A 64,439-nucleotide genomic window follows, 5' to 3' on the forward strand; every position below is an offset into this window, starting at 1 on the left:
TGTTCTAACAAATGGCGCCATGTGCCACCTGTGGCACACGTGCCATAGGTTCACCATCATGGGCCTAGCCAATGAAACAAGTTTTTGAATGCCAAAGAACAAGTAACCAGTGGTGCAATTCAGCCGGTTCTATCTGGTTCAGGCGAACTGGTAGCGGTGGCAGCAGGCGGCTCCGCCCACCCGCCTGGACATCATCACATCCCGTTTTTAACATTCTGGACATGCGCGGAGGGTCCTGCACATGTGCGATGATGGTGCTCACATTTGCGAACCGGTAGAAAAGGTAAGTTGATTTCACCCCTACTGACTGAGCCAGGGGCCAACTTGGCAAGGATGTGAATTTAAACCACTCTTACCCTGTTTTCAGATATATATCCCTCACTGCCTACCAATATTCCTCCAACAAACATATGCCCAATCAGCCACCAACCCAGAGATTTCTGGTAGTACAAAATCAGGCCAAGACAAAAAATCATTTTGGTTTAGAATTAATGGAGCACTGCCCATTTTTGCCAAAAATTGCCAGGTAGCTTAGAACTCTTGAATACGAGCAAGTCTTTATGACAGGCAGCCAATAGGAGGTGAGGTTGGATATTGTGACCAATCAGTATGGATTGGAGGGGGGAGATTTTTGAAAGTTTTGTAAGGGAGGGACTTACTCTATCAGCCACTCTTTCTCTCCAGCTCTTTTTCCTGAGGGAGTATTGTGCAAAATAGGTCAATTGATAAGATTCCCAATGCACAAAGGGGATAAAATTAGCTTAACCCTGTGCATGATTGGATCCATTTGGGGCTAAATTTAATTCCACATGTGTTAGTTGATTGGATCAAAAACCCTGAGTCTTCTCACAAGTCACTATCTTCCAGCTTGCTTAAATGAATGATGGGAACAAGGTCATAGAGGCAGCTGATTGAAAACTGTTGGCCCTTCACTAATATTGTAGTGAAAATGCAATTTGCTGTGTGATATATCTTTGCTACTTCTGGCAGGGTCTGCCTGCTACCTGTTGGTACTGTGGCTTAGATCAAAAGTGTATAGCCATTGGGATCAGGGGTGGGCTCCGGCTTCTGTTACTGCCGGTTCGCTCAGGGATGCGATTCGGGCATGCGATTCACACGCCTATGTGCATTAGTAAAAAAAAATGCTTCTGAGCATGCGCAGAAACAAAAAACAAGATGCCGCCGATAGAACCAGTTCAGGGGCATGTCTGGCCGAGTTACTACCTACTCGGCTGAGCCGGTCCGAACTGGTAGAAACCCACCTCTGATTGGGATGAGTGTTGTTTAAATCAGGGGTCTCCAACCTTGGCAACTTTAAGACTTGTGGACTTCAACTTCGTTGGTTGAGGAGCTCTGGGAGTTGAAGGTTGTGTGCCAAGGTTGGAGACCCCTGATTTAAATGTCCTCTTTTGCTGCAGAGCAGGCCTGACTGCATGGTCCTGTGACATACTTAATTTAGCATACAGGTGAACTCCAGGTTGAGCCTCCCAGTAGAAAACCATTCTGAAGCAATCCTAGGTTAGTTAGGTGAAAAATTCTGTAACTTGGTAGGTTCCTATTATCCTAAGAAAATATACTATTTTAGGCACTGAAATTTACACAGTCACTATTATCACATGTTTCTAGCACCTGAAAAGTGCAGATGATAACACAGAAAGGAGTGAAGAAAGATTGTCTATTTGACTTCCATGCCAAACTCAACTAAGGGCCAGTTTCAGTCTGATGCATGAGAAGTACAGGCAGCCCTCAACTTTATGACCACAATGGAGCCCAACATTTCTGTTGCTAAGCGATAACATTTGTTAAGTGAATCTTGCCCCCTTTTACAACCTTTCTTGCCACCGTTAAGCAAATCACTGCAGTTGTTAAGTTAGTAAAACCTTTGTTAGGAGAGTCTGACTTCCCTATTGACTTTGCTTAAAAGAAGGTCACAAAAAAAGGAGGAAATGACCCCGGGATATTGCAACCATCATGAGTCCGTTGCCAAGCATCTGAATTTTGATCACATGACCATGGGGATGTTGAAAAGGTCGTGTTGAAAAATGGTCATGTCACTTTTCTCAGTGCCGTTGTAATTTTGAACAGTCACTAAACAAACTGTGGTAAGTCGAGGACTGCCTGTAGAGAGTTAATAATATGGGTTCAGAGGCAGATTATTTTTCATTTTGAAAGTAAGGAAACAGGGTCCATGTCAGGGTTCCAAATAGCATCCAAAATTAAATCAGAGTCCAAGGCAAAGTATTGTTCAAAGTTCCAATTTATTAAGAGAGCCATGTTGGCACATCTGGGGGAAACCCGAATCTGAAAGCTTCCTGGTTTGCCCCACCCAGTTGAAAGTTCAAGATCTTGTCCCCACACTCACAAGTCCATCACATGGTCCAATCTTCCACTGCCATGCTGGCAGCTTCCACCCATCCAGTTCCTATCAGGTGTAGAGGTGCAGAGACAAAGGATGACCTTGGCTTTCTAGAAAGAATTTTGTTTTGGCTACATATCAACTAACGCCATACAATCCCCCCTCCCAATTTCCCACAATAGAAAATGCATAGTAGAATAATAGAAAGTGTGGCAGGCCTAAGATCCACAAGCAAATAGGGCTGCAGGCCTGACAGTCCATCCACCCCCCTCTCTACGAGAATTCAGGTATCCAATCTTAGCCTTTTTCTTCAGCAGTTGACAATTTCTTTATCCAAGGATTCAATACCATATGAAAAGACTTTCTGCTTTTCTCCTACTGTAGGTATCCAGTACTTTCCCAGAACACCCGATTAGGTAAACGTGGCTCAAGTCTGTGATTAAGCAGAGAGGCACTCCCACCAGTGAGTTCAGCAAGCTTCAAGATGAATAAAGTCCTGAACATCAGCCTCCTCAATCTTAAATTGTCACCGCAGCCAAATGTTCTTCCATAACGTCCTCATAATGTTGGTCTTCCCAGCCCAAAAGTGACACAGTGCGATGTCACCTTTGCCTGTTCCGCTTTTCCTCATACAAATTCTGTTGTGGGCGAGGTAGAGCACACTTCATTGCGATGTAGATAGTGAGGCAGTCAAGGGTTGGGATCTGCCCAGCTCCTGTCAGCTGCTTAGGCAGGTTGCTTGCTTTCCTCTTGTTAGGCACGACCCTCCGTAGGCATTTTGGCTGGGACTACAGGAGTGGCCTGACCCTTTGGTTTCCACAAAAGGAGTTGCATGCTAAGGGAGATGCAAATAAATAAAATAATGCCTGGCCTGCATTTTCTAGCATTTGCCAATTCTTACATTGCCTCCTTACGTACATTGGTTTAACGCTCATTTGAAAAATCATTAGACCTTAAAAAAAAAAAAAGCTTTAATGCCGCAAAGGTTAATTAACAGGTAGATTCTGCCAGTTGCACATTGGTGGTTCTGTTTTGAAAGAAGGGGATAGGCACTTTCTAGGGTTGCCTTACTAAGTTCAGGAAAACCACCTTGAGTCATTTCCACACCAACAAATGCTCCCCTTGGAAATCCTCCCCATGCACCAGTGGTGGGTTCCTACCAGTTCAGACCAGTTCGGCTGAACCAGTAGTGGTTTGGTGGCCTGGGTCACTGGAACTGGCCCAAGTCTGCCACGCCCCCAAACCGAACCCAAACCATAGGCGTCACCATCTTGTTTTTTGCTTCTGCGCATGCACACGGCACGCCCACGAGCGAACCGGCAGTAGCGACCCCCAGAACCCACCCCTGCCATGCACCATGCACTTACCAGGCTGCAATATATCTCCATATCGGAGTCCAAGAGAAACTCCATAGGAACGAGAAACCCTCTGCGGTTGAAATGGCAAAATTGACTATTTTGATTAAAGAAAAGAACGTAAGTACTTTTGTTTCAACGTGGAGCTTCTGAACTTCGTGCTTGAAGTGGAAAAAAGAATGAAACTTTAATTTGGGTTTTTTGCCGAGTAGATTGGTAGATCTTTATGCCATTTCTTTATACCATATACCAGATCTTTATACCATTTCTATACGGTAAAAATGGCTTGTTCGTATTATTATGAAAAAGCAAAACGTTGTGATTGGAGGCTAATGCCTTCTTTTACTGCAAGAGAGAGAGAGAGAGAGTTGGGAGTCAATGCTTCCTTTTCTTTTTCTTATCCTTCCCCACTTTTCTTCCCTCTCTTCCTCCCCACTGCTTTTCTATTTACTTTTGTGTTTTGTATCTTATAATATTTTATAATTAATTAAAAAAAACTTTTTTTAAAGAGAGAGAGAGAGAGAGAGAGAGAGAGAAATCCCGTGGGGTTTGTAGGGAAACTTAGGCACCTCCTGTCTTTTTCACAGGCAAGAACCTTCCTTTGCTCTGCATTGGTCCTGCAAGGGAAACTTCAGATAGAAAAACTGATGCATCTCTTCTTAAAGCATAGGTCCTAGAAAGGCAGTAAACTTCGTCTAGATCAGTGGTACCCCAACATGGGGCCCACACCCCACAGGGGGCAATTTGATTTTTAATGGAAGCAATTTGAACCTTGTTTAAGCCAAGTTAATAGCCTTTTAAGGCTTCCTCTGTGTGAGTACTTTTTGAGTAAAGAATTATATGTCACGGGGAGCGGATCATGATTTTAGAGATGCTTAGATGGGGCATGGTCAAAAAAAGGTTGGGAACCACTGGTTTAGATCAAGCTCGAGAAGGGTGGATATAGTCTCAGAGAGCTTCTGCAGAAAGACAGAAGCATCTTGGAAGGTAAAATGGGCTATGGCCAGTGGTGGGATTCATCCAGTTCGCACCTATTCAGGAGAACCAGTTGTTAACTTTTTAAGCAGTTCGGAGAACTGGTTATTGGAAGAAATCTCCTTTTGTTTTTTTCTACTTTACAGGGCTAATCCTGTAAGGAAGGCAGGAAGGAAACATTCTGGTGTTGTTTCTAGCCTAATCTTTATTGCCCTGCTTACAGTTAACCCTTATTACATTGTAACAGCTAAAGCGAAGTACCCATTGATGTGAGTGACGTTGAGTTGGCCACGCCCACCCAGTCACATGACCACTGAGCCACACCTACCCAGCTGGTCATTAGGGCAGAGAACTGGTTGTTAAATTATTTGAATCCCACCACTGGCTATGGCTTTCAGGTTTGCATAACCCGTTTGTTCTGAACTGCTGATTTCTTTGGGCCTTAACTCTAATGGTTCTCAAGTGGAGGAAATACCCAAAGAGATCACGCTGAGCTTTGAAAGGCAAATAATATTGAAATCTGTCTATTTTCAAAGTTCAGGTCTATGCAGGCCTCACATGTTTCCAAGGGCTGAGTGAAACATCTCCCCTTTAACCTCTACATTCCTAGGTGGTGAAGCAACAGGATTCTTCTAGCTGATTCTTTCACGCCTCACATTTCTTCAGAACAGTAAAACTCTAGATCCAACGTGTGCCAGCTCTCCTGCTTACAACCCACCACGTGGGATTTGTCATTCCTCTTTCAAAACTAATCACTCTATTTAGCTCCTAAACACGCAGCGTGGATTAGCAGGAAAGATCTCAAATCCCATCTTTTACCTGGAAAATAACAATCCAAAACAAAGTCTCATCACGGTTAAAGAGTTTATCAGTACTGCAAAAAAGAAAAAAAGTATATATACAAAGTTGCAATTGCAGTTAAGTCTTTCCAATTTTCAACTTCATAATTCAAATCCCTTTGAGCAAATGGTACTCTATTTTGCCAATGCTGTGCCACAATCAGATCACACAAAATAAAAAATGCTAAATTAATGTGCAGACTTGGGCAAGCAACCTGATTAGCAATAGCAATACTACTTATATATACCACTTCAGAGTGCTTTACAGCCCTCTCTATGTGGTTTACACAGTCAGCATAATGCCCTCAACAATCTGAGTTCGCATTTTACCAACCTCGGAAGGATGGAAGGCTGAGTCAACCTTGAGCCTGGTGATATTCGATCTGCCAACTGCTGGCAGCCGGTGATCTGCAGAAGTAACCTGCAGTACTACACTATAATCACTGCACCACCACGGTTCCCTTTGCTGATTGATAGATAATATTTCAGTTTCTGAGCACTAAAAAGCCATAAAGCATGTGATTATGTGTGCAAAATTACACATAAAACCTACCAATGCTGCCAGATGAAGAACCCAGTTGTAACCAATGAAAATAAGCATTGGTTTTGGTGGTGCCCACAGCATAGGGTTAAAAAAAAGCAAAATGGCAACCACGATGGTGTGATAGAATAGCAATAGCATTAAGGCCTATATGTCATCCCACAGCACTTTATAGCACTCTCTGGGCCATTTACAATGAAAGCATTATTTGTATATTGCCCCCAATCTGAGACCTCATTTTGCTGACCTCAAAAGGATAGAAGGCTGAGTCAACCTTGAGCCCTGTCAGGATCGAACTCCTGGCTGTAGGCAGAGTTTGCCTACAATACTGCACTTTAACCACTGTGCCACCAGGGCTCCTCCACCTTTTTTTAAAAAAAGCATGATGATCACATTTGAGGGTTTTAAAATTATGCATAAAATCAAATTAATAGCTGATGGCACAGCTGCTCAGATATGGGAGCTACTTCTGCAAAGCATAATACAACTCAACAGTTAGCTGTATGGAAATCATGCACCCTCGTGGGTGAAGTCAATTGTGCAAGTATTTATTACCCAATACTTTGAATGAGAAGAACCAACTGCAAAGAAAAGGCTGCTGGCTAGACCCATCTTCTCCAGTGTTTCATCAAGAGCCAGTCCCATGGAATCCCACTACCGGAAGCAAAATTCCATTCTGATACTGCTTGGTGATGTGTATTCAGCTGAGCGGGGCCCAAATCCTGACTTATCCTGGATCCACTATTTACTATGGCTGTGTGAAGTGATAGCAGGGATGGAAATGCGCTTCTGTATCTGAATCAATTCTGGCTTTATGCCACTGCCAGTGTGAAGCTTTGAAGATATCACAGGACATTTCACTGATACCATTGCGACGTGAATCTTCCTCTGACATTTCCAGGCTAGAAGAAAAGACCTTTTAGCTAAAAGCAATATCCCACAGCATACATATCTGCCAATTTGTCTTGTAAAATTGAGCAACTTAGAATAAGTGGGGCAACTTAGTTTCTTGTACCATGAGCAACCTTCAGACAAAAGCATCTGGATCGCACCCAGTTTGTCTGGATAAATGACTTGGCTGGATCACGGGTCAGCAACCTGGGGCTCTGGAGCCGCATGTGGCTCTTTCATCCCTCTGCTGCAGCTCCCTGTCGCCGGTCGGCTCCACAATTGATAGGGCTTTTGGTTAGGACAGGTAGAGGAAAAAGGATGCCGCGCTAGGAGAGACTTTATGGTAGGGGAACCGGACTTCCAGTTGGCTCCAGAATTGAATGGGGGGGCTTCTGTTTATTTATTTATTTATTTTTCAAAATTTATAGACCGCCCCCTCTCCCCGAAGGGACTCGGGGCGGTGTACAGGCATCTCATTAAAAACAGGTACAAAAGATAAATACCCTTAAATATATTCCCTTAAAAGCGAATTAAACCTAATATATTCCCTTAAAAGCCCCTGGGCTAGATGATTTCAGCAGGAGCTCCCTTTGCTAAATTGCCCAGGAGAATCTGAAAAATGTGCTTCAGAAGGCTGGCTTATTCTGTTTTGCAAATAAATGTTGGAGAATTAGCAGAAAAGAACAGGCACACCCCACCCCACTCCACCTCATGACATGTCCTATTGTCAAGAGAACAAACACAACAGATTAGAATGATGATAAATAAATACCATACTATGCTTTCTGTGAATGAAGGTGCTTCATTTTCGGAATAACTTAGATATATACAGAATTACTTATGTCTGAAATTGCCTTGGGAATTGGACCAGTAGCCTCTGGTTTCATTCTAATACTGTCAGGTTCAGCCCAAGAATGATAATAGCTAGAGTTTAGCTGTACACATAAGAGACACAATAGACAGAATTTTGCCAGACTAAACCCTTACTACTACCGTTAATTATCCACCAACAAAAAGTTTTACTATGCACATCGTTCCTCCTGTTTTGTAACTCTTTCTTCATTTGGCGCACTCTTTACAAGTTGCTTTCGGTAGCCCTGACAAGTGAATTGTGCCATTTCCTTCTAAGTGTCTACTGTGCCTGTCTATGTTTATGCTTGTTGCCTTGTAGCCTAAGCACCTTTTCTTTTCTTTGTTCAAACAATTATCAGGGAGATCTTTATAATGTTGACTTCTAGACTTAACATTGTTCAAAGAGTAGAAATAATGGAACAGCATTACTGCTTGCTGATAATAGACCACAACCTTCTTCGAAATGCCTGTCTGCAGTGGAATGATGGAATGGGGGAAGTGGGAGAGGCAGAACAGGTAACTTATTTAACATCTCTGCTGAGCTGCCCTGATTCCTATCTAATTTTTACCATTCCGTGCTTTGCATCACTTTTTTCTGTACACAAATTAATCACCATTTCTTTGTCAGAAGGGAATGAGTCCTGATAACATTTATGTCACTGCTAGACATGAAGAAAGGGCCTGGGGCTATTTTCTCACTAATGATTTACGGTTTTCCAGCATTACTCATTCATTCTGTGGCAACCGCAAAATGTTGCTGATTTTCAGCACAAAGGTTGGATGGTTAGAGGCCACGCTTAAAGATACCATAAATCGTTAGTGGGGAAATGGCCCATAATGGGAATTCAATGGGCCCTTACTATTATTTTTTTAAATAAATAATCAGAATAGAGCTGGAAGGGACCTTGGAGATCTTCCAGTCCAACCCCCTGCTCAAGCAGGACACCCTATACTCAAGTGGTGGGATTCATCCAGTTCGTACCACTTTGGGAGAACCGTTTGTAAGTTTCTGAGTATTTTGGTGAACTGGTTATTGGAAGAAATCATTAGAGCAGAGAACCGGTTGTTAAATTATTTGAATCCCACCACTGCCTATACCATTTCAGATAGGTGGTTGTCCATTCTTTTCTTAAAACCTCCAGTGAGGGAGCACCCACAACTTCTGAAGACAAGCCATTCTTGTGATTAATTGTCCTCATTGTTAGGAAGTTTCTCCTTAATTCCAGGTTGCTTCTCTCCTTGATTAGTTTCCATATGTTGTTTCTTGTCCTGCTCTCGGGTGCTTTGGAAAATAAATTGACCCCCTCTTCTTGGTGGCACTCCTCAAATACTGAAATACCATTTTCATATCACCTCAGTGGTGGGTTGCAGGCGGTACGCCCCAGTACGGGCATACCGGTGCCTGCCCGGAGCAACGGGTACCGTTCCAGTATGGTGCTCCGGGGGGCCCACCTGCCCGCCCGTCGTACTTACCTGTCTTTAAACTCTTCAGCGCTTACACACACACTCATGGCGCGTACAGCACCTGCGCAATGCTCCGCTGAGCAGCTAGAGCATCACGGAGGCGTCGCTGGAAGGTAGCGCGCATGCGCATGTTCATATGGAGAACGCCAGGCCCCGGTACGATTGCAACGGGATCCAGAACCCACGACTGTATCACCTGTAGTCCTTATGGGACTATATATTATAGGAGACTAAATATTGGATCCTAAACTCCCAGACTCAAAATAAAGGAAAGCAAATAAACAACTGAAAGAAAGACTTATCTTACAATCACAAAGCCTCAGCTGGCAAACCTGTATTTGGAGGTGTGGTGGGGGGTTGTTAGTTTTTTTGGTGCTTGGGCTAGTCCCTATAATTTGTAAGCCATCGATTATGGCTTAGCATTATATAATACTGACATTTGTATTACATTCAACAAACCATGGCTCACAAAATCATGTTTTAGTGTAAAGAGTTAAATTAGGCACAATGTCACCTATAACCGTGGCATTAACGTAACCCTTACTGAATTTTCCCAGTTCCTTGGGATTAAATTCTGTTGAACACATGGAGCTTACTTCCAATCAACAAGATAGATCTGGATGCTATTCAAGACTTGATTAAAACTGGTTGGAAATTTAATTGCTAGACAGTGAATTAGCAGTTCTCAGTTTAAACTACTGATGGCCAAAGTTAATAAATGGTGCATGTTCTGAGACCTTCAAGGTCTTACCAATTCTGGCCCATAGATAATCTTCATCAATTACCAGAGAAAAGAAGCCCTAAAAGTAAGAAAAATTTATAGCTCAGCAGGTTACTCAGAAATAGTTCTAAATATCTGTGTAACTCCCACGCTTTCTGTACACTAGAATTTATTAAAGTGTTCTTGATATCTGAGGGTTCAGTTTCTACCCAGGAATCCTCTGATCTTCTCGGACATGTGGCTGTCCACTTTTTGCTTGAAAATGTCAGATGATGGAGCACCCACATCTCCAAGAAGTAGGCAGTTCCACTGCTTAATAGTTCTCAGGACCAGGAACTACCTCTTTATTTCAAACTTGGATGTTTCCCCTCATTCATTTTTGTTTTATCCTCGGGCACTGCAGAGAACAAATCCATGACCTCTTTCCTGCGGTAGCCCTTGAAGGATCGGAAGGCCACTATCATGTCTCTCCATAGCCCTTTCTTTAGACTAAACATACCACATATCTTTATATGTTCCTCATACAATTTAGCTTTCAAGGCCCTCACCATCTTTGTTGCTCTTCTCTACCTTCTTTTCAGTCCCCCTAGTTTTCTTCTTGTTGTATTATGGCAACTAAAACTGGACAAAGGAATCCAGGTTCCACCTGACCAGTGCAACACAGAGCAGAATGATCACTTTCCAAATCTTAATATTGTTGCCTTGTTGATGTGCAGCTTCAGATTCCATTCGCCATTTGGTAGCTGTTGGCTTATGCTTAATCTGTAGATTAATCTCTTAATCTACCAGGACACCAGACCAGGGGTGGGATTCTACCAGTTCGGCCCGGTTTGGGCGAGCCAGTAGCTCCAAAGATCTTCGCTCCAACCTTCAGGTGGGCCTGCCCACCCACCCCTGGGCTATACCTACATATATTCCCTTGTTTTTTAGCCCAGCTGAAAGACGGGGCAGAGTGGATTGCCACTCAGCTGCTTTCCTGTGAACTGCGCATGCATGCGCAGCACACGTCAGGCACGTCAGGTGTGTGGGTGAGCAAAGTGAGTGCTCAGTGAACCAGTTGTTAAAACTGGTAGGATCCCTGCACCAAACCCTTCTGTACAAGTACTACCACTACTACTACCACTTAACTTGTATCTGGTTATTCCTAACTAAGTGCAGAACCTTATATTTGTCACTATTGAATGCCATTTGGTTGGATAGAGTCTAATGGTAGCAATCCCCCCAACTATGCGTTACCTGCAAATTTGCTGCGCATCCCTTCTATCTCCTCATAAGTCATTTATAACAGTGTTGAAGACCAGGTCATCCGGGACAGAACTCTAAAGTTCTGTATACTGCTGTAACTAAACGTAAATCCATTAAAAACATATGTTTGGTATGCTGGTCCAACTATTTAGATGTCTATCCAGCAGTGGTGCCATCCTTTCCACGTTGTCCCACTCTGGGAAAATGACAGCCATGTCCTTCCATGTATTTCCACTAGACTTGCATTCGGGGAGACACTAAGTCAAAATGAAACAGACCATATAATTGTGACTAGTTTTGATGATGGCTGGCTTTGAGGAGAGAAGCCACCTCATCAGGGTGCTGCTCAAGGATCCCAAAGAGAAATCTTCTCTAGCCTTCCTGGAGAAACCAGGGATTGAATCTAGAATCATAGGCATGCACAGAAAATGGGTCATGAAATGCAAGCGATGAATTGTGCGTTGTGATCTCACAATGCGGACTCCACTCTTCATATGCTCATTGGCAGTGTCTGAAAGAGTGTGAAAGAGCAGAGCTTGCATCCTGATATTACTGATGTATCTTTTGCTACTTTGGACACCAGTGTCTGCATGAAAAATGTGTCCTTTGGCATCAAATTAGGGTTCTTCCCCTGAAGAGTTGTGAAATGTACTTCTTGGATACCGTTCAAAACACCCCAAACATTCCAGCAAGAAAAGCAAAGGGCAACAATAAACTCTTCGGCCTTTTCTTCCTGCATCCCACGCTGTCCTTCTTGTGTGTTATCCTGACCTTGAAAAATACCTCCCTAAAACAAACCTGACTTGGGAAGAAGCTGTAAAACTAATGAGAAAAGAGCAAGAAAGCTGATGTTTATCTAATATTTGGGTTTTCTCCTGGCACCAGTCTTTAACAAAACATTAGAAAGGAGATTTCCTTACCCTTGATTCTTGAACTCTAAATCCAGCGAAGGTTGAAACAGCTTGCAAAAAGACAACAGTGAATCTGCATTAAAATGAAGGGAATAAAGATTTAATCTTTATTTGTTCATTTGCTTTATCCAGTATTAATAGAAATACTTTGGAATAAAGCCCATACCTTTCTTTCTATAATTTTAAAATTGAGAACTAGACAGGGGTGGGCTGCTATGGGTTTGCCCAGGTTCGGGAGAACCCGTAGCTAACATTATGGCCAGTTCGGAGAACCTCCAAATCCCATCCATGGCTGGCCCTTCCTCTCCCACCTCTCCCCTCCCAGGAGTCTCCACGTGGCTGGTTTTGGATGCAAGCAGAGGTGGATTCCTACCGGTTCGGACCGGTTCGACCAAACTGTTAGAGGTTTGCCATCCTTGGTCACCAGAACTGGCAGTGACCCAGGCCTGCCACACCTCCAAACTGGTTCTCCGGTCAGCGTGGCATGTCCCCCCCCCCCCCATTTTTAATGTTCTGCGCATGCACAGACTTATTTAAGGCAACTGTGCACATGCGGAAATCGTATGTCTGGCGTGTGCGTGAGCGCGAGCGAAGCAAGTGTGTGCATGCAAAATTGTGCACGCACCGAACCGGCAGTAATGCTGGCAGCAACCCACCCCTGGATGCGAGGTAAGTGCAAGGCCTGCGCATAGGCTCGGGGAGGGGGAGAAAATGGGCCTCCCGGAAGTTCTGGAACGCCAGAAACAGGCCCATTTCCAGCCTCCAGAGGGCCTCTGGAGCCTGAGGGAAGCATTTTTCGCCCTCCCAGAGGCTCAAGGAGCCTGGGGGACATGAAAATGGCCACCCAGCGGTGGTGCAGGAGGCCGACTAGGCCACGCCCTTCATGGCCACACCTACCCAGCTGCTGAAATTTTTGAAGCCCATCCATGGAACCAGATACTAGGTATTCCTTAACTTATGACCATTTGTTTAGGGACTGTTCAAAGTTATCATAGCACTGAAAAAAAATGACTTAGGGCCAGCCTTCATTGTTGCAACCATCACAGCATGTTCATGTGATTGCCATCTTCCCAGCTGCCTTCTAACAAGCAACATCAATGGAAAACTGGCAGGAGTTCACAAATCACAGTCATGTGATGTCTCATTTAATGATCATGGCAAAAAAAAAATCAGGTATGGTCATGTAATTCCTCACATAACAATCACCCTGCTTAACAATGAATTTTCCGGTTTTAATTGTGGTCGTAAGTCGGGGGCTACTTGTACAAGTGCACTTGGAGAGTTTGGCTTGCTATAGCTGGGAAAAGCTATGTTGATCTATTCATGATTTGAATTTGAACATTGTTGATTTGATTTCAAATGATATATTAAAACATAAATCAGGGTTCATGAACCATAACCATCAAGCAAAACCAAACACACTTGCTTAACTCAAAATAAACCAAATGCTATGACACTCTACTCACAACACACTGAACTGAGTAAATGGAGTGGACTGCTGTGGTTCGGGAACACTAAAAAGGGGTCAACTGATTCAGTCAACTAACCCCATAGGGTTAAATTAAACCCAAACAAAACCAATCTTGAGCAGCATTGAAGTAGCTGCTGCACCCAGTCTGTTGTGTTGCATTGTGGAAAATGACTCCATCCAGTCATTTGATTAAGTTTCCACATCTGATCTTCAAAGGTGAACAGCTGGAAAGAATAGGGTGGCGGCTTTTCATTGGAATGAATCAAAGCTCTTCCTTACTGCCAAATATAGGCAACCTGAAGTGTATCTCCCAAACATTGACCGACTGTGGTGCTCAAGTCACATCTAGTGGTACCAGCCTTGTAGAAGGAGCTACAATCTTGCCAGTTCTCTCCTGGTGTAACAGTATATGACAGGGATGTCAAACACAAGGCCCATGGGCCAGATCTGACCTGCGGGGCCGTCCTGGAAAATGTAAGGGGCCGGCCAGTGCCACTTTGGCCCAATCTACCCAATGCAAAGAGGAAACATCGGGCCAGCGTAGCTTCAGTCTGGTCTACCCAGTGCAAAGAGCAAACATGCCAGCAGTTTGGCGAATGGTGTCAAGCTGGCCATGCCCACCCAGTTGGCCACACCCACCCAGTCGGCTACGGGTATGAGATATAGGCGCTTCCTGAAGAACAGAGTAGGTGGACAGAATAGGTGTTACCAGAGGTGGTATTCAACAGGTTCTGACCAGTTCTGGAGAACCGATAGCATAAATTTTGAGTAGTTCAGAGAACCAGCAAATACCACCTCTGATTGGCCCTGCCCCCATCTATTCTCTACCTCCCAAGTCTCAGCAGATCGGGAGGAAATGGGGATTTTGCAGTAACCTTCCCCTGGAGTGGGGAGGGAATGGAGATTTTACAGTATCCTTCCCCTGCCATGAACACCAAGCCACGCCCACAGAAGCGGTAGTAAAAAATATTGAATCCCACCACTGGGTGTTACATATGTTGAATCTCTTTCCCTGCCCAAACCAATTCATTCTAATTTTTTCTAGCATCTGAATGGAAATATCACCATCTTCACACCAGCCTCAGTTTAATGAAGAAAGAATTATTGGCTCCAGGTTGAATGATTTGGACAGTTTCAAAATGCCATTTGTTCTAACAGGGATTAGCCTTTGGCAATCCAGCAATTTTCAAGATCGCTTGGTGAAAAATGTGGTATGCCACAGAAGTGCAGTGTTATCAACCTGGTTTTTCTTTTAATCTCAACAATCAAGAATCTTTCCCTTGAGATGATAACAATTGGCAAGTGTGTTTGTAAAAGCAGGGGAAGATCTGCCCTTCTGGGATACATCTTACCAGGGGTGGGTTCTTGCCAGTTCTAACCTCTTCTATAGAAGAGGTTCCACAAATCTACAGTGCTGTTTAGAACCGGTTCCAGCTCCCTTCCCCTGCCCGGAGGGGAAATGAAGAGCGAGAGGAAGAATTCTGGGAGTTGAAGTCCACAAATCTTAAAGCTGTCAAGTTTGAACACCCCTGGGGTTTTTTTCTAAAGGGTTAGGGGTGCAAGGGTCTTGTAACTTGACAGCTTTAAGACTTGCACACTTCAATGCCAGAGTTCCTGAGCCAACATGACTGGAGGAGGAATTTTGGGAGTTGAAGTCCACAAGTCTTAAAGCTGTCAAGTTTGAACATCCCTGGGATTTTTTTTTCTAAAGGGTTAGGGGTGCAAGGGTCTTGTAACTTGACAGCTTTAAGACTTGCGTGCTTCAAATGCCAGAGTTTCTGAGCCAGCATTTTGGTTGCTAAGCAAGAGTGTTGTTAAGTGAGTTTCACCACATTTTATAAGTTGGCCATGCCCACCCAGTCACATAGCTGGCAAGCCATTCCCACCTGGTCACATGGCTGGCAAGCCACTCCCACCCAGTCACACGGCCGGCAAGCCACTCCCACAAAGCAGGCCACACCTACAGAAGAGGTTCTAAAAAAGTTTGAAACCCACCACTGCATCTTACCAAATAGTTATTATAGTTCAGCATGGCAGGAATGCCACTAATAACAACTTAAAATCAATGCACCATGCACGATGAGAAAAATAATGAAGGAATGCTGATCTCTACAATGCAGCAAACGCACCCAGAGAAGAAGTCAGCAAAATAGGATGAGAAATAACTTGGAGCATAAAGGTCATCATCACACCATTCGTTTTCATTCCTTCAAGAGCAGCCTGACACGTTACATGGAATTCAGTCAGAGAACCTTTTTTTTCCCACCCCTTTATCTGCAGGCCAGAAAATGCTTAGACAGCTAAATTCCTGTGCATTGTGCTTCTGGGAAGAGATATAGAAGCTGAGATAGTTTTAGAAGAAGAAAAAAGCTTTAAGTATTGGTGCACTGAAAGTAAGGGTGACCATCTCTACTTAATATTTAATTGACCACTAATTAATTGAGGCATTGTCGGATTCAACAGCTTTTCCACAGTTGCATCTAACCATGGCACAAACATGCTCTAGCAATATCTAAAGAATACAGAATAACAGAATTCGAAGGGACTTTGGGGGTCTTCTAGTCCAACCCCCTGCTCAGGCAGGAAACCTGATACCATTTCAGACAAACGGTTGTTCAATTTCTTCTTTGAAAATCTTTTTTTTTAAATATCCACACAATGTGGCCCCCAAATCATCCTTAATTGTTCTGCTTTAAAAATAGCATTTTCTCCTGTAAGCAGGCAAAAAGCCACTGCAGTTTTGCTATGAATGCAACCAGGCAGATTTCACAGAGTTCAGATCCATGTCAAAGTCAAATTATTCCTTGGGAATGGAATCATCCTAGCAACTCTTGGCCAACTGGTCCCTGGGCCAAAGAGGTCCTCATCTGGTTTAAAGAGAAAGAACCATAAAAATAATACCAGAAGAGTTTTGAAGAGTTTGTTTGTTTGTTTGTTTTGCTGCCCATCTTGCTGCAAGGCGAATTAGCACCTAAAACCATGTATTGGTCACTTAGGCCCAGTTTTGTCCCAAAGGATGACAAATTGCAGGTCAAGTTATATTATAGCCTTTGTTATTATACTTGTATCTTTTTATATAAATCAGGATATGCATTTTAATGCAAATCTATGACCCATCTGTTCCCTTCCTTCTTTGATGCATATTTAATCACTGAAACTTGGCCATTGCTGAGTATCAATTACTTTTATTGTTGTGTTGTCTAGTAAGTCTTGACTCCTGATGACTACTTGGACAGATCCATGTGTTTTCTTGACTGCCTGGTGTCTCCTTTCCAGGGCTGAGAGAAAGTGACTGGCTAAAACTCACCGCACTGGTTGCGATTAAGGCAGACTAGAATTCACATCTCCTGGTTTCTAGCCAGTCTTTAACCAAAACTGCTCTCTAACATACCCCCAAAAATGTTTTAATCACCTTGCAATTATACTTACAATAACAGCTGTAATCTACCACCTTGAAACAACATGCATAAATTTTCTAACTTTGATAAAACAATCTTTGCTGGTTGTGGCCATCTTGTCTGTCCAAGGTCTTTCCCTCTTTAGAAAAGATTGCCACAATAAAGATTACGTTTTTTTGTTTATGTTGAAATGCTTTCACGTCATACTTGCCTTCAAGATTCATGGGAATTGTACTTCCAACAATCATCAGTGAGAACAATCTTCAATCATCTCTCCCAGAGTTACAATGCCCCCCTAGGCTTAACGTGTTAATAGGTTGTTAGCCATGAAGAACAGAGATTTAACATGAACAAAGAAAAAAATATTTGTTTAGACAACATTATGTTTGAGGAAACCTTCTAGAGTAATGCAGATAATAACTGCATTTTGTCATTGCCTTGAACTAATTTTAAAATAATATGGGGTGTGGTTTTATTTGTCGTTGTTTCTGTGCCCTTGAGTCATTGTTGACTGCTGAAGACTGCCTAGAGCAGTCCCTGCAGTTTTCTTGGCAAGCTTTCAGAAGGGGTTTCCCCTTGCTTGCTTCCTAGGGCTGAGAGTGAGTGACTGGCCCACGGACAAATAATTGGCTTCTTGTCTAAGGCAAGACTAGAACTCATGGTCCCTTGGTTTCTAGCCTGGTGCTTTAACCATTATACCAAGCTAGTTCTTTAATATGGTAAAAGAAGGGGGGAAGAAAGATGGAGGTATGGTGGAATCTAGAAAGAAATAAAGAATAAGAGAGAGAGGAAAAAAAGATGGGACTGAAGTAGGAAAGGGTAATCCCATATTATATGGACAGTAATCTTATAACATTCCATTCTAGTTCTGAAACACAAAAAGGTTGTTGTCCCCTAGCATTGGAAGAAGCTTTCAAACATCTCATTCAGAGTTTATTGTAAATAAATTGCTTTACTAAAGGTAATATGTTTCATATTTCATTGGTGAAGCAAATGGCCATTTTACTATCCTATCCCTGTACACAAGAGCTGTGGGACACATTGAAGTTTTCATTTAAACTAATCAACAAGCTTTAAAACAGTTTAGATGCAAGAAATCACTTACTAAGCAGATGGATCATTAGACAACAAATGGATCCCTTATGTGTAACTTTATTATAAAAATACTGGTTTGTTTGGGAGGGATAGTATTTGTTTTATTGCTTTTGGATGCTTGCCTTGTCTTTCTCGTATCATTTTTAATATTATATCATGCTGACGTACATCATTGAGTAAGGCAACCTTACCAATTTGATAAATAAAAGAAAGTTATGACATTCAGTTGTATTGTTGCTGTTTCTATTGTCACCAAGAAAAGCTAAAGCCAACCCTTGCCAATATTATATGATAATTAGTACAAATGGGACACTAAATTATCTTTATTTAATTTCATTCATTTCTAAATTAATGAATAGATTCCTCTTTCACACAATGCCACATAGACAAGTTAATTTAACAGGAATTTATACAGCTCTATTACTCCCTCTTGCATAATAATAATCAACTCTAAACACTTAGTCACTTATGCAAACAAAAAAGGAATATGGCACTCAAAGGATGATCCCATTGTCTGACCAATTGCACATAACCCTATCACCAGCACCTGCTGATTAGTTTTCCATAGGCAGCTCACTTAATTTGTTTAAACAAAAACCAAATGCAAAACCAGAAGGAAACATGCAATGTTGACAAGCTTGCTTGCAAATGGCGGGGAAATAGTTTACTTATCTACCTCATCAAGATAGCTAAATTGACTGTTTTGATCAAAGAAAAAAGTATAAATACTATTAGTTCTACTTGGAAACCACTTTTGGACTTTGTGCTTGAGGTGTAAAAAAAATGAAACTTTCATTTTGGATTTTACCAATTAGATAGATTACTTGTTTATACTATTATGTAAGAGTAAAAAGTTGAGGTCTGATGTTAATGCCTTATTCTATTGTACAAGAGATAGTCTGAAGTCAATGCTCCCCCCCCCCTTTTCTTTCCCTCACTTTTCCCTTCCCTTTTCCCTTCCCTATTTTCCCTACTATTTATTTTTGTATTTTCTTTGTATGCTATATTATAAGCTAATAAAAACTGTTTTGAAATTAAAAATCTACCTCATCAAGCTAACACTGAATTCTTTGATTCTTACCCATACTTAGGGGTTTCAGCAGCTTCCCTATTAACTCTCAAAAGTAACATGGCAGGTGTTAGATACTTGATTCAACTATAGTGGTTTCCACCAAGGTCCTCTGTTCCGGCGGGAACACAGGTTTAATCTAATTGGTCGAAGGGTCTGACAGCTCCCTATAAAAGGGCTGCTGTCAGACTCAACCTTCGCTGGATTGTTCTTACTTGTTGTACTTTAATAAAGAGCTGTTGTTGCCTTTAGCCTTGTGTGCCTTTCCATCTAACAGCAGTAATACTGTATGTCAGTGATGGCTAACCTTTTTGTTGATGGGTGCCAAAAGATGCAAGGGTGTGCATGCAATAGCTGGCAATAATGCAAAGTGCACCTACATATGCATGCACCCTCCCCCACATGCTCCGCCCCCAAACACGCTGCATTACTCGACTCCAAGCTGAGCTTGGTATTTCCTCCAGGGGGCCATGGGAGGCCATTTTCGTCCTCCCCAGGCTTCAGGAAAGCCTCCAGAGCTGGGGAGGGTGAAAAACAGGCACAACAGGCCAACTGGAAGTTCAGAAACGATCCATTTCCAGCTTCCTCAGGGCCTCTGGGGGGCCGGGGGAGGTTGGTTTCACCCTCCCCAGGCTCTGGAGGCTTTCCTGAAGCCTGGGGAGGGCCAAAATGGCCTCCCCCGGCCCTCTGGAAGGCTGAAAATCAGCTGGCTGGCACGCACATGCGCACTGGGTCTGATGGCTCGCGTGCCGGAGATATGGCTCCGCGTGCCACCTGTGGCACCCGTGCCATAAGTTCGCCATCATGGCTGCATGTGATACTGACATAAGGAGAAAGTAAATAGGGCATCAATAATCAAGGAGAGAAGCAACCTGGAATTGAGGAGAAATGCTCTAACAGTGAAGACAATTAACTAGTGGTACAGCTGGCCTCCAGATGTTGTAGAGGCTTCATCACTGGAGGTTTGTAAGAAAAAAACGGGGCAGTCACTTGTCTGAAATAGTATAGGGCCGTGATGGCGAATGTATGGCATGCGTGCCAGAGGTGGCATGCAAAGCCCTCTCTGTGGGCACGCGTGCCATCGCCAGCTGCTCTTCCAGGTTCTGGCGCTCTGGTGTGCTCACGAATGCACTCACATGTGAACATCCATGCACACTCCAGTTTCGGCACTTGGTGCCAAAAAGGTTAACCATTACTGGTATAGGGCCTCCTGCTTGAGAAGGGGGTTGGACTAGAAGACCTCCAAGGTCCCTTCCATCTCTATTCTGATTGATTGAATTGCAGTTATTACCATCGAGATGCTAGACTTTTTTTTAACTTCTCCCTTCTCCACCTCCAAATGCTGATATTCCTCTAACCTTCTCTTCATCCCCTGACAACCACATTTCTAAGCTAATTTCTCCAGAATGCTGCCAATTGAGGGAGGATAATTCTTAATACAAAGATCCCCTGAGCCAAAAATCCTGTGCCCTCTTACAATACTAGTAAGCAGAGGCTGATTTGCTCAATTTCTATTTTAGAAATATAATTTTTTTTCTGTTTCTTTTTTCTATCAAGCAATTTTTCTACAGTCAAGGAAAAAGTGAAAATAGGGAGGCATCTAGATACAGTACATCACTATCTTTCCTTAAGACTGCACTGTTGATTGCTGGAGGCCGTATTTATCATTATGCAAAGGTTTCTGAGAAGGCTCTAAAGCTGGCAAATTTGGAAGGGAGAAGAAAAGAACAGCCCACAGCAAAGTGGATGGACTCAGTTACAGTGGTTATAAATATCCTGTCGGAAGATTTAAAGGATCAGATGGGGGGGGGCAGATCAGCATGAAGAAAAATCTATGTATGCGGTTGCTAAGAGTACATACTGATTTGATGGCCTGTAATCAATCAATCAAACATATTTATCTTGCGTTTTAAATCATAACATTTATTTTATTCAAACGTATTGGCTACGCAACTCAAATGGACTCTTGCGAATCCCCAATGCTCTCTGAGCAGCTTTGCTCAGTCCCCGTTTTGACATTCCAGAGAGGATCTAAACAGGAGAAATATAAAACTTGTTTCTTCCCTTCCTGAACATTTTTTGACGAGCAGAAGCCAGACTTTGAGTTCAGCAAGAGCCTCTTTGCTTTCTCAAAATACTTGCTGGCTATCCCTTTATACATTCCAGCCACACCTTGGGGAGCAATTGGGAGTTCAGGCACACAGATGCTGAGGCTAAAGGTTAGCATCCTTTTCTCCAAATAAAAGCCAGGGAGATGGATGGTGTGGAGATAAGCTCCATAAATGACATGAATACTGGCAAACCTTTTACAAACCGGGAGGATCTCCTGCAATTTATAGGCCCCTATATCCATCACCCTATCTACTTGTCCTTCGGCAGGATAAGCCATACATTAGATCAGGTAACATTCCCATAGTTGCATCTGTGGTGTTTCAAATAACCATTAATTGTAAGATGATGAGAAGCAGGCAGTGTTGGGTAGACCTTTGATTTATTAGCAAGTCTTGTAAACATGGTGATATGAAAAAGGTCTGGTGTGGATTAAGATCCCATCAAGCATTGGACTAGGACTGGGGTAATTTAGAATCCACAAATCATTCAGCAGTCAAGCTTTGAGGGTGGCCAGACATTAGGTCTCAGCTAAATCTATTGCACATTGACAGAAAAAAAAATCAACAAGGGAAAGTCAAATCACATCCACTGCCCGAATCTTCTTAGAAGAAAATAAAAACATAATAAGGTGGATCCTTCTACACTCTGTACAGGAGCATAGAGATTTTCTAAACTACTAAAAAAAACTACAACCAAAACTAGTACAAGAAATATAGAAACCACAAGAGGGTTCAAATAAAGCCAGACCTTCCTTCAACTGCTACCCAAGGGCCATACAGCTCATGTTATACTAACCAGACTTACAGATTTCTCTCAAATCCCTCCTGAGTTCAAACCACTTTTGAAACTTCAGAGAGATTCCAAGACAACATGAAACACTTGGCTATACCAGCAAAAGACAGCTCTGGTCTTCCTCCATTTAATCAGATAATCTAAGTGTAAATAGAAATAGAAATTAGACTTATATACCACTTCACAGTACTTTACAGCCCTCTCTAAGCGGTTTATGGAGTCAGCATATTTCCCCCAACAATCTGAGTCCTCATTTTACCCACCCTGGAAGGATGGAAGGCTGATTCAACCTTGAGTCGGGAGTGAAGCTACTTTCTGAAGCACCTGAAGGCCAGACAAGGAATAATGGATGGAAACTGAACAAGGAGAGATTCAACCTGGAAATAAAGAGAAATTTTATCATAGTGAGAGCAATCAACCAATGGAACAGCTTGCCCTCAGAAGTTGTGGGAGCTTTATCACTTGAGATTTTCAAGAAGAGATTGGACTGTCAGAAAGGATGTAGGGTCTCCTACTTGAGTAGGGGGGTTGGACTAGATGACCTATGAGGTCTCTTCCAATGCTGTTAATCTGTTATAAGACCTGAACTGTCGAACTGCTAGCAATCAGCAGTCAGCAGAATATAGCCTGCAATACTGCATTCTAACCACTGCGTCACCAGGGCTCACAAATGCTCACAGCAGCATTTTTACCCGACTCTCCATATGGGGAAGTTAACCTATGGTGAATGCTGGGAGGTTTAGCAGTTGTTGGCACGAAAGAAAGACAAGTAACAGGGATAATGAATGACGGTTTTTTAAACAACTGGAAGCAGCTTGTGAAGCAGCAAAAATGGAAAATATTCAAGATTCTTCTCCCCCCCCCCCAACTGCTGTCCTCCAAGGGAATAACCTTAAGCTCCCTAAATTCCTAGCCCAGAAGATCACTGGCATTGGGCTTGTTTTTACTTGTTTATTTAACTGTCTTTTTGCATGGTTTCACTATCAATAAATGCCCCAAGCAATATAAAGGAGGTGAAGGGATGTCTGTCTCTGTGAATACAGAATTATATTTAATAGAATTAAAACTATGAAACTTAAAAGAGGAATGAAGGCATCTAAATTTGAAGAAAAAGAGCACTAATATAAAATAAATCTAACAATCTTTGTGTCCTCAGTTTCTCTGCAAATCTGTGTTTTGCTTTAGGCCTGCCAGCCAAGCAGAAACAATAGGGAGCAGCTATTTGGCCGATCAGGGTTTTTTTTCTTCTCCCTTTCGGGTCAGTTATTAAAGAAGCAAGAAGCAAGTGACATTTCAAAGGAAGGGGAAGTCAGAAAACTCATACCTGCAACACTCTGAACCAGAAATTTACCACCTACATGTTAACCTACTTATATTGTGCAAGCCCACCTTATGTATTAGCTTAATAACCCATGTACACATTATGTATGGACAATTACAAGGCAGTGCTCCTTTTTCCTGGTGGCTGCCTAAACTAGTCCCTGCAGTTTTCTTGGCAAGTTTTTCAGAAGTGACTGGTCCAAGGTCACCACACTGTTTTGCTCTCTTTTGGGCTTTGATCCGCTTAATTACATTAAGGCAAAAACAAAAAAGGAAGATAAACAAAGTCAAAAGTGTAGATGAGCATATCACGCAAATATTGTCTCCCCGGGTGTGCAGATATAGAAATAAACAATCTTTTATCTATTCAGATTTTCTATTTTCCCAATTATCTCAATTTACAATCAGGTCTGTGAATTTCATCCCCAAAATGTCTCACCACAAAGATATTACACATTTTCATGTGAGGGGGAGTCCTTGATGCACTCTGAGCTTGGTTGTTTTCTTGCAAGACGTTTCATGCTAGCACTGATGATGTTACCTAGTTTGGTAATGAAACGTCTGCAAGAAAACAACCAAGCTCAGAGAGCCCCAAGGACCTCTCACTTCAACCTGGAGCTACAAATATTCTCCTTTATTGGCAGATTTTCAGGTGTGTTTCGCTCAATATGCACAACACTGTTCCTGTGGCTGGGCTAGGGTTAGGAAACTTTCGTGAACTTGACAACCGTGTCAAACGTGTGTGATTGATGAGCGGCTGCAATCTGAGCACAAGGAAGGGAAAGATTCAGATCCTGATGTAGGATCCACAGATTATTTCAAAATCAACGTCTGCTTCTGGCAACCTTCCCGTTAATGTGGTTTTGTTGTAGCACAGAGAGTTCATTCTTTCCCTGAAGTTATTCAGAAGTTTGTGGGGGGGAGATAATTGCCTTTTTGGAGAGGTATTTGGTTGATTTATTTCCTGGCTGATTTATTCATTTATTTTGGCAGCCTGGGACAAAGGTGTATGGGAGGAGGGAGGCAGAAAAGCTTGAAGAAAGGGAAAGATTGAAAGGAGATAAACTGATTGTCCCTTCCAGCTACCATACCATCAAAGGAGGGCGCTACCAATGAGTAACTATTTCAAAGAGCTTTCACCTGGGGAATAATCAGCACCACAATGGACTCCCAAATTCTTCAGCCAAGAGTGGGTGATGGAAAAGAAAAAATACGGTATGTGGCTATTGGCTGAAGCTTCCCCTGCTTTGCAAAGCATTAAGGACATCAAAGTTCTGCTTCCTCATAGAATTTGGCAGGATGTCCGGATGTCAATTCAACCATAATATTGTCAGCTTCGCACAGCTGCTAGGTTTGTGACAGCCCAGGTAAAGCTCTTGTGTTTGCAACAAGCCCTGACCAACCAAGCTTCTAAACACAAGCAAAGCAAAGTCAGAACAAAAAGAACTGGCAAGAGATTACAATTCTCCCCCCCCCCCCACACACACACAACTGCAAATCCACCATCAATTAAAATAAATTATCAAGGTCAGCCAGCTGAGTTTTCTTCAGACATAGAATAAGGGTGATACATTTGCCAGTTTGCCAAAAAAAAAAAAGAGGTAGAATACAGGCTGAGAAACTCACATTTAACACAGAGAGGGTGTATGTTTGAGAAATAACAGAACAGAGTTGTAAGCCTGGAAGTCATCTAGTCCAACCCCCTGCTCAAGCAGGAGACTGTATACCAGGGGTCAACAACCCACAGCTCTGGAGCCGCATGTGGCTCTCTCATCCCTCTGCTGTGGCTCCCTGTCACCGGTCAGTTCTACAATTGATAGGGCTTTCAGTTAGGACAGGTAGAGGAAAAAGGATGCCACAATAAGAGGAGACTCTATGGTGGGGGAACGGGACTTCTGGTCAGCTCCACAATTGAACGGGGGGTTTCCAGTTAGGACCTTTGTGAGTGTTTAAGGTTGCCGACCCCTATCCTATACCAGGATTGTCAAACTCACAGCCTATGGCCCGGATGCATCACGTGCTGGCCACACCTATGCCTGGTTTAGAAAAGGGGCAAAAAGTCCTGATACGTCACTTGACACCCCTGCCCTATACCATTCAAGTGGTTCTAGAGCAGGGGTGTCCAAACTTGGGAACTTTAAGACTTGTGGACTTCAACTCCCAGAATTCCCCAGCCAGGCTGGCTGGGGAATTCTGGGAGTTGAAGTCCACAAGTCTTAAAGTTCCCAAGTTTGGACACCCCTGTTCTAAAGACTCTTCCTTAAAGCCTCCTGTCAGGGTTTCAAGTAACACCCCAAACGAAAGAAGACTCCAAGGCTTGAGGTGCCTCAAAGTTCCATTTTATTAGAGATGTCATGTTGCCACATCTGGGGAAACCCGAATCTGAAAGTTTCCAGGTTTTCCCCACCCAAACGAAAGTTCAGGTCCCTGCCCAGCACCCACATGGCCCTCACATGGCCCAATCAGGCACCATCCAAAACTGGAGATACCTCCCAGTCACCTCATCGCAGCTGCAGGGCAAGGTGTCCTTGACTCTGAGAAAAGAATGTTATTATGGCTATATCTCACCCATTCTCCATCTAATCCCCCCTCCCATTTTCCCACAGTAGAAATTGTGGCAGGCCTGAAGGCCCGATGTAAAAGATGGCTTCCAGGTCTCACACCTCCAGTATTGGTGCACCTACCACTTCTGAAGGCAAGCCATTCCACTGTTTAATTGTTCTCACTATCTGGATTTCCCCCCTTATTTCAAAGTTTCTTCTCTCCTTGCTTGGTTTCCATCCAGTTTCTTGTATTGCCTTCCAGTGCTTTTGAAAATAGGTTGACCCTCTCTTCTTTGTGGCACTCCCTTAGGAATTGGAACACTGCCATCATATCACCCTTAGTCCTTCTTTTTACTAGACTACTTCCCTGCAACCATTCTTCATATTGTTTTACCCTCCAGCCCCCTAATCATCTTTGTTGCTCTTTTCTGCACACTTTCCAGAGTCTCAACCTCTTTTTTTAAATATAAAACATGTTTATAATGATAAGGCATGTTTATAATTTATAAACACGGAAGAGTTCCACCAGTGGTGAATTTGGTGGAGGGACAGCAATTCAAATACAGCGCATATAGAGAACGAAAGGGGTTCATTTAGTTGATGGTATAGAAATTGGAACTGAGCAGCGAGAGCTCCTGCTTGCTCTTCTCTGAGCCTAAAAGTTGAGGTGAATCAGACCTAGGATCTGAATGGGAGGCAATCCAAGGGCTTGAAGACTGGGAAGTTAACAATCACCCTTCAACAAGGCATGGAGTTCCTTCTGCTTTGGATTGTGGGAATGCCCAGTTCCCTGTTTGGCAAGGCTCTGGCTGAGCTGGGCACCTTTTGCTTTACTAATGCTCTCTGCCAACATACAGAGTTCTCTTGGGCAATTACCCCATAGAGCAATCATCTGTGGAAAAGGCCATGCTGTGAGTCTTTCCTCACTTGCATTTGCAAGTGCAGCACAGACATGGCCTGGAAGTCTCCCCCCTCTCACCCCCTGCTATATTCTCTGCCTTGTTCTTGCTCATTGCCCATTAAAAGTATTATCCACTAGATAACATTGGATTTATTTACTGGAATAAACTGTGCTAATCACACCATCCTTTTTAGAATATTCCTCCAGTACTTGAGTTGATCTTTTACTCTAAGGCAGGGGTCAGCAAACTGTGGCTCTGAAGCCGCATGTGGCTCTTTCCTCCCTCTGCTGCGACTCCGTCACCAGTCAGCACCACAATTTTGAGAGGAGCATCCGGTGGGGTGGGGGGAGAGAAGCACAGTGCACCAAGAGAAGACTCTATGGCAAGGGGAGGGTTTTCCAGTTGTCTCCACAATTAATAGGGCTTTCGGTTATGACAGGTAGAGGAAAAAGTATGCCGCACTAGGAGGAGACTCTATGGTGGGGGAACTGAACTTCCGGTCAGCTCCAGAATTGAACACGGGACTTCCGGTTAGGACCATTGTGGCTCCCGGTGTTTTCTTTTCTGTGGGAAACAGGTCCAAATGGCTCTTTGAGTGTTTTAAGTTTGCCGACCCCTGCTCTAAGGGATGCCTTTAAGAACAAAACAAAACAAAACCTTCTGCCTTGCTTATGAAAATCACAACTGAAAAGTAGAGCTTTAAGGCTTTTCATAAACAGAGCAGAGATAAATCAAGAGTCTTTGGAATGCTGGAGATGCTATCTCAACTGTTCATCAAGCTGAGCTTCTCCATGTCCAGCTGGAGTTTAGAGGATGGTGGAGATAACTAATAGTGAAATGGTAAAGATCTCCATCTCTGGAATGTGTCGGGGCTTCAACCTGGAAGGAGAGAGTGAGAAATCCCAGCTTCCAACCCACCCATAAATCAAGGGGATCAGTATAAATCAGCTTTTCGCACCCAAGACGTTAGCCTGGGATGTGAAGAGGGAAGAGAATAGTGGAGGAAAGACATTGCAGTGCTGATACGTGTCCACAGGTTCAAGATGCTACAGGTCTATTGTGAGAGTTCTATTTTCCTCCAGCTTTAAAGCAACCTGCAGAGTGGAGGACACGTCAGTTTTAAGTTCTCTGAGGCAGAGCAGCAAAGGGAGCTTAATTAACCAAATTAATCTCCAAAACTGAACACTTCAACAAGAGAATAATTATGGAAGCTATCGAAATAGAGAAACACCCCCACAACATGAATAAACGTGACGATACCTACCTGACATCTGGAAAACAGCCCTAGTCAACAAACGAGCCCCATCCACCACCCAGGCCATTACAACACAAAACCACAACGGACACACAGCCAGCACCAATCAGCACCAATCTACCAATCATGATACAACTACACAGCCAATCATTCCACTTACTGAAACAAAGCCAGCACTCCACACACTCCCACCAAGATTTATAGAAAGACGGCAGCTCCCACCATACCTTACTCACACAAACACAAAGCCGAAAACACCAGCCTGAAGATGGCGAGTGAGACCTCACCGAAATGTTGCCAAGACAATCTCAATCTTACACGGGAAAAGACCTGAATACAAGACCAGCATACCTACACTCGTGAAAATCTATGAAAACACACATATACATACATATGTGTGTGTGTGTGTGTATGTATGTGTGTACACACACACACACACACACACATATATATATTCATTTTATTAAAGCCTTTCACTCAACCCCACCTCATATTGTCTTTAAAAGGCTTATGGAGTATCAATAAACATGCATACAATACAGCTGCTGAAAAGTATAAGGAAATGGAGGGGGAACTCTCCTACATATTTTTGCCTAAGCAGTATTTCTCAACCTTGGCAACTTTAAGCTGCTGGCTGGGGAAGTTTGGAAGTTGAAGTTCACACATCTTATAGTTGTGGAGGTTGGGAAACACTGGTCTAAGGACCCCGGATGGAGGAAATGAATGTCCTAATCAGTGGTGGGTTGCAGGAGGTACGCCCTGGTATGGGCGTACCGGAGCCTGCCCGGAGCAATGGGTACTGTTCCGGTACGGTGCTCTGGAGGGCCCACCCGCCCGTCCGAGCTCCTTACCTGTCTTTTAAAGCCTTCGGCGCTTCCACGAATGTGCATAGCGCGTACAGCGCCTGAGCGATGCTCCGATGAGCAGCTGGAGCGTCGTGGAGGCTTGCGAAAGCGTTGCTGGTAGCTACAACGCATGCACGTGCGCGTCCATGTGGCCGATGCCAGGCCTGTTCCAACCATAATGGTTGGAACGGGATCCAGAACCCACCACGGGTCCTAATCCAAATCCATTAGCAATCTAAAGATCAAGTTGCTACTTTAGATTTTGCCTTAAAATTTTTTATACTGTGCTATTTATTTATACATCTCATTGGAGGTTTTTTTTTCTTACTTCTCTCATTTTACTATCTTTATGGTCTAGCCAGAGAACCTCCTGTTATTAAATGAAATAAAGTGAAATTTTACATCACCACCATCAAGCAAACAGTACACTTCTGATTTTTATCCAGATGGAACAGAACAATCTATGCAGGAGGAAATGTAGTCACAAATATTATATCCAAAAATCCAACACATCTAATTTTTACTCTTAAACAGCATAATAAAAACATTAGTAGCTTTCTGCTTGGCCCGTGTAATCATCAGATGCATTGTCAATATGCGTTTTTAATACATTATTGAGTGTAAAAATTAGATATTAAAACCATTGTTTTCTAAAGTCCTTCCAAACTGGAGATAGATACATATAAACCCAGGGGTGGGCTGCTACGGGTTTGCCCGAGTTTGGGAGAACCCGTATTAACGTTATAGCCGGTTCAGAGAACCAAACAGTTTAGTCCCATGATGATGAACCTATGGCACACATGCTAGAGGTGGCACGCAGAGCCTTCTCTGTGGGCACACATGCCATCACCAGCTGCTCTTTTGGTTTCTGGTGCACATGTTGATATTGGTCTTTGCGGAGTGCTGGAAAACGGCTCAAAAAACAGCCTGTTCTTTGGCTATTTTCAGGCCATTTTGTGGGCCATTTTCAGCCCCAAAACAGGCTGAAAATGGCCCCCAAAACAGCCAAAAAGGTGCCTAAAAAACAGGCATGCACACCGGCCACTTGGTCTTTGTGGGCATCGGAGCACCGGCACTTGCACACGTACACATGCAGGCACATTCCAGTTTGGGCACTTGGTGCTCAAAGGTTCACCATCACTGGTTTAGTCTTTTAAATGTTACAGCTGGAAGTTCTTTTCATCCAATTGCTATATAGCCTGACCTGGAGAGCAAAGTAAATGTTGCAATAGAGTCTAGAGTCTAGACCAATGTCCTTTGAACAGTTACTGAATTCATATAAAACCTGTGGGCACTAGTCACTTCCTATGATGGGAGAAAACAGCAATGACTGAGCACATAGCCCATAGATGAATTTTCACTTCCAAGGAAGTAACTGATAAGCATATCAACTTTCAGTAGGGAGTGGAACTGTGTTAAATTGCTGAAGAGCCATAGAGTTCTCAATCAGAGTCATACAATGACAGGTAGTCCTCCACTTACAACAATTCATTTAGGGATCATTGAAACCTTGGCACTGAAAAAAGTGACTTGGTTAGGACCTTTTTTCACACTTACGACGGTTGTAGCATCCCCGTGGTCACGTGGTCAAAATTCAACCACTTGGCAACTGGTTCATTTTTATGATGTTTTTAGTGTCCTGGGGTGATGCGATCCCCTTTTGTGACCTTCTGCGACCTTCTGACAAGCAAAATGGGAAAGCCAGATTCACTTATGAACCGTGTTATTAACTTAACTGCAGGGATTCACTTAACACCTCCAGCACGAAAGGTCATAAAAAGGGCCAAAATTCACTTAACAACTGCCTCACTAAGCAATAGAAATGTTGGGCTCAATTGTGGTCATAAATCAAGGACTACCTTGCCTGGAGGACATAGATGTCAGAGTTGATTTAGTGGCCTCATTTCCAAACAAGCCTTTCTCTTTCAGCTAAGGCAATGCAAACTCTCATGACACCTTCAGGCCAATCAAATCTTCAACTCAAAAGCTTTTTTTATAGCTGTGGGCCACATTTCATGATTCGGAGCTGTTGTCTGTTGGCTAAAGCGAATGGGGTGGCTCAGAATCTCTTTGCTCTGGCAGGCATTATTGATCACGCGGTACAAAAGAACTACCCTATCTCAGAAAGTAATAGAATTGTGTATTTTGAGTCCCATGCAGGTGTTGGGGGAAAAAAACAGGAGGGGCTACATTGCTTGGTTCCAGACTATGCCACTCCTTTTCCTCTGGAGATAAAGCAGGAATGCAGGATTGCTCACAAGGAGATAAAATGTGTGGACTTTATTAGAAGTTTCTGGTCTAACAGGCTAGTTAGGATTGTACTGGTGCACAGCATGGCTTTTTGCACGCTTTGCAAAATGTTCCAAGGGTACGGAACAGAGGTCAGCCCTACCTCTCTGTGCTCCTTTATTGTTTGAGTAGCTACATTCCACAGGCCTGGTTTAGTAATGACCATTCCAGATTTTTTTTTTTAAGAGGAAACAGTGGATAGATCTGCTCAGAAAAATACAGAGCTCTAACAATATATAAAGATATTTGAATTGAGCAATGGAATTTCACCAATTCATCTATGGCTGGATGATATCCCCTTGCACATTTATATTTGCACGTTACAAACCATTCTGTAGGTCTTTCTTTCGTACAGAGCTAAAACACTACCTACCAATTCTTGAGTGAGCACAAACAATACGGCTGTAACATTTGTTGTCCCCACTGCCAACCCGCTATCTCATCTCTGTAGTGTGTAGCTGAATAGGCTTGTAGTGATTTGTGGATATGCCAATAGACCAGATGATTCATTTTCTCTTCTGGCTTGGCTACCAGGAATTTTTAGTACATTACCAACCAGGGGTGGGTGGTAAGTGGGAGGAATTAACCATGAATCAGAGCACTGCAACTTGAATGGGATGGGTATGATTTTGGAGTGTGTCTGTATTTGTCCACTCTCCTCCAGTATCCTACTTGGGCATTTCCAAAGTTAAATTTATGTGAAATAAATAAACAGAGGGTGACAGCCTTGCAAGGAAACAACTAACCACACAAAAGAAGGCAAGCCATACCATAATTGGAAAATTAGCTAATGGGACATCTGAAATTTACTAGTTCCTAATATCTTAAGGGGAGGAAAGGGGGAAGGATGTAATTGATTTTCTCCCCATTATTTTCTGGATACTGTATTGGACATGAGGGAAATCAGGAACACTATGTTTAAAGATAAATATATAAAGTTTCAAAGCATCCATATAGTTGTGCAAATGCATGCTTTTTCATCTCCAATTAAAACAATGAAGGCCTGGTCATTTCAGAGTTTGGTTAATACAGAAGGGCAAAAATGTATCTTGGGTGATGCGCATTGTATCTCTATATATGTGTGTGGTTCTTCTAGAGAAATTGGAGGCATACTGTTTAGTGATCTTTGTCCTTAACAAAGATATCAAGAGTCCATTTGGTGTAGTGGCTTAGAAACCTGGAGTTTGTGAGTTCTAATCCCACCATAGCCATGAAAGCCAGCTCAGTGGCTTTAGGCCAGTCATTCTCTCTCAGCCCTAGAAAAGAAGCAATGGCAAACCCCATCTGAAATTGCCAAGAATGCCAAGAAAATTGTCCAGGTAGTCTCTGAGAATTGGATACAAAATTGAACACACACAAAAAAAATATTATCCAACAAGTGATTCTGATGTTTTGACCAGCATAATTATTACTGCTTTTTATGCTTCCGATATGTCTAAGTTCTCCCACAGATCTTCCATGACATCTTCAGAAGATGAACAAGAATTGGTGCATGATAGGATTGTGAGTTGAGGAGAATTACATTAAGAACTCTCTTGCAGTCATGTTTCCCGAGAACTATTTCACTAAATATTGATATATTTCAAGGTTTTCTTGAACCTATTTGATAAAACGGCATATGCATATGCAGGCCTTCTGAAACAAAAGCCTTGAAGGATCAGATAGATTTTTACACCTTACATCATTTTACTGCTGCTAACCAATGTTATTGTTAACAGGCTGACTTAATCAGGAAACAACCTTGTGTATTCACAATGAAGGGTTTATGTTGACATTTTTAAAAGAACATTTCTAGGTTAAAAATAAAATAAGGACAACATCGATTGTTTAGGGAATCATCTAACTCTGCCCCATCATCCTACATGGAATGATTTGTCTGCAACAATGTTATCACTGGAGAAGATTTTAAACGCTTGATTAACCAAGATGGCTTTTCTTTTCCAATGAAACTTATTTAATCTCAGGTTACATTTTTCTGAACACATTAACTCTCTCACGCATCACATAGAAGAAAATGACTCACGTTATTGATTTTGTAACAAATTTGTCTGGATTTGAGCCAATGGCAAATAGGAAATGACACTTATTTGTAATTGTGCCAGAATGTTAACAGCCATTAAAAAAAAAGATTAATTATTAATCCTGCCTCACCTTCTTTTGGATTAAATCTCACCCGTCCCTTTCTTTTGGTTAAACCTTACTTTTCATCATGAAACCCTATAATGATATTTAGAGCATATCGATCCATCCATCCATCCATGAGCCAGATCAAATGGTTAAGGCGCCAGTCTAAAACCAGAAGACTGTGAGTTCTAGTCCAGCCTTAGGCATGAAAGCTATTGGGTGACTTAGGGCCAGTTACTCTCAGCCCAGCTCACCTCACTGAGTTGGTGTCGTAGGGAAAATAGGAGAAAGGGGGAATATTAGGTATATTTCCTGCCTTGAGTTACTTATACACTATTAAAGATAGGATAAAAATTGAATAAATAAAATAAAATAAGCTCAAAGTAGAAAACGCATCTAATACCCCTGCCTCCTATTTTCCCCATAACAACCCTGTGAGTTTGGTTGGTCTGAGAGACAGTGACTGGCCCAAAGTCACTCAGCTGGTTTTCACGCCTCAGGGAGTCCTAGAATCAACTGTTTCCTGATTTCCAGGCCAATACCTTAACCATTACACCAAACTGGCTCTGTTAAATTTAAAATTGTTGTGGAAGTTATAGCTTTATGAAGTATAATTATGATTATGCACTATAACATATTATTATGTGCACGCAGAGAGATAATGTTAAGAGACTAAACATTATGAAATTAAAAATGAATAATAAAAATCACGGTCAAGACAATCGGAACTGAGTGAAATTGTACAGTGTAGTAAATGTTACCCATATTATTTAAAAAGTCTATTCTGATATTGAAGGCCTTTGTAGGAGGATTTTTCTTCTTTCTTTTTCTTCTTTCTGTTAGGAACAGTAATTGTTCTCTAGGCATTCCAAAAAACAAACTTTATTGACACCGCATGGGTAGAGAGACAGCATTTTTAATGTACTTCATAAGGCACTAGTACAATAATTACTGAAATACACCCTTTGCACATCTAGAGCTATTTCCACTTATTGGTTTATTCTTTGATTATTCATTGTCCATTAACAGGATTTCAGCAATGGGAGTTCAGGTGTGTATCTTGCTTTTCCTGGACAAGGGGCAAAAGGACAGATCTGCAGCTGAAATTTTTTTCCCTTTGTTTGTAATAGTAGGAGCTGAAGCTGGAATCTCCTGCATGTAAAAATTCTTCTCTGGACACTGCCCATCAAATTTCCTTTCCTTTTTTCCCTCCATTTTGTTGCCTTATTGGAATATTTCTAAGAAAAGTCATTTTGGTCTTTTGGACTAGGGCAGGGGTCAGTAACCAGCGGCTCTGAAGCCACATGTGGCTCTTTCATCCCTCTGCTGCGGCTCCCTGTTGCCAGCCAGTAAAAGGAAAGGATGCCATCCTAGGAGGAAACTCTGTGGTAGGGGAACCGGACTTCCGGTTGGCTCCAGAATTGAATGGGCGGCTTCCGGTTAGGACCTTTGTGGCTCTTTGAGTGTTTAAGATTGCCGACCCCTGGACTAGGTGTAAACAATTGGGGGCCTTTCTCACACATCACCCTTCCTTCTCCAATAGGTTTGCCCTCTGATGAGGGAAAAAAATAACCTGGCCTTCTCTTGCCTTTACAAATCAGGGGCTAAAACTTTCCACAATGCAGAAATAAAAAAGTATTATTTGCTACATTTCGCAAATCATCTTTTAAATATGCCAAAAGAGGAGGTAATTAGTGCCCTCTGTCTTTAATTGCTACTATCCAAATAGAGATATTATAAACAGATCAGTGGTGGGATTCAAATTTTTTTACTACTGGTTCTGTGGGCGTGGCTTTGTGGGCGTGTGGGCGTGGGGAAGAATATTGCAAAATCCCCATTCCCTCCCCACTCTCAAATTTTCTCTACCGGTTCTCCAGAACTTGTCAGAACTGGCTGAATACCATCTCTGAAACAGATGGAGAATAGGATGAAGTAGATTTTGTACTTGCAGAGTGAATAAACATCAAGCAGATCCAATCGTGTTTTGGTAAGGGAGGCCTACTCAAAGCATTAAAAAGGTCTCAAAAGTGCTTTTTGAAGAGGCAACTGGTCTTTGCTTCTTATCCGAGAAGCTTCTTCGGTTCTGAAGAAGCTTCTTGGATGAGAAGGGAAATCTCTTCAAAGAAAAACAGAATTGAAGAAGCCTCTTAGATAATACAATACAATACAATACAATACAATACAATACAATACAATAGTAGAGTTGGAAGGGACCTTGGAGGTCTTCTAGTCCAACCCCCTGCCTAGGCAGGAAACCCTATACCGTTTCAGACAGATGGCTATCCAACATCTTCTTAAAGACTTCCAGTGTTGGGGCATTCACAACTTCTGGAGGCAACTTCTGTTCCACTGATTAATTGTTCTAACTGTCAGGAAATTTCTCCTCAGTTCTAAGTTGCTTCTCTCCTTGATTAGTTTCCACCCATTGCTTCTTGTTCTACCCTCAGGTGCCTTGCAGAATTAGCTTGATTCCCTCTTCTTTGTGGCAATCCCTGAGATATTGGAACACAGCTATCATGTCTCCCCTAGTCCTTCTTTTTCTTAAGCTAGACATACCCAGTTCCTGCAACCGTTCTTCATATGTTTTAGTCTCCAGTCCCCCAGTTCTCGATGAGAAGCGAAATGTCCTCAAAGAAAATAAAGTCCAGTTGCCTATTGAAAAAAGCACTTTTGGGACAACCATGACCTGGATGACTGAGAATCTCCATAGATACTATATTAAAAATAGGGGTATTTTGGTTTCCAGATAATTTTGCTGGGTTTACAAAGTCAGACAGGTAAACTGCTCAGATCAGGGCACAGTCTGAGACTCACAAACTGGTCAAGAGTTCAGGAGGAAATTAGCGAGGTCTCTCTAGTCACTGGCTTAATCTCTCTTGGAATCTGCGACTAAAATATTGGCTGTGCTTCACATCACAAAAACCACCCATTCCGGTTGGTAGCTGACGTATCATTATGAAAGAGCTAACGTGCTTATTCCAGAAAGAAAGATTATTTTCAGTAAACGGTAACAGCAAAAGACAGCACAATGTATATAGTTTGCTTGATATCTATAATGGTAATTTCTGAAAGGAAAAGTTAGGTTTGGTTGCTTCCTTCACTAGAGGGGAAGAAAAAAGCACAGGAAAGGGGATGCAATCTTTGAAATATCTTTCCAGATTAAGCTTTAATTATGCCACTTTTCTGCCTCAGAGACAGAATTCCACCTGTAATTCTTTTCCTTCCATTTTTCCCATACAACAGGATCCACTGAAGGGAAGATGAAAGAGTCATAATCAACACTTAATTGTATTTGAATTATATATTTCCCATAGGCTGTGTTCAAAACAGTTCTTATTAACCAGCAATATACCGGTAGTTAAGTATGTTTTCAATGCATTGTTACTGAGTTAGCAAAAATATAAATGAGCATAAGCCTTATACACCCAGTCTATCAACTACTGGTGTCCAAATCAATGTAATACTTATTTAAAGTATTTTGCTCAACAACGTGACTCATTTATTTGTGTACTTAGGAGGAAAAGCAGATTTCAAAAAAAGTAAATAGGAGCAGAGAAATACAACAGCTGTGCAGAAATAAAACACCAAAAAACAATTCAGAAATATCTACATCAAAGGCCCAGTAAAAAATGGAAGATTTTCATTTAATTTCTGAAGAGTTACTAATGAGGAAACGTTCCAATTAAAAGGTTTAACAAGAAAACTCCTTACCTATTCACATAGGACGAGATGCAAGGATAAAACCCATCAAATAGGAGGCAAAATGGTTCCATAGTTACTTATGCTAAAGTTCTGTTCATAGAATACGCTGACCCAGAAAGAAGTCATTTAGCTAACCATTTAGAATTTTAGCCTAGCATGTTGTGATTCCAGTTAAAGATGCAATATGAACTGAGAAACTCCATTAATTTGGTAACCATACTTTAACTAACCATAAGTAAACATAAGTGTGTGTGTGTCACATCAATCTAAGTAACTGAAAATCATAGTAACATAAATGCATAGACTTGTGTTAATGTGATTTACAAGTTGTCCTTGACTTCGTTTAAGGATGGTTCAAAGCAGTGGTGGGTTTCAAAAAATTTTAGAACCTCTTCTGTAGGTGTGGCCTGCTTTGAGGGAGTGGCTTGCTGGCCATGTGACCAGGCGGGAGTGGCTTGGCAGTCATGTGACTGGGTGGGCGTGGCCAACTTGTAAAATGTGGAGAAACTCACTTAACACTGCTCTTGCTTAGCAACCAAAATGTTGGCTCAGGAACTCTGGCATTTGAAGCACGCAAGTCTTAAAGCTGTCAAGTTACAAGACCCTTGCACCCCTAACCCTTTAGAAAAAAACCCTCAGGGATGTTCAAACTTGACAGCTTTAAGACTTGTGGACTTCAACTCCCAGAATTCCTCCTCCAGTCATGTTGGCTCAGGAACTCTGGCATTGAAGTGTGCAAGTCAAGTTACAAGACCCTTGCACTCCTAACCCTTTAGAAAAAAAACCCTAGGTGTGTTCAAACTTGACAGCTTTAAGACTTTAAAGTATAGATAGGACTCTTAGAGGTGGGCGGGGCAATTGGTGAGCCAGTCAATCAGTGAGCGGTGGGCGGGGCAAGCGTGGTGCGGACGGGCGGGGTGTGGGAGCTGGAACCAGTTCTAAACGGCATGGTAGATTTGTGGAACCTCTTTTATAGAAGAGGTTAGAACTGGCAGGAACCCACCCCTGGTTCAAAGTTACGATGGCTTCAGAAAAAGTGACCTATGACCCATCCTCAAAGTTATGATCATTGCACCAGTCCCCAAAGTCACAACTATTTGGGCACTTGGCAACTGGCTCACATTTATGAGAGTTGCAGGGTCTTGTGGTCATGTGACTGATTTGCAATCTTCCCAGCCAGCTTCTGGCAAGCAAAGCCAATTCGAAAAGCAGGATTCACTTAACAACCATGTGATTCATTTAAAGACCATTTCATGCACTTAACGATTTGTTAATGACCAGTGTAAAATGATTATAAGATTGGGTGCAGTCATGAGATGACTTGGTTAAATACCACACCACCACACCCAAATTTTGGTCCCAATTGTGGTCATACTATCAAAGACTACTTGTGCTGTAATATTAAAAAAATTGGACTACATCTCTTGAAAATTTACTTACTTGGATAAGGAACTCAAAGAAAATTTTTAAACTGGGAATAACCCTGCATATATTCAAGGAGTAAGTCTTCTATTCTGGAGTCTGAGTGAAAGATGTAAATGGGGGCAGGAATGATAATAATAATAATAATAACACAGGAGGAAAAGAAATAGTAGCAGTGATAGCAGTAGTAGTTATTATTAAAGAACCAGCCAAGAACTTCAAATAACAACCAGGGTCAGTCTAAGATACTTTGCTATGCGTAGTTCAGGCTCACTTCCATTAATCTCCAAGTATAAAAAGCCAACCACATTATATGGACATGAAAAACAGAAAATTTCCCAAGAAATAAAAATACAGGAAGTAACAATGAAACAAACAACTAACACATTCAAGCCTTTTCAGAACAATGATCATCCCTTAGGATAGTTAGAATACTTAATAACAGAGTTGGCCTGATTCTATCCCAATAAACTAACCCTTTGAATGGCCCAAACTATAAGTAGTTGCTTTCCTGCATACAGAAACAGCAAGCCAGGTTTCCTGTATGGGGAAGATACATGTAAGTTTTGTCTCTGGTTTTCCATGGCTGCCTAAATCGAAAAGGAAGACCTTTGCAAAGTAAGATCTGAGAGGGGTGGAATAACCAGGATGCTACTACATTGTGAAAGCCTCTTCGCCTTAACCAAAAGGATTCCTTGTATTGACACTTGAAAGGCACACCAACTTGTAAAGGCATGGGAGAAAGGGATTAACCATCCAATCGCACATCCCACAACTCAAAATATAATATCTGTGAGCAAGTGAACACCTGCATTGGACTCCCATTCTATTTATAACATTGCACTTCATAAGGCTTACATTGCAAAGATAATGAGAGAAGCTTAAAGCGTAGGATTTTCAGTCTTTTAAATACTCACTTCCATGAAAGACTGTTATTAATCCATGGATCTCATAAATGGATTCTCCATACTAACCAGCTTAAGTAAATTTTGCAACAGTTGCTGGAGCTATATCTTAAGAATGTGTTGCCATTTACCAGTGTTTATTTTTACTTATAATTTACTGTAAATAACACCTGCAATAACACACACAATAGCACATCATATATCTTTTCTTAGTAAAGTTGGTAACCTTACATTTCAATCCTTGGTATCTGGCTACTTATATACTTCAGTGTATACAAAATATTACGGTAAAAGGAATTTCTTTGTGCCTCAGGCACAACCCTGGATTTATCATATAATTATCTTTTAATTGATCATCCTAGGTAAATTTTACGTCTCAGATTATTTCCTAACGATTCTAAACAGTTTTCCTACTTCTAATCTTTTCTTATCACAAAGGCTGGATGAGATGGTATTCCTAGTGCATCATTATTGCCTCACTCTGAAGACACATTTTCCTTACACCAAGAGTATATTCAGCTGTTCCCTCCCCTCTTTTAAGAAGAGCCAACAGATATCCTGTAATGGCTAAGGTACTAGCCTTGAAGCTAGGAGACTGTGAATTCTAGTCCAGTCTTAGATATGAGAGCCAGCCTGATCTAGCAGGTAAGGCGTCAGGCTAGAAAGTTGGAGACCATAAATTCATTTCCTGTCTTAGGCATGAATGCCAGCTGGGTGACTTTAAGCCAGTCACTCTCTCTCTTTCTCCCTCTCAGCCCAACCCATTTCCAGGGTTGTTGTGGGAAAAAGAGGAGGAGGAAGTATTATGTATGTTTGCTGCCTTGAGTTAAAGTAATAAAGGTGGGATAAAAATCTAATAATCATTTTTGGTGACAATAATTACCAAGGAAGATGACTGAATTAGTTGGGCTCTTGTTTATTTGCCATATAATTCCAATCTACTGATTGTTTTCATACTCCTATGTAATTCCTTAGGAAAAGTATTCTTTACTTGCAATGGTAAAACTGTCCTTTACCTTACAATTCTTGTATACAGACTGTGTAACTCAAATTGAATACAGTATGGGAAGATAAGTCATGGAATAAACTAGCTTGAAACTGAACCCATGGAAGATGTGAGAACCGAACTCAAAAGAGAAATGAATCTGTCTATGCACATACTTCAAAACTACAATTCTTTAGATGAAGGTGATAGTTTTTGAAGGGAAATTGGACAGAAATTCATTCATACCAAGATCCTACTCCTTCACAAGTGATTAGAATAACGCCTCACAAAATCCAGCACCCTAGCAGTTATGAAATAAAAACATCATCACAGCAGTGCCAATAAACCTGGATCACAGGCCTTCCTTTTCCCAATCCACATAATGTTTACAGCAACCCTGGATCAAACATACTGGCAGTGAAATGGCCAACTTATCCTTGCCACCGCGAATCAACTGTGCTTCCAAAAGTCTACAGTACAGGCAGTGACTTGCTCCGTTTCCTCACCCTACAATCTGGGTTTACTGGAGAAGATTTGCCACAGAAGAGGTTCCATTCTACTCAGATCTCAATGTGCCCAAAAGGTCGGGAAATGTCAAAGACCCACCTATTCCAAGTAGCTGGCCTGGCTCAACTTTGATCTAACTATATCGCTCCTGACGGGTTTTTATTTGGGTATTTTAATTGTATTCAATTATTTAGGGGTTTCTAAACATTGTATTTTATTGTTTTTATTCATTAGCCGACCTCCTCCTTGTACATGTCTTGGTATATGTTTTTGTAATATGTATGTCTTGTCTATATATTTATTTCATATGTTTTATTGTACGCCGCCCCGAGTCCTTCGGGAGAGGGTGCGGCTAAGAAATAAATATTTATTATTATTTATTATTAAATAGTATATTGCACAGGGGAGTGCAACCTCGGCAGCATTTAAGACTTGGGGACTTCGACTACCATAATTCCTCAACCAGCCATGTGGACTTGTTCCCCAAGTCTTAAAATTGCAAAGGCTGGAGACCCCCTGGTATGTAGCATGCGTCCTCAGGCTCTAATAACCCATTCCGATCATCTATGAAATGCCTGCGGGATTGTTCAATAACGGTGCAGTTGGGCGCGGACAGGGCGTCGCCTTCACCTTCCGTGAAGCCGATCTACCTCGCAGTGATAGAAGGCAGGAGCTGGGACCCACGCCCCTTGGCCTCCCAGTCTCCTCCAGTTCCTTTGGCGGTTTTTCTGGAAATGGGCCAAGCGCCGAGCAAATCCGAGAAAGAAAAAGTTTGCAGAGCTGAGAGTTTGGATTGGCCGCGCCTTCCAAGCTCAGCGCACAAGGCGCAAGTGGGAGAGGTGGGTCCGGCTGGGCCCGCCCCTGCTCTTCTTGGCTATAAAAGCCAGAGGTAGGCTGTGCGTTTTAACTTATTTCCCCCCCTTTTGTCTTCGCTGCTCCTCGTCTTCGCAGGTACCATGAGTTTCTCCAAGTCCACCGTCTACTCCACCTCCCTTAGGCCACTCAAGTTTGGCATCGGGGGCAGCGCGGCCAGCGTCTACGCTGGAGCCGGTGGCTCCGGCTCGAGAATTTCTGTTTCCAGAGTCTCTAGCCTGAGCTCGGGCTACGGTGGTGGCTATGGAGGAAGCTCAGGCTACGGTAGTGGCTATGGAGGAAGCTCAAGCTACGGAGGGGGCTACGGGGGGATGAGCAGCAACATCCACCTCTCCGGTTCTGGGATGGTCCAGAGCGAGAAGGAAACCATGCAAGACCTGAATGACCGTCTGGCCAGTTACCTGGAGAAGGTGCGCAGCCTGGAAGCCGAAAACCGGCAGCTGGAGATCCAGATCCGAGAGTACATGGAGAAGAAAGGGCCCGGCACCCGAGACTGGGGCCGTAATTTTGATATCATCGACGATTTGAAGAACCAGGTGAGAAAACCTCTTGGGGAGACACCGAGTAATAGGCACCTTAACTCTTATGATGATTTCAAAGGCCCCCTCCAAATAGAAAGTGAAATTGATTCTGAAATTGGGAATATTGTCTTTGCCCACTTTCAAGCTGTAGTTCTGACTTGGGACACCTTTTGTCCTTCTGGCCCCTTTAAGTATGCACATTTTGCACGTATTATTTTTATCAAGAGTAACACAATAAGGGAAGCAAAGGTAAAGGGAGTGTGGATAAGATATCCAACATGAAAATGGCTCTGGCTCCCTGAAAAATGATTCTGCCAATAAAACTTTTTTTCTTCCTAATTGCCTTCACTGATAAGCAGTTGTTACTGGAGTTCAACAGCTTGTCTTCACGGGTTAATGGTTTACTGGAAGAAATTAATGTAGCTTTACTATCTGTGTGCTAACAACCCAATGTAGAAGGAACCTCCCATGCTTGCCTTCTGAAGTTTGAATGGAGCCAAAAGTTCAGACCTGCATACCTGAGGAGTGGTGGAGCTTTTCTTGAAGAAATGCAGCTTGTGTATAGATTGTGGGGTGGGTGAGAGGGAAACTATATACCAGATATTGGTTTTCTTCCATACCATAAAAGATGGCAATAAGTGTGAAGTTCCAACAAATTTGGTTCACTTCATTGCCTTTTGCTGTTGCAAAGAAATATTCAATGTACTTTATATTGGGAAATATGGAATATAACATCCAGCAACACTTTGCAACAAGGAGCCTACTATACAATTAACATCTCTAGAACATTTCAGAGGTATCTATTTTGCTGCTCTTGTGAAAAAAAGCTTTCACTTTTCCATCTCTTACCTTGGATTTTACTTTCTTCTGCCATGTTTTTTAATTTTATATTAAATTTATTGGCCACCCATCTTACTACAGGATAACTTTTGTGATACGTCTCTTTGGGTTGAAGGTCTAAGGAATAGAACCAGTTGCCTTGATGTACCCACCTATTTACAGTTCCACAATGCCTCTAATATAGAACTTCTCTAGAGCATTATAGAGGAGTGAAAAAGTGTGGCTCTTATTTTCAGAAGGTCAAAGAACAAGCACCAAGCCATCTTAAACCTTGGGAATAGATCTTGAACAGGTAAAGTGAGTTCCCTGCCTCCAGGTAAAGAGTAGAGTTAAAATTCCTGCAGCTTAATGCCCAGCAGGAAAGAATAGGCCAACTTGTGGAGAAATAGTCAAATTTCTCATCCAGCCGTAACAATGGGAGATAATAGCTAACTCCAATTTGGTGATTTTGAGACTTGCAGTGTTATACCTCTGAAGAGCACCAGGTTGGGAAGGGCTGGGTTCCAGTGGTTTTGAAAAAGGAACTTCGGTTTACAGGACTGTTCCAAATGGTGGTTTCCTAACAGAATTCAAAAGAGCTTTGTTAAAGACTTGAGTAGATTAAAGGATTTTTTTTTCCTTCTGAATCATTTGTATGTATGTGTAAGCAAACAAAGGGAATAAAGATAACGGCAAAAGCTTCAACACCTGTTCAGGTCAAATATATGGCACGGAATGCCAGAGAGCTGGTTAGAGGGTGTGGTGCAGCTGCAGAAAGTAGAATAAAAATGTCTTGGGGGGGAGGGGGAAGATGTTTCTTTTTTCTCTCTCTCTCCTCCTGGGAAGCGTTTTCAGAAACGCTTCCAATTCCTACCTATCCTGTTCTTTTTTTTAAAAAAAAAATAACACCTGACACCATATCAAAGCCAGGCATAGCCATTTTGTGCATGGGGGCCTTTTTATGAGTTAAGTCCATTCTATAACACCTGACAGAACTGTTACCAGGAGCGAGCAGAGTTAAGCTCTTGCTAGGTTATAAACCTCAAGGTACTGTTGCCTGGAATATACCCAATTCTCCAGAGAACCCTTACTTTGTCTGCTAGAAACAATAGGTTTCTTTAAAACCATGGCTGGTGGCTTTTAAACGGCTTTTGCCAGGAATGGGAAAGAGGACTATTCCCCCAACCTTTTTTTTTAAAGCCTTCGATTCCACCTCTTGTACCTTCAAAGATTGAATGAAATATGGCCCATCAATTCATTAGAAGTTAAGGAAGGATCATGACTCTGCTAGGCCTACTGAATCAGATCAAAGCCTGGCCATGACCTTTGTAACTAGTTTTCTCTCCCCATTCTGGCCAGCCAGCCAGATACCGGTAGGAATCTCTTAAAGAAACATGAAGACAATAGCACTGTTTCCACTAGGTTGCTTTGAGCAATCTGACTTTTCCTGCATAATAATAATAATACTTGAGGGCAAGTTGCTATTTAAATCAAAACAGGCTAGGCCTGTTTATCTTTTTTCCACCTCCCCTCACTCCCCCTAATCAATTGGCAATAGAAAATTGGTTTTTACTGGCAGGTACAAATAAGAAAACCACTTGGTTATCTGGTTTATTGGAAATTAGGGTTCGGACACCCCACTATTATGATACTTTCCCGAGATTGTAATTTTAAAGGTAGTTTTCCTGAGAGCCCTTCCAATCTCAGGAGGCTCATGGCCACACTTCTACATATTTAAAGGCCAGCTGCTGTAAATATCAGAATTCCCTCAGTTTCTTTAATAGCTCCTGAAATTAGTCTTTCCATTCAGCTGTTTAAAGCACAAGAGCCATGCTCGCTTTTGCATGCGGTCACTTTATTCAAGGATGTCTGGGGCCATAAAATTAGGTGTAGGTGCAAGCTCCCTTAAGGGACATTGGCAAATACTGTAAACAAGCTTGAATTAAGGTTTTCCAAATCCTTAACAGAGGAAGGAACACGCACTGCATCTTGGATGTTCTGGGTTCCATCGTGAAAGGCTTGCCTTTTCACAAAATGGCTGCCATTGTAAAATGAATCCAAAATCAACAAATTACTTAGGACAGAGCAGAGCGCCCATGGGCACCTCTTTGGGGTCTTAAGGATTTGCCTTATTGTTGCTAAGGAATAACTGCTTAATTGGACACAGCAACAGCAAAAAAGGGAAAGTGTCTCAACAATGGCAGCTTCCAATCCCAGAAAAATTATTAATGCTCGACCTCCATGAGAAGAACAAAGGGGTGAAAATGCCTTTCTAAAGGAACCTGAGTAGCTGAATAATATCTTCTTTTCCCTACTCCTAGAAAAGCAGTTGTAGAGCCCAGCAAAATTAGTGAGTTTGAAAACTTTACATAATGAATGCAATATTTCCCTGGCCTGCTCAAAGTAGTTTAATTTACAGATTTGATGTGATATTGCCTGGAAGTAGAATGGTTTCCTGGTGCTTCAGTGCCCAGGACTCTTGGTGACCACAAATTAGGAAAAGTGAAGGCACGTGAGAAACTGCTTGATCAAAGCAGACAGTTTCTCCTTTAAGAATCTTGGTCTCCCTGTTGCCTTGGGAACTGGGAAGGTGAGTTGCACCTGGGATGACTTAGGCAAACAATGGAAACTCTGTAGGCTGGCTGAAAACCTGTAGGTTCAGATTGCACTAGCCTTCCTGAAAAATATATATATATATATATTTAAAACAGAGGAAGTTTCAGGTCTGGTTACTGGAAAGCCTGGATATTTTGATTATCCCATCCCATCTGGAAATCTCAGTCCAAGAGTGTATGGAGAAGAGGTGTTTAGCTACTGCTGTAGAAGGTTTTGCTCTTTGTAGCATCTGGACAGGCACAGATCTGACTCAACTCAAATATTTATTTCACATTTATGAATCTGCCATGTGTGCTTCCTTTCCTTTCCACAGATCTACGATCAGTCTGTGGACAATGCTCGTATTATCCTGCAGATTGATAATGCTCGCCTGGCTGCCGATGACTTCCGTGTCAAGTGAGTGTTTTTATCCCAGTTCACTAACTGGCTCTGGAATCCTGTCCAGCAGCCCATGGAACCACCCAAGCCTTAATAGGCAAAGCAGGGTTAGGCAATCTAATGTTCTTCCAGCTAGTTTGGATTACAACTCTAAACTTGAGTTGAATAAGCAGCTTTTAGAAAAAGAAAGGCTAATACAAATTTTAAAAAACTATATTTTTATCTCATGAAAGGGTTTATAAATGGTAAACGTCAAGGACTTTGTGCAACCTCTCTGAGTTCTACATATTTTTTCTCTTATCCTTAGCTTGTACTTATTTTGATGATGTTAATTTATTTTGATATTACTAATATGGTAAAAGAGCACAATTATTTGTGCTCTTAATCTTACTTTTCTGAACTGTTAGGCCTCATTCATATAATTTCAAGCTTGTGGCTGAAAGGACAGGAAGCTGTTTATAAATATCAGAAGACAGAAATTTGCATCTCGTTGTTCCATTCTTCCATTTCCCTGGCTGGGATACAGCTTCTATAAAGCGCTGGTTCTTTCTCAGTAACTCACTGTCATCCGCATAATACCCAACAGCTCTTTTGCTTCCCAAACCCAATTACTATGGGAACCTAATCCTGCCTTTTCCCACTGCCCAGGTTTGAGGCTGAACTGGCTATTCGCCTGTCAGTGGAGAGTGACATCATTGGCCTCCGCAAAGTCATTGATGACACCAACATGAGCCGTCTGCAGTTGGAGGGTGAGATCGAGGCCCTCAAGGAAGAGCTGATCTTTTTGAAGAAGAACCATCAAGATGTAAGTCTTTATTGGCACTGGGCACTGAAATCTAGAAAATACAGTGGCAGTAGTTTAAGGGAAAGGGAGTTAGTTACTGCCTATGTACTGCCTAACAAGGAAGAGAGCTTGACAACAAATCATAGATAGCCATCATTGAAAAGCTGTCTTTTCAACTCTTAAAGGTAACCCAAATACTCCTATTTTTGTTTCCTTTAGGAAGTCAGCAACTTGCAGACACAGATTGCCAACTCTGCTCTGACTGTGGAGGTAGATGCTCCCAAATCACAGGATCTGGCCAAGATAATGGCAGAGATCCGTGCGCAGTATGATACCTTGGCACAGAAGAATCTTGAGGATTTGGACAAGTACTGGGGCCAGCAGGTAGGTAGACGAGCTAATTCTCTTAGCTTTCTCCTAAAACAGGTAGGTCCATGCTGATCTCTTTAAATCAGTATGTGCCCCTCAAAATGTATTGCCAAGAGAGAGCTTCAGATGGTAACCTAATCTGCTTTCACATTTTCTCCTTAGATCTCAGAGAGCACCGTCATCATCAATCAAAATACCAAAGAAATTGAAACTGCTCGTACCACCATTACGGATTTGCGACGCACGGTCCAAACATTGGAAATTGAACTAGAATCTGTGCGCAATGTGGTATGTTGGCAGGAGCTTCCATGGAAATCAGCCTTGGTGTTGTCTTTTGCAGGGGTTTGGGGTATACAACTTGCTTTATCAGCAGCTGGTATGGACAGAAGGCGTGTTGTCTCAGACAATGGCTGTTGCCTTCCAGCTCCCCTTGACAGTACTAAGATGGAGGTGGCTATTTTATGGGACTGAAGAATGAAGGAAATACATTTGTATCGTGTCTTAATTTTGTTTTAATTTGAGCTTCTGATATCTCCAACCCTAATTTTAAAATAATATTGAAAACTCTCTTGGTCAGAGAGTTTGTTTTGCTCAATGAACCAAGAGCTGGAACAGTACCAATACGCTACACCAAGTGAGTGGATTGGGAAAGAAGAAAGCAAGCAGATATAGTATTGCATAAGAGATCATTGATGGGTGATCCTGAATTCATGATCACAGAGGGAGCATAATGAGGAATATTGCAATATGGAAATGCTACCTCAGACCAGAAAGAGTTTTGGCTTAGCAAATCTGATCCTTCTTATTCTGTCATCCCCTCCCCCTACAGAGAGCCAGTCTGGAAGGCAACCTGCACGAAGTGGAGTCTCGCTATGCAATGCAAATAGAACACCTGAACGGAATCCTGCTGCGGACAGAAGCTGAACTAGCACAGCTAAGGAATGACGTCCAACGCCAGGCAGATGACTATCAGGCTCTGTTAAACATCAAAGACAAGCTGGAAGCAGAGATTGCTACCTATAGGAATCTGCTGGAGGGCGGAGAGGAATTGAGGTAAGCCTGTCCCCTTTTGTAACCTCTTCAGGACTAAGATAGACAAAGAGACTGAGCTGTTTGCTTTGATCTTACAAATTCCCTCTGGTGGTTTTGATTGTGCGTTCCTTATCATGGGTCATACTGGCTTAGGGAGATAAACAAAATCATTCAGAGTGATCCTTCACCTTTCATATTCTAAGACCCACCAATCAGTTTTATCAAACAATGTGAAATATGCTGTGATAGAAACAAAGCTACTTTTTTCTGTGAAGGATGGTTATGCTTACAGGTATTCAATCAGTTTTTAAAACTAAAAAAAATCCATTGACATATTCTGTGCCTACTTAGATTAAAGATTAATTTTGAGTTTAAGTAATGTGTAGAATTGCTGGCCTAGATTACCCTCACATGTGTGTGCATCCATCTATTTAATAAGCTCTGAAACAATTTTTACCAAATTTGTGAAAGGAAATATGACACATATAGCTAAGTTGAATTTAAATTTTTAAGTACGGTAGCCCTAGTTCTATTAAATTCTAGTTAATACCGTTGAGAAACTACGGTAATTCAGCAGAAATGTTAGGAATATTTGAAAGTAGCAATAGAGAAGCTGTTTCTGGTGTGTAGGTCATTTTTTAATATTATAGTCCAGTGTTTCTCAAGCTTAGCAACTTTTAAGATATGTGGAGTTCAACTCCCAAACCAGACAGATATCTTAAAGTTGCCATGGCTGAAAAACACTGCTATGGCCAAACAATAGATTTGGATCCTTTACATGCCAAAACAAGTCACACCTGGGCCTGAAAAGAACAAATTGATATTTACAGTATTTTCAGCACGACATGCAAAGTGGAAGCTGCAACCTTGGTAACCTGACACCAACTGGGTGGGTAATTTTGTAATGTTGCTTTTTTGCAGCCTACCTCGACTTGATGCCTTCCAAGTATCTTGAGGTTATAATTATCACTTATTCTAACATGCCTAGCAGGGAATGTTACCTCAGGATAATGTGTTTTAACATTCTAGAATGTGTACAGCGATTTATCCAAGAGAATCCAATCATTTCTTGCCCATAATATGCAGCTTGGAATTTATCAAGCTAGACCAGTGACACATGTGAGATACATTCCAACATCAAATGTGGAAAGGGATTTTTGTTCATTACCCAAATCTTTCTTCCTTCAGCTTGAAAGACGCTTTACTGGAAAGCACCATGCAAATGTCTCAGAAGATTCATTCCACCAAAATAGTGGATGGCAAAGTGGTGTCGGAGACCAAAGAAACCAAAACATTGAAGCGTTGATCTCCTCCTGGTGTGGCCGACCTCCTGATGCAGCTTCAGTGGCATCGTTTTATTTTGAAGTGGGAGGTTGCGAGGAAAGAATTGGGCTGATTCATTATATAATTCAATAAAGCAGTATGCCTGAAAACAATGCTGTGCTGTACCTGTGCCATTCTTGTGAGAAATTCCTCAGAGTCCCAGCATTGAGAGTTGTTCTCTAGTGATGTTTAGCGTTCAAGGGTTTCTGTGTTTAGGAAACACATTTCATAATGGCTAGATTTGTGCATAATGCTAATCCATGGTTTGGATAGGCTACTCTAGTTGGGTTCACACCTTAAGCCAGGCCTGTCAAACTGGCGGCCCGCAGGCTGGATAAATCATGTGCGGGTCACGCCCACCCTGGCTCCACAAAGGCAAAAAAACATTGCAAGACGTCATGATCCAGTCCGTGACCGATCTGGTTTGACACTTGTGCCTTTAAGCCAAACCCAAGAGGTACTTTATGGTGGTGTGTGTCCTATGAACCTGAACATTTCAACTCTGTACCATGGAACCATCTGTCTTATGTAATATTCAACGTAAGGTTGTACAGTGCAAACCAATGTAATCTCACTTCTGCGGTCACGTGAGAAGGGAGATGTGACTAAAATCATCCAACATTCTTCCATAGTTGCATAGTGGAGAAATCTTGAACTCCATAGTGATAAGACAAGAACTTTGGTTCCTCACACAAAGTATGTCATTATTGCCCTTTCTACCAGTGTTTGGTGTCATTTCTCCATTTTTCCATGATTGGTAAAACATTCCATGAAGTTACATAGATTCATCTTATTTGTTCTAGTTATTCACCAGTGATGTATAATTTAGAATTATTCGCTCCATTTCTTTTCTGCACACCTAGCTATCTGGTTTTTTTTACATGGCATTCTCCGCATCTAAAGGTACACATTTATGACCGCAACCTACATTCTATTGGGTTGGTGTATTTGTTTAACAATTAATACGTTAAACAACCAGAGAGAGTGCATATCCTTGTCTTACTTCCTATTCCATGTTTACCCATTCATCTCCAGGAGAGTGTCTACAACTATGCAAACTTAATTTCTTAAAAGCATACAAAAATATTAATCATTTTTGACTGTTGGTTTAACTTATACAAATTTTTCCCCAAGTATTTTAAAAACTACCGGTACCAAAATTGTGGAAACTGCTCAAGCCCCTGCACCAAATAATCACCCCAATAAATAGTTAAATGTACATAGCTTTAGATAAATGATATTCCTCTTGTAATATTTCAGAAATCTGAAAGGCTTCATTAATGAATGTTGCATAGGTGGATGATTGTGTCTCCAAATCTGCTAGATAACAGAAAGGCATAAACCTAGCTCCATCTTTTTCTGCAAGTATGTTGATATCAGGCACCCACTCAAATGGGGTGGGCTTAAGATCAGACAACATGCACACTATTTTCAGATTTTGACACCACATCGTCATGAATGTCTGTATTTTGACAACTCAATTTTTTTTTCACACTTCACGGGAGTTTTTAGGAATGTTTCTGCCTATGCATAAAAACTGCACATAGATGAAACTGCTCTAAGTAAAAAAGATTCCTAGAGCCCAATTAGTTATATATACAGATCCAATCTAAATAAAAAATGGGATAATTACCCTTTACAAAACTATCTGTTTCTATAAATTTGGGTGCAAACTCATGACTGCAGCCTTCCCAAAGCTTATAGGATGTCTTCCAGAGCTACAACCCAAGAGTCAGGCTTAATTAATAACACAATTATTTTGTTTAACATTTTTTTTAAAAAAAAGCAGACGTATCGACGCTTGCTCTTATTGAATTATTTTCTTTTCCAACTTTTCCTTTGTTTTGGACAAAGTGGCAAGACCATGGAGTTGGAAAAGTCAAACTCATGGAAGGACCTCCAAAACAAGCGTGAATAACAAATATAATAAATAAATAGGAATACATTCCACGAGGTATCTTTGTTTAATGATGAATAACTAGCTCTGGTCTTATAATTACACTTTCTACCTAGAAGTATAGCTTGTTTTATTTTATTGTCAATACACTTAATGGAATTATAAGGCTAAAGGCTGGGCTGCAAAACTCTGAACAGACAGCAGATGACAGTATGTTTCCTATCAAATCCATTGTCTCGATTCTTTACAATTGACACATGGTAGCCCTGCAGAACACACTTGAATACCAGCTGTTGTACCTTTCTATATAAAATCTGGCCTAGGAACAACAATAGCAAGGGAAAAAGGGCTAAATTAAGTGGGAAGCAAATTGCCACTGTTTGCCCTGAATTTGATTTGACTTAGGTGTACAGCATGAACGAGTGACCTGGGGCTCACTGCTCACTGGTGGCCTCCCAGCAACTTTGTGACACCTTTGGACAACCAAGATTACGCTTCAGAAATTCAGAGCCCCCCAAAACCCATTGTTGTACAGAATTTAGGGCAGGGGTGTCCAAACTTTTTGCAAGGAGGGCCAGATTTGGTGAGGTGAAAATGTATGGGGCCGATCATTCAGCCTGACATTCTTTGAACCCTTAACATTAAATGCGAATTAACTACTGTATTTTTCGGAGTATAAGACGCACCAAGATTTTGAAGAGGCAAATTAAAAAAAAAGTTTTTGCACTCTCCCCAAAACGGCCCATTTTTTCGTGAAAACGGGCCTTTTTTTAAAAGGGCATGAATAGCCCTTAAGAGGCTTCTAGAGTGTTCCTGGGGGCTGGGGGGGGGCAAAGTTGAGCAAAAAACGGCCCATTTTTTGCTCATTTATGCCCTCCACAGCCCCCAGGAGCACTCTGAAAACCTCCTAAAGGCTATGCACAGCCATTTTGGTGAAGGGGGCAGAGTTTTGGGAGGCAAAAAATGCTGTATTCAGTGTATAAGGTGCACCCAGATTTTTAGCCTCTTTTTTGAGGGGAAAAAGATGCATCTTTATACTTCGAAAAATACGGTATTTTATGAAAGACTAAACAAATAACTCCAGTGGGGAGAAGAGGCTGCGGGCCACTTGAAATTTGAAAAAGGGCCGCATTTGGCCCCCGGGCCGCACTTTGGACATGCCTGATTTAGGGGGTTGGTTGGTTGGTTAATTTAGAAAAAAGGAAAATATGGAATGTTACATATTTTTGAGAGGTGTATTAGTCTGAAAGGGAGAAAATTTGAATCACCAAAGGAACCAAATAATTTCAGAGAGTGGAGATGGCAGAGCTGAGGCATGAGTAAATTCTTGCTATGGGCCGTATTAATCCTTATGGCCAGAGCTACCAAAATACAACCACTCCATAAAAATTATCAACAGAAGGCAGCCCTGCAGCCAGAAGGAGTTCACATCAATCTTTTTTTTTCTTAGATCATTTATCAGCTCAAGACAATAAAGAGTTAAAGCTCAGAAAGAAAGAAAGAAACCCAATATAGTCTTTCCCAGAATTTTTTTGACTCAAAATGGGTATCTCCAAATTAACTTATCAGTTACTGATAACCTTTGGTCTCTTAGAAAGGCAAGTCTCACCTCCCCCTGAAAAACTGCATGCCATTCAGTTGCTGGGAATAAACTACTCCCATAAAACTATAAAACAGCATGCCATCCAGTTGCTGGGAAATAAACTATTCCAGTAAAAGTATCTGTTTCTGGAGAGACTTTGGAGGGCGTCTGCTGTTCTCAGGGAAGAGGGCAAGAGATGTCAACTGCCTACTAACTCTATCATGAATTCCCTTTAGGTCTGCCTCTGGCCACACCACCTACGTGAACATTCCTATTGCTTGACTAAAGTATTTTTTTTTCTGCAAAAACAAGGAAGCCAAGGACATATATGGCCAATAAAGCTCAACAGAAGGGAAAGTTTTCATTTCACAACAACAGAATTGGTTTACCAGTGGTGGGCTTCAAAAAATTTTAGAACCCCTTCTTTAGGTGTAGCCTGCTTTATGGGAGTGGCTTGCCAGCCATGTGACTGAGAGGGAGTGGCTTGGCGGTCATGTGACTGGGTGGGCATGGCCAACTTGTAAAATGTGAAACTCACTTAACAACGCTCTTGCTTAGCAACCAAAATGTTGGCTCAGAAACTCTGGCATTTGAAGCACGCAAGTCTTAAAGCTGTCACATTACAAGACCCTTGCATCCATAAATCTTTAGAAAAAAAACCCCAGGGGTGTTCAAACTTGACAGCTTTAAGACTTGTGGACTTCAACTCCCAGAATTCCTCCTCTCGCTCTTCATTTCCCCTCCGGGCAGGGGGAGGGAGCTGGAACCGGTTCTAAACAGCACTGTAGATTTGTGGAACCTCTTCTATAGAAGAGGTTAGAACTGGCAGGAACCCACCCCTGGGTACACCCCAGTACAGGCATACCGGAGCCTGGCCGGAGGACCTGCCCGCCCCAGCTCCTTACCAATCTTAAAGTCTTTGGCGCTTCCGTGCACACGCATGGCGCATACAGGGCCTGTGCAACACTCCGCTGAGCAGCTGAAGCATCGCGGAGGCTTGCAGAGGCGTTAAGCCGCATGCGCATGCTGCGCGCATCCATGTGGATGCAGCCGGGTCCGTTCCAACCGTACTTGTTGGAAAGGTATCTGGAACCCACCACTGTGGTTTACCCATGGCCTAAGACAGTGATGGTGAACCTTTTTGGCACAGAGTGCCCAAACCAGAGAGAGTGTGTGTGCATGCACGTGCCGGAAACCCAAAGACCAGCTGCCTGATGTGCATGCACACACCGGCCACTTGGTTTTTGGGTTTCTGGCGCACACATGCGCACTGGCCAGCTGGTCTTTAGGTTTCCAGCACTCCAGCACACGTGAAGACCAGTTGGCCGGCACATACATGCGCCAAAAACCAGAAGAGCAGCTGGCAATAGCGCACATGCTCACAGAGAGGGCCCTGCGTGCCACCTCTGGTATGCGTGCTAAAGGTTTGCCATCACAGGCCTAGGATGCTGACTGCAAATATCCACAAAGAGACAGACAAGGAAATGCTAGATTCTCTAGATTCTACTGGACTCCAATTCTCACCGGTCTTAATCTAAGAATGCTAAAAATCCAATGCATGGATGCAAAAATGAACTCTCTTTGCTGCCTCTAGTGGATGTCTGGAATTTTGCAATTGAAATAACCTACTTACTGTAGCTGATGCGCCCAAAGTGCAGCATCATGAAAGTTGCAATCTGAAAAGTTGGGGGAGTGGGAGTGGAGAAACATATCGGCATAAAAGATCACAAAAGTCTTGCAGTGGAGGGTGATTATTTAAGGGAATTCTGCATGTCGGCAGAGATCCTTGATGTAACAAAATCTGAAAATCTCAGGCACAATCATGCTAAATAGATTTCGATACCTCCAAAGTCCAAGGCAGAGACAAAAGTCTGAAGCCAGCTGGACCAAAGATGAATTACTATAGATCCTGGCAGACAACAAAGAGAAGAGTCATCAGGATGATAACCTTGAGTTCAGATAAATCAGTAACTCAGTTACCATGGAAAATACATAAACAAGAGCCCTTCATTTCTGCCTTATCATCAAATAGAAGCCTGAGTTATTCATCAAAGAGTCATTGAACCCAAAGAGAGAGAAAAGGTATGTGTAAATTGAGAAATGGAGTGACATCAGACAGGGTTGGTTTTTTTTAATCTGTAGTTTCTGTTTAGTTCTCCAAACTGCAGGCAGGGGAATTTAACAGCACACCAAAACAGAGCCAATCTAGATAACCACCTACTATACCTATGCCTCTGGCAAGTGAACCCATTTTGCAACTTTCTCTGCTCAATCACCTCTCATCATTGAGAAGGACAAGGGATTCCTAATTAATTCCTCCCGATTCTAAGAGGTCTTTGGTATCTAACTGAGGCATGATAACCTCATAACCTCCAGGTCCAGTTTTCAATCAGATTACTCTAACGAATGCAGATCTCACATCTGCTTCAGTATCCACTTAGAGAAACCTTTTCCTTGAATGGTGGATCTGAAACTAGCCTAGGAAATCACCATTGTAGAACTTATTTCTTCATATGGATGGGCCCCGACTGAAGACCAGCAGAGTAAACTGGTACCTGGTTAGGAAGAGCTGTCCTGATGCTTGCATTGAACTCTGTTTAGAGAATGTGCACATGCAAAGAGACTAATTTGTATAGGGAAAAAATGGCTTCCAGACATGCAGAGGACCAAAGATAGGAGAAACAAAACTCTCTATGAATATACAAATGAAGTTAACCATTCTGATGTTTTTCTTCCCAGATTTCCTCCTCAACCTTAGGGAACTAAAGAGACTTTAGAGACTGCACTGTGCATACAGGACTCTGTATGCCATATGGAGATTGGAACAAGGGTGAAATGCTACCGGTTCAGACTGGTTCGCCCAACTGGTAGTAAAAAATGCTACTGGATCACCTGAACTGGTAGCATTTTTTTACGTTTCGAAGATCAGCTGTGCCGCGCAGTACAGCTGATTGCCGCACAGCTGATCGTCTTCAGGTACAAAAGTGCTACCAGTTCGGGCCAACTGGTTGTTCTGACAATCAGCTGTGCGACAATCAGCAGTGTGCATGCACGCAAAGCACACATTTGGCATGCATGCGCTCAAGGCACATGTTTGGCATGCATGGGTGCAAAGGTACCAGTAGCAGACTTCAGAGCATTTTACCCCTGGATTGGAATGACTCCTGAAGTTAATGTCTAAGAAAGATGCAGCTCTTCAACAACCAAATGATACGCGATCAGATAACCTCCACATGCCTGACACACCAGATTGTGCCCAACACAATCAAAAAAATTTAATCCCAATTAAATAGATTGACAATTTTAGGAGGAAAAAAAAACCAGGACAGGCTCTTTAGAGGAATCCCATTAGCTGCAAAAAAGCATTTATTACACTGGTTTGTACATTATGTACAATAAACTAGGCTTTTGTTCACATATCTTTGATGTATACATAATACTTAATGACAGAACTCATTAGCACAGCTTCCTTATCCTGGCAAGGAGAGAGCCAATTTATATTGCGGAGGGTTTGTCTCACACTAGAACCTCAGTCTTGCTACTAGCTCACTGGTGAAACATAAGGAAGTTGGATCAAGGCAATAGGGCAGGAAAATGGTGTTTTCCGTAGGCGGGAAAAACCCTACAGCAGTTGTCTAGACAATAAGTAGTTAATATCTTGGTATCAACATTAAATAATAAAATACATCTATAACTAGTGTAAAACTTAGGAATTTTACTTAATTTTGAAATCAACTTTATATTAGCTGCATAAAACAAAAGATTCATTATTCTATAATGAATGGGCTATATTATAAAAATCTGAAAGGAATTTAGACCATCCCACAGAGAAATCATATCCTAGATCAGGGGTGTCAAACTTGATTTCATTGAGGGCCGCATCAGGGTTGTGTTTGACCTCGGGGAGCCGGGGGGGGGGCATGGCCAGGGTAAGCATGGATAGCTCGACGTCACTCATGTTGGGGATGCCCAAGCACTCTGTGGTAGCCTGAGCACTCTGCTGGTGAAAATGGGCTCCGAGCTCTATTTTCAGCTGCCACAGCCTCCTGCAACCCTCTGTGAGCAAAAACTGAGCTCGGGAGGGTTGTTTTTTTCACTGTTCCAGGGCAGGCCTACGGGCCAGATCTAAGTACCCTGCGGACCAGATCCGGCTCCCGGGCCTTGAGTTTGACACCCCTCTCCTACATCTTTTCCATTTTCCAACAAATAAATCATGTTCAGCACTTCTTGAAGTGACAAAGGAGCTTTTAAAATACTCTTATTGTGCTAATTATTGAAGATCTACCAGATTCAAAAAATGTATGACATTATTTCAATGCCAATTATTACCGTCCAATTTGTATAGTGACTTTCCCTCCCACCCCCCACTTCCATTCGATCATATGCAATTCTCAGAGACTACCTAGACAAGTCCCTGAAATTTACTTGGCAGGGTTTTTCAGTAGTGGTTTGCCTCTGCCTATTTCCCAGGGCTGAGAGAAAGTTGTTAGTCCAAGGTCACCCAGCTGGCTTTTTACTTAATCACAGTCTCCCAGTTTGTAGCCTGATGCTTTCATCACTGTACCAAACTGACTGAGGAAGTGTCAAATGGAAACCCAGTTATTAACATCGGGGGGGGGGGAGCATTCTTATTTTTATGAAGATCTGGAAAATCAGGGAACAGCTTTAACCGACAGGAATTTGCATTTCAATTGTCGAGTGACTGCTGCTTGTCCAGCCATTTCATAAGATCTAGGTTGTTCTATACAACTGGAAAGGAGTTTGCTTGATCTTAATAGCTAGATAAATTCTAGCTATTTGTAACTTAACTAATTTTAATCAGCTGAAAGTGCCCTCCAGCATCTGAGTCTCTATATTCTTTTTTTAAAAATTAACAACTTTTGCACTGAAAATTAAATTGGTACACTAAGCCTTTATATGACATGTGTTGCTTGATTTGAAAAGCAGCCAGCCTAAAATTCTGATAAATGCATAAATGGCATAAATTGTATCTTAGCCTAAGATTTAATGGTGGTTTGCTAGATTTGGGCTCATCATGCTCTCATGCATCCCACCTATTATGGTTCATTGCCTGTTAACCAAATTAAAAGTAAAGGTAAAGGTTCCCCTGTACATATGTGCTAGTCGTTCCTGACTCTAGGGGGCAGTGCTCATCTCCATTTCTAAGCCAAAGAGCCAGCGCTGTCCGAAGATGTCTCTGTGGTCATGTGGCCGGCATGATTAAACACCAAAGGCGCATGGAGCGCTGTTACCTTCCCACCAGTGACGTGCGGTGAGGTTTATAGCTGGTGAGGCAGCAATTTTTTTAGACTTGTGGACTTCAACTCCCAGAATTCCACAGTCAGGCATGCTCAGTTGCGACCTGCCGCCCTCTGCCCTGGGATTCGCCACGGCACCACCTGCCAGAGCTGCACGGAATCCGGGGCGCGCTTGTCGGGCGAGGGCAGCGTAGATGGGGAGCGGACGGAGCGGAGGAAGCCTCTCCCCCCCCCGCTTCCCGCACCCGAAAGAACAAAGGGAACCTCTGCCGCGGCCCAGGCAACCTGGCCGGCCTCTCTCGCGGCGGCTCTCTGGTGCCGAGCTTGGGAGTCCCTGGAGGAGCTGGAGGGGCTGCAAGCACCGCAGGCTGGACTGGAGCCTCGAGTCTTGGGCAGCAAGTCATTCGGTAGGAAACTTGCCTCTTGGAAGGAATGACTCGGCTTGGCTCCTGCTTTGTTTCTCCTGCCTCTTCGCTTCTCCGTTCGGTCGTTGGGCGGCAGATCGAAAGCGGGAGCCAAGCTGGGTCATTTCTCCCAAAAGGCAAGTTTCCCATCGAATGACTCGCTGCCCTGATGATGAGAGGTTAGGCTGTGCCTCACTTGCCTCACCTGACTGCACGTCACTGCTTCCCACCAAAGTGGCCCCTATTTTTCTACTTGCATTTTTTACATGCTTTTGAACTGCTAGGTTGGCAGAAGCTGGGACAAGTAATGGGAGCTCACTCCATTACGCGATGCTAGGGATTTGAACCGCTGAACTGCTGACCTTCTGATCGACAAGCACAGTGTCTTAGCTACTGAGCCACCGTGTCCTGTTAACCAACTTACTAGAGTTAAAGTAGATCATGGCTTGGCACTATGCAAGAGGCAATAACTTAGGAAGCACCTTTCTCTGAAGGAGAACCAAATCCCATATATAAAACCAAGCCATTTCTAGCTGGTTCCTGTATCTTGTTTTGCCACATACAGTGCAGCATACTTTGAATCCCTTCCTCAATTGTTTTCACAAAACCAGGAGCAAACAAAGCAATGAACAGAGGATCATTTGTACACCTGTTTCCCCTTGAACTTCCTGGCCTTCCAACACCATCTCTGGTAAGGTCAGGTCTACCAGCGGAGCAAAATGGTTGCCTCAAGGGGCAGTTGCTAAGAACCAGCACAGAGATTAGTCTGCTGCCTTAGAAACAATACAGGCCGCTTCAACAGCCGTTGCTGGCGATTTTTGCACATGGAAAGAGTAGCAGTGCCTTCCTGGTTTGGACAGCGAAATGTCCTTTCATGCTCCTTAAACCTTTTACTCTCAGGGCCCCTTCTCTCTTAAAATTACAGAGGACCGTAACTTTGTATGGGCTGTATTTATGGACAATTACCGTATTAAAAGGATAATTGATGCATTTCATGGAATATTTATTTATTGAACCATGTAAAAATAACAAACCTATATTGCCTATTTGCATAAACACTTTTCAGTGAAAAAAAACATTTTTTGACAAATATAAACAATGAGAAGAGTGACATGGTTTTAAATTTTTAAAATATATTTTAATATTTTAAGGGGTTTAAGAAACCCTTATCCAGATTATGCTTGCTATTGCACTTGCTGAAGGTGCTTGTCCCTTCAAACTTTTGCAAATGATTTTTCTGCGTTCGGGGAATAAGCCCTCCTGGAATAGGAATGCAGCAGAGAAGAAGCAGAAGCTCAGCTGAGACCTTTTATTATGGTGATACTTTACTATTACCAGGCTGTGGTCTGGTCCCATGAGGAGGTCTGAACAGCCAAAGAAAGACAGGAAGACAATTGGAAAGGAGGACACACGCTAAATTAATTTTCTTGGCATCTACGACAAAATAAAATGGCAGAAATTGGGGAGGGGGGAAATGTACTTAAGCCTACATGCATATGACAGTATTTTTTCCAGCATCAAAAATAGAATAGAATAGAATAGAATAGAATAGAATTCTTTATTGGCCAAGTGTGATTGGACACACACCAGGAATTTGTCTTTGGTGCCTATGCTCTCAGTATATATAAAAGAAAATACACATTTGTCACGAATTGTAAGGTACAACACTTAATGATAGTCATAGTGTACAAATAAGCAATCAAATCATACCAATCAGTCTTCAGAAAGACTGACGGTGAAGGTTCATTCTCCGAGCTTGTGGGTTGGTTTCCAAATATTTCGTTACCAGACTAGGTAACATCTTCAGCAGAGTTTAGGAGATGTCAGTGTCGATGTTCTTCTGTTTATAAGGGCTTCAGTGTGGGTGTGTCAAGTGAGGGTCTTTGGTGGGTCTTGTGATGGGTGAGGTGTAAGCCATCAGAAAAACTAATTTTTCTATCACAATATTTTTCCGATCAAACTTTATTTTCAGGAACATATGCTAGCAATAATATGGGATCAATGACAACATGCTTTCTAAATTTCATCATGGAAATGTATAAGGAGTCCTGTGTGATCTATGAATTATAGGCATCATGGATTTGAAAGGGCTGGATGGAATCGGATGCTAGAATCAGGAAATAAATTAAATAGCGCAAATCTGGGCAGTCAAGGGAAAGAAAGAAGCAAGCAATTAACAAGGTGACAATACACAAACGTTTGAATGACTACTGTTGTGAAAACAGCCTCAAAAATCCAGATAATATTTGACTTTAAGGCTATGCCTGCCAGATGGAAGACATGAGGACAAAAAAGAGACATGCCCTTATTTTGTCGACCTATGATAACTCTATTCACGTGCAAATCTCACTCAGAAATGGCATTTTATAGAGCAAAAATCTCACTCAGAAATGGCATTTTATAGAGAATGAATAACAAGAGCAATGGAATAATTATAAGGATGATAGCTGTGCTGGAACCAGGAATGAGAGAGCTACAGCACTGGAAACTGAACTGTGCCCTCTTAGTGATGGCTCCATCTGGGTCACATGGCACTGCCAGGCAATAGCAGCACCTGGAGACTAAACCTACTTCTCTTTTTAAGTTCCTGTTATGAGGTTCATCCCTTACAGCATCAAAGGTGCAGTGGGAAATCAAGATGGCAAATGTGTCATACCATAGGTAACTATGCCATTCAAATCTTAATTCATGACCTTTTAAATCAAGTAGCTTCCTATTTTGGAGGTTCACCCACTCTTTTAGCCAGACCAAACAGCATGAATCAAAGCGATGGTGCCAATCTTCAGTTTCAGTGTTCAAATGTAAACTGTGAATGAATAAGGGCAACCACCAGTATATGCTTATAAAGTAGGGCAGTGGTGGATACCTACTGGTTCGGACTGGTTCAGCCGAACCGGTAGTGGTTTGGCAACCTGGGTTGCTGGAACCAGCAGTGTCCCAGGCCTGCCACGCCCCCAAACCGGTTCTCTGGGCAGCACCATAGGCGCCGCCATCTTGTTTTTTGCTTCTTTGCATGCGCAGAACAATTTTTATTGCTTTGCGCATGTGTGCGCAGCGCATCCACGAGCAAACCGGAAATAGAGACCCACTCCTAAAGTAGGGTTAGAGAGCTGCCTAGATTCAAAGAAGAAACTGATGATTAAGAACATGTGTGGACAGCCACACAATCCTTGTTAAAAGTCCTTAAAGAAACTGAATCTTTTCCAACATTTGCAGGGAGTTCGACTAGAAGACCTCCAAGGTCCCTTCCAGCTCTATTCTGAATGTAGTTGATTTGCATGGTTGGCCTCACGGAATCCCAATAAATGTTTGATTTGCAGTAGGTGTATGGGCTGATTATCTCTTGCTCTTCAAATCCAGGTCTCTATGCAGCTCTGATATGAAGTAGTTTTATTATGTTATAGTTATTTAATCAACATCTAGCAAGGACTATGGAAGTTGAAGGAAGCCAGTGGAGGTGAAAGGCTAACTTAATTCCATGTGGCTGCCTGCCAAAGTAACCCAAGGCATCATATGCAGCTCGGGGCTGCCCTCTAGTGCCTATGGAAATATTAGTGTCTCATAGTCTAGGTCTCAAGCACACTATAGTAGTCGAAGCACAGTTGTGGGAAAGCACTTTCCTAGCAATTTAATTCCCCTGTTTTAGATTGAACTACAGGTAGTTCTCGACTTATGAGCACAATTGAGCTCAAAATCTCTGTTGTTCAGTAAGACATTTGTTAAGTGAAGTTTTATGACTTTTCTTGCCACTGTTATTAAGTGAATCACCGCAGTTGATAAGTTAGTTACTTGGTTGTTAAATGAACCTGGCTTCCCCGCTGACTTTGCTTGTCACAAAAGGGGATTGCATGATCTTGGGTCACAGCAGCGGTCATAAATATGAACCAGTTGCCAAGCATCTAAATTTTGATCACATGACCCTGGTCACATGATGCTACAATGGTGGTGTGAAAAACGGTCACAAATCACTTTTTTTCACTGCCATTGTAACTTTGAACGGGCATTAAATGAACTGTTGTAAGTTGAGGACTATCTGTACTGTTCTAGACCAGAGTGGGTGAGGAAAGTTTCCTTCTGCTGCTCCCCCTACAGCTTGGGCTCCTGGATATGCCCAATGCCTGTCCAATGCTCTGAATTTCAAGCTACTTATGTGGTCATCTAAATTAGCAGCTTTAATAGCCTTATCATGCATCAGTCTGAATAGTCACCCTTCAGTATAATCTACACTGGTGAACATCATCACATCTTGTCATAATTTCCACAATTAAATTCTGCTCTGCATAAAGAATAATACCTCCCTTGAATCTCCAATACTCAACTAAATGAAGGAAGATTCCACCTGGTTATCACTTAACTAGGGGACCACCAGGGAATCATTAGGCTACACTGGAAAGTTCCAAAAAGAAAAAAGAAAAAGCATCTCCATCTGTTTACCAAGAAAACTGTCAAGATACTTTAAAATCATCAGAAATCAAACTCGAGTAGAACAAGCCTTTACGCTTAGCTGGCTTTTGTTTGCCTTTCTAAATAATTAAAAAAAACAGTTTTCTTTCTTTATTCTAGCCGCCTTTTCCAACTCTACAATATCCTTTCTGAAAGTCTATTCAGTAATTCGTGTGATAGAAAGCATTGTAATAATATTACAATTTGCGTAATAAAATCAGGACGAGTGTCAGTTTTGTGAATGGCAGGTTAAAGTAACAAAATGTGCGTCACATCTTTGGAATGCAGCCCCACTCCTTAGACACTGCTGTGCAAAGTCACAGTACAAATAAAAGGTGTGTCATGAGGTCACAACCCATGTTTTATCATTTTGGCATGATCATGGCTGGATTCAGATACCTACATTCATAGCTGCTGCATATCTAATCATGATGGATATGAAATGTTCTAAGTTCTCTATAATGATCTGTTCTAAGATGTCTATGCCCCCATCCTTTGAAATATCCTACTGTCCAAGCTGAGTCTGGCTTATTCCTTTTGCTCTTTGGAAGGTACCTTAAGACCTGTCTCTACCAGTTGGCATGGGACCTTTCAGGCTGGAAGTGGTTGGGGCAGTGATTGACGGCACCAGTCCTGTTCCATGTGAGCCCTTGGATTTTTACTCTTTTCCTCTATTTAATTCTGATCATTTCAACTGTTTCCATATTTACAACTGTATCCAGAGTAACTCTGGATGGTGAGATGGCAGTGTTCAAAACAAACAAACAAACAAACAAACAATGATTGATATGTCTATCACAATGGATACAATATGTTCTAATGTCTCTTTCTGGTTAGTTAATGAATATTCAGATCTTCATAGGCACATACAGTATGTAACATTAGGAATTATTTGGTCCTAATGCAAATCGACTCTCGTTTTATAGCTTGTTTGAAGGCAAACAGCCGTACACAGAGAGAGCTTGCTGCCATTTTAAAGAACAACTTTTCTGTTGTTCTTAGCACTGAGAAAATCATGAATGAAATGAAAAGAATATACAGGCAATGAAAATTATAATCTGATTATTAATGCTTGTAATTTACTCACTTTTTTAAAGTGCTCATCATTAAATGCATGTAAGTATCCACCACACAGAGACAACATTCGATAATTGTGATGAACTCCATATATAAAGCTATAAAGCGACAACAGTTTATGCCCTAATGTCGGGGTCCCCAACCCTGGACTGTGGATCGGCACTGGGCTGCAATACG

At 42.1% G+C, this 64,439-nt stretch overlaps 1 protein-coding gene across 1 annotated transcript; it reads left to right on the top strand.

Annotated features, from left to right (window-relative positions):
- The first annotated feature begins 41,787 nt into the window (after positions 1–41,787).
- KRT18 (keratin 18) lies at positions 41,788–49,714 on the top strand. Its single transcript, XM_081957044.1, has 7 exons — positions 41,788–42,295; positions 46,029–46,111; positions 46,742–46,898; positions 47,097–47,261; positions 47,409–47,534; positions 48,076–48,299; positions 49,467–49,714. The coding sequence occupies exons 1-7, from the start codon at positions 41,843–41,845 to the stop codon at positions 49,582–49,584; spliced, it is 1,326 nt and encodes a 441-aa protein (XP_081813170.1). The 5' UTR covers positions 41,788–41,842; the 3' UTR covers positions 49,585–49,714.
- Positions 49,715–64,439: the final 14,725 nt, after the last annotated feature.

This window comes from Natrix helvetica, assembly GCF_964273705.1.
Source record: "Natrix helvetica genome assembly, chromosome: 1".
Taxonomy (NCBI): domain Eukaryota; kingdom Metazoa; phylum Chordata; class Lepidosauria; order Squamata; family Natricidae; genus Natrix; species Natrix helvetica.

What these genes read in the sequence shown, in the direction of transcription:
- KRT18 (XM_081957044.1), top strand. Translation starts at nt 41,843, where the DNA reads ATGAGTTTCTCCAAGTCCACCGTCTACTCCACCTCCCTTAGGCCACTC. An exon ending in GCCGATGACTTCCGTGTCAA is followed by an intron (nt 46,112 to 46,741) that starts GTGAGTGTTTTT and finishes CCCACTGCCCAG; the next exon opens with GTTTGAGGCTGAACTGGCTA. An exon ending in TAGAATCTGTGCGCAATGTG is followed by an intron (nt 47,535 to 48,075) that starts GTATGTTGGCAG and finishes CTCCCCCTACAG; the next exon opens with AGAGCCAGTCTGGAAGGCAA.